The sequence below is a fragment of the Antedon bifida genome, chromosome 3 (assembly GCF_963402885.1).
Source record: "Antedon bifida chromosome 3, ecAntBifi1.1, whole genome shotgun sequence".
Lineage (NCBI taxonomy): Eukaryota > Metazoa > Echinodermata > Crinoidea > Comatulida > Antedonidae > Antedon > Antedon bifida.
Genome location: NC_136228.1, coordinates 22,177,067 through 22,249,155, shown reverse-complemented (window position 1 = coordinate 22,249,155; position 72,089 = coordinate 22,177,067). Strand labels below are relative to the sequence as shown.

Genomic DNA, 72,089 nt, shown 5'->3' with positions numbered 1-72,089 from the left:
TCACGAAAGGCGTTAAATTACTGTTGTGTGAGAAACGTAAAGCCTTTAAGATGGGCGACTCTAATCGTATGAAAATATTGACTAGAGAGATTAAATCTGAAATAATGAAACAGAAGAACATTTATAGGAAAAAAGTTGAACATAACTTCAGGTCTAATAATATGAAACAAGTTTGGCAGGGAATGAAACTTATGAGTGGTTACACAAACGGTGGTAATACACCCACCTCGATTCCGAATGTTACTGTGCAATATGTTAATGAGTTAAATGAATTTTATAACCGTTTTAATGTTCATGATTTTAAAAAAGAAAGAGAGGCTCTATTTAGCTTGTGTCGGGTGACTGAAGATGATCCCAAATTTAGTATAAGCATTTCTGATGTACATAACGAATTCATGAAACTCAATTCATCGAAGGCTGCTGGGCCGGATAGAATCCCACCACGAGTACTTAAGGTCTGCTCTCCTCACCTTGATGGTATATTTACATTTATTTTCAATATGTGTCTTTCTTATCATGCGTTCCCGGATATTTGGAAACTTTCATGCATAATACCGGTACCTAAGAAACCTAAGATTAACAGCATGAATGATTTGAGACCCGTTGCACTCACGTCTGTCGCGATGAAAATATTGGAACGTATTATTTTAAAAATTATGCAACCTTATGCTGAAAAAGTGTTAGACCCGTTGCAATTTGCTTACCGATCACTCCGTAGTACCAGTGATGCGATTTATTTTAAATTACATAAATTGTATTCACATCTAGATAATGTAAAGAAAGGCCACTCGGCACGTATTATGTATTTTGATTTTCAATCTGCGTTTAATACCATACAACCCCATATCTTAGCAGACAAAATGTTGAATATGGAGTTTCCCCGTCCGATTGTTCGTTTAGTTTTAAATTTCATTTGTGATAGAAAACAATTTGTTAATATTAATGGTGTTAAGTCAGAAATCGTAACCTCTGACACCGGTGTTCCTCAGGGTACTGTCAACGCACCTAAATTATATTCCTTGTATACGGCGGATTACAGATCTTTAAATGATGAGCTCTGCCCCGTTGTTAAATTCGCTGATGACACTAGTACTATTGGTCTCATAGTTTCAAACAATGATGAAAATTATCGTAGCGAAATACAAAGATTTGTTAAATTTTGTGACGATAATTATCTCCAAATAAATGCATCAAAAACAAAGGAGATGATCATTGATTTTAGGACTAAACATAAATTTAATTTTCAACCAATCACTATCAAAGGTAAAGAAATTGAAATTGTTGACCATTACAAGTATCTAGGAATTGTTTTCAATGATAAACTGAGTTGGGGAGACCATATAGACTTCATCAGCAAAAAATTAAGTCCCAGAATGTATTGTATGAGAACTTTATATAAATTTAACTCCTGTGATTTGATGTTACTTTCGTTCTATAGATCCGTTATATGTAGTGTTTGGACGTATTGCCTCTCCTGTTGGGCTGGTAACGTTACCGGAGGGAATACAGGACGCCTTGAAACTTTCATCCGTCGGGCTGGTAAAATGATTGGTCTGGAACTGCCTTCCTTTACCGATGTGCACCTAGAACACCTCCAGAAAGATTTCGAACGCATTGAGTTGGATGCCTCTCATCCTCTCCACAAAGTGATAATAGACCAACTTAATCCAAGTGGTAGATTGAGGCTCCTCGGTGTGAAAACAAATCGATTTGCTAAATCCTTTATTCCCTCCGGTATCATCCAGTACAACAGGAAGTCAAGAAGATAATTTTATATTGTAAATTTTTAGATGTTTTTATATGAATGGTTTTATGCTATATTTGTTTTTATAGTGTTTTCTTTGTTAATATGACGAGCAATGAATTTCCTTTTTGAGGATCAATAAAAGTTATCTTATCTTATCTTAAGCCGATCAACGACGTTGTCCCATGGTAGAGTTGGGAACAGCTGCCGGTTCCATTTACTACACTGTACAAATGTTGCTTGTCTATCTGCCCACCGGTATTCTGCCGGTAATGCTACACATAACCGATCGTTCAAAAGGAAATCAAGTTCTAGACTGCTGGACGTGGTACATGTTCGTTGGACTGCCTATAGTCGTTGCCACGTTACTGGTGGACGTTCTAGCCGGAGCCGTTGTATATCCACTTTGTTCTGAGCACGTAGTGTACGCGTTTCTGTCTGCCGCCATGATGTCCAGATACTCATCTTTGGAACGCATATGGGAGGCGGTTTCATTGACGTCGGTGGCTATGACAATCTTGGATCTGATACGCAACGTTTTTATCTATAAACTCGGTCCATGTATGTTTGACGGTCGTGAACTGTTCAAATGTGATGAGCTCGATAGCTGCTATCAGAATCTACTCGATTTGAGCGCACACAAACTAGACTCATCAGACTGTCCGATCAACAAAGTCGGTCGACACTGGGCATTCGCTCTCATGATTTCGCATCTGATCAGATTCTTCACCATAGTCTTTATTCAATGCTTTATGTTGATGCATAAACGTCATTTTCTAAGAAAAGGCGATGCGGATGGAGAGGAGGACGATGAAGATGTTCTGTTCACTAAAGAACGGAAAGTTTGATGATACGACAAAGGCAATAACAAAAAAATGTCTTTACATTGCGTGTTTTTTGTTTCTATTTGGGTCGCATCACCACGAAAGGAGCCTTGTGTCGCAAAAGCTATATTGCTATAATTAGCTGACGCTTTAAATGCTGGCCTTCTTGCTAATGCTGACGATGCGGTCCTGTTCAGCGACTAGCTAGGCCTACATACATTCAGGATTGTTTTTTACTCGGTGAGGGGCAGAAGAAAAATGGGGTAAGTGAAGATGAAGATGAGGATACTAAAGACTGGCTGGGGATAGACGAACATTCTGACGGCGAGGATAGTTATTGAAAACGAAGAAGAAATTAATGTTTAAGAATTTGTATACTAGGCCTAATCATGATCTAGAGTAGAAGTGAGTTATGTTAACAGATTGTGTGCTCAAAATAATCCATTAATCAACATAATTATGCATTTTTAATCGTTGATTTTATATATGAAGATGATAATAAAATTAAAAGAAATTAAAGTGTAATATTTATTCGTATTCATTGTTTAAGTGTGTAAAATTTCATGTAGATCCATTAATAATAACTAATGGTATTCAATGAGAATGTGTTGTGGATATTGAATAGAACCAATGAACCACTGAACTTCAAAGGCTGGTTTCTAATTGTTGATAATCTATCGAAAGTAATCTATTGAATTCGGCTTATATCTTAATTGCCTGGAAGGAAATTATAAAGCAAGTTACATATTTTTGGAAAGCTTAGAGAATGGAGAATAATATTTTAATAATAATAATAAAAAAAAAATTAATTTCAACACAAGGCTCCTTCTGTGGTGAATCTTTGAATCAAATTACATGTATTATTATTATTATTATATATAAAAAAAAAGTATGAAGATTAAAAGTTATCGTTAATGTACAGCGTCGAGTGCACATGCGTGCATGATGTTGAAGCCAAGAGGATTGATTTTCGACGTATTTATTGTTTTATTCGTTGTAAGTGTTCCATGGAATTGGTTATTGTTGTACAGAGAGAGAGTGGCGGTTAATCGGGCCGAGATGACACAGCTTGTCAACAAATGTGAAAAGCAACAGAGACGAATCACAGAGAATGATGATACGATGAATGTTTTTGTGTCGTGGTTGCGAACAAATATCTTTATAGAAGAAAGAGACGAATGTACAGAATATCACAGAAACTATGTGGTACATCCGATCCTGTCCGTTTCGCCGGTTGAAGCGTTTGCCAAGACCGTTTCTAGCTTGATAGAGATTCCTGCTCGGACACTTGGAAAGGCAATGTCTGACTTTAACTTGAATTTCATAGGCAGAATTCCAATTTCAATCTGGATTCCTGCCCTATTAACATGGTCTTCTATGCTCATAGCTACAGTTACGTTCGTCTATTTACTCTGTCGAAAGTACAGTCGTCCAAACACCGTATTCGTTACTGCACTGTCCACGAAGAAATGTTGGTCGTCGCGAAACGGTAAACATCGGTTAAAAGTACACTCGTAAAGCTTTGTCACTCTGAAACGTTGAATACTTTTTTTTTTTCACACCACACCCACCACTATCAAGAAGTGTTTTGTGTATACACACACACACGATATTAAAGTCTATTTTTTTTTTTATAAACTATTATTTTACCATGTACAAATGATATAGTATTCTCTGGATAATAAGTTCTCGAGCCGTGAAGAAACGATACAAATATGTAATGCTCGCTTTCTACACTATACCGTTTCGATTTTATCAAGAAGCGAACAATATTATTTGTATACACACGCGCACACACACGCCAGATAGTAAACTTGTTTACTCTTCTGACTTTTTGTGTGATTGTGCCCTCTGTATATTTTTTATTATTTACTCATACACAAATGATTCTCACGGCTCCCATGATAATGAACAAGTCAAGCACCCTCAGTGTTAGCAGATAACGTTTACTGAACCGCGCGGAAGATTTGTTCGAGCGGGCGGTATCAAACAATCATTTATTTAATGTGTTTTCAATAGTTAAAAGATAACACTAATTTTATGTAAAACATTATTACGCCCTAATGTATTACTTTTAATCTATATCTATTTTAACATGTAATATTGATTATAACGTGGAATACATTTGCACTTTGGTGCAATTGTATTCGACAATTAAAGTTTGTATGTAAGAGGTTTTCTGTGAAGAAACGATACAAATATGTAATGCTCGCTTTCTACACTATACCGTTTCGATTTTATCAAGAAACGAACAATATTATTTGTATACACACGCCAGATAGTAAACTTGTTTACTCTTCTGACTTTTTGCGCCCTCTGTATATTTTTTATTATTTACTCATACACAAATGATTCTCACGGCTCCCATGATAATGAACAAGTCAAGCACCCTCAGTGTTAGCAGATAACGTTTACTGAACCGCGCGGAAGATTTGTTCGAGCGGGCGGTATCAAACAATCATTTATTTAATGTGTTTTCAATAGTTAAAAGATAACACTTATTTTATGTAAAACATTATTACGCCCTAATGTATTACTTTTAAGCTATATCTATTTTAACATGTAATATTGATTATAACGTGGAATACATTTGCACTTTGGTGCAATTGTATTCGACAATTAAAGTTTGTATGTAAGCGGTTTTCTGTGAAGAAACGATACAAATATGTAATGCTCGCTTTCTACACTATACCGTTTCGATTTTATCAAGAAACGAACAATATTATTTGTATACACACGCCAGATAGTAAACTTGTTTACTCTTCTGACTTTTTGTGTGATTGCGCCCTCTGTATATTTTTTTATTATTTACTCATACACAAATGATTCTCACGGCTCCCATGATAATGAACAAGTCAAGCACCCTCAGTGTTAGCAGATAACGTTTACTGAACCGCGCGGAAGATTTGTTCGAGCGGGCGGTATCAAACAATCATTTATTTAATGTGTTTTCAATAGTTAAAAGATAACACTTATTTTATGTAAAACATTATTACGCCCTAATGTATTACTTTTAAGCTATATCTATTTTAACATGTAATATTGATTATAACGTGGAATACATTTGCACTTTGGTGCAATTGTATTCGACAATTAAAGTTTGTATGTAAGCGGTTTTCTGTGAAGAAACGATACAAATATGTAATGCTCGCTTTCTACACTATACCATTTCGATTTTATCAAGAAACGAACAATATTATTTGTATACACACGCGCACACACACGCCAGATAGTAAACTTGTTTACTCTTCTGACTTTTTGTGTGATTGCGCCCTCTGTATATTTTTTATTATTTACTCATACACAAATGATTCTCACGGCTCCCATGATAATGAACAAGTCAAGCACCCTCAGTGTTAGCAGATAACGTTTACTGAACCGCGCGGAAGATTTGTTCGAGCGGGCGGTATCAAACAATCATTTATTTAATGTGTTTTCAATAGTTAAAAGATAACACTTATTTTATGTAAAACATTATTACGGCCTAATGTATTACTTTTAAGCTATATCTATTTTAACATGTAATATTGATTATAACGTGGAATACATTTGCACTTTGGTGCACTTGTATTCGACAATTAAAGTTTGTATGTAAGCGGTTTTCTGTGCATGTCTTGGGCGTTTGGGCGGTATCAAACAATCATTTATTTAATGTGTTTTCAATAGTTAAAAGATAACACTTATTTTATGTAAAACATTATTACGCCCTAATGTATTACTTTTAAGCTATATCTATTTTAACATGTAATATTGATAATAACGTGGAATACATTTGCACTTTGGTGCAATTGTATTCCACAATTAAAGTTTGCGGTTTTCTGTGCATGTCTTCGAATAGCATTCAGTAGTCGTCCTAAATTCTGCACACAGGATGACAGAGCCATGAACACACACACGCGCACTCACACACACAAGAAATGAATAAATAAAAACAAACAAACGTGATCTAACTTTTTACATTTATTTATTTGTTAAAACGATTTCCGAGTTAACGAAATTTAAATTCATAAACAATAAATACAGTACAATAATAATTGAAATTCTATCATTAAATAAAACATTAAACAAACTGAAATTTCAGTCAACCGTGATGCTCTATGTACATAACAATATGCACCACTATAGCAGCAGACATTAAAAAAGTATGGATTCACGTACAACGAAGGTTAACATTCACAAACAAATATATTATACATATGTATATTTTTCCTGCTTTAGATAACTAACCATTTCTGCTTTGTACCCCAAAGCGTTTATAACTATGCCTTTTCATTAGTTAAAAATTCATACTTGTACAACTAATGATGAAAGGTATTATTCAATTAAACCAACAAAAGACAAATTATTGACAATGAAACTATGTTCTTTTCAATACGCGAATGACAGTGCCACTAGAAAAAACCGCTATATCAAAAATGTTATTTTTGAATGGTAGAGTTGTCTCCACCATTCCTAAATTTTCGCTGCAGATATTAAATACGTCATTGACGTAATCGTCGAAAAATAGATTTTGGAACACAATAACGCGTTTGCATCTTTCAACATACCTCATTATTATTTGTTTGTCTTTTGTTGGCTTCATTCGAATATACGTGAAGCCATTCCATTTTAATATATCTGCTACCTTAGCTGTGTCACTGTTATGTACAGCAGAGCACGAAGACGCTACAAGGTAGTCTACGTTTTTGTTGTCGACGTCTTCGGAATCAAAAGCGTAAGTTTCCTTAAAAGGTAGAAGTGTGCTTTGCCTGTGAAAGAAAACATGACGTAAATAAAGAATAATAATTTTCGGGTTTTGGGAGCATTTTCCTGCATGAACAAGAATAATAGTTTGTGAACCTACCATGAAAACATGCCTCTAGTTCGTTGACGGCGTTTAGAACGACCCGTTGAATGCAACGATTGTTGCTGCGTTGATTCTATATGAAATCAAATATATATAATATATATTATAACAATCATATTATGAGCAGCGTTAAATAGTATCGTTCGCCAACAACAAAATGCATCTATATATAAATTACCTTTGTCCACGGTTTCCTCTCCTTTCGGGTTGAACGGGTGCTCTTCCGAAGGAACTCTTACCAATGTACTATATGAATAAATTATATATATATCTATATGAATCGAATAAATAAACAAAAATGTAATGTCAAGAGAATAAAAAAAAAAACACTTACTGCAGTATTGGTATTCTTGTTACTGAAATTATATAAAAAAAAAAAACTGGTTTTATTATACAACTAATAATACGTGGTGCTGGTGCTAGTTTGCAACCAATTAAAACATATACAAGGCTTCTCGGAGAAGGATTTAATACTGGATGTGTTCAGGGTACACATCTAACTCGTGTTCTCTTTAAAAATTTATTTATCCCAATGAGCATCAAGTTTTTCAATATGAATCATATCTATCTAAATTATAAGTGAGAGACAAACAAACAGACAGACGTACACACTCTCTCACTTATAATATAGATATATAACGTTAGTATTGTATTTACCTTTAACATTATCTTTCCATTGTGGAACATTCTGAACTGATGTTCGTTGTACTAAAAACAAATTAAAAAAAAAAAAAGTTTACAAACCACAATCATTGTCATTATGCGTTGCATAACCCGGTAAAAGATATATTACAAAATATATATCGAATCATGCCCTTGCAAAACTATGGTAACATTATTTCTTCTTGATAAAACAAAAACAACAAAACTAGTGAAAAAATAAAATTACGTTGCTAAAACAAAAAATATACATTTATGAATTACCTTCAACATCGTCCATCCACCACGGAGTCATCCACAATGTATGTTCTTGCACTTCACACTTGGCTGTTTGCTGAGACATATTAGTTAGTATACTGCTTGACTGAAGTGTGTGTGTAGGCTATACTGCTTGACTGAAGTTTATGTTGGCTAATGATTGACTAAAGTGTGTGTAGGCTATATATACTGCTAGCAAAGTAAATTATTTGTGTATACAATTGAATTGAACGTTCCTAAACAAAAGACTTCCTTGCTAATATTGAAAGGACGATGACCTTCAAAGTTTATGCATACTTAATAGGCATGAGTATTATCTCCTGGTAAGTTGTAAACTGTCTAATCGATGTCCACTTTGGAAAATATCAACGTATGTGATTATTGTGAATATAAGAGGCGAGATTTTGTATTTTTAATGTTTAGTTAAAGTCGCGCGGTTGTTGAAAATGAGTAAATCTGAGAGTACAGCCGATGATCTACTGCCATGTGAATTATGGCCGGGCAGTCGAATTACGGACGATATTGTGTTTAGTGAACCCATGCACATCATGTGCGTCGAGTTGAAATCGTTTGAAATACCGACCAACTCGCTGCGCAATTGCTCCCCGCATACGTACATAATGATGATGGTGTTGTTGAGAAAAGCGTTACAGTTGCACTGCAACGATGAACAGCACGCACTGGTGTGCTCTCTTATTGAACCTAGTCGCATCGTGGATGAAACAGTTCGGGGCAAGGTGTCGTGCGGTTACGTCTTCTGGTTGATCTTCCCACGACGTTTGCACAAAATGTTACAGTACGTTGTCAAGTCCATACTGTTGATAAACAACGGATACCTGCCAGCATGGGACACAACATTCTTGACAGACGTCCGATGCGAAATGTTTTCGGACAATGATCTTGATGATGATGATGATGATGATGATTATGATGATAATGAACCGAAACGTAAAAAGACAAAACGTAAACGAGACGATTCAGCAACGGCGACAATAAAATATGCATTTAAACATTTCGATTGCCGATTGGGTCGTGGAACGTCGCAAATGAAACGAACCAAGATAAATAGCTATGTTCCACACGTGACAGTGCTCGGAGATTTTGAAAGAAGCATTGAAAAATATTTCTGTTTAGACATACCGAAAATCGAAGGCAATCGATTGCCCCCGACTGTTAGAGAACAAGATACAGCAGAGGCGTGGCAAAAGCGCGCAGATCTGTTTACACCAAAGACTCTTTTTTCGTCATCTAGACGTGCAACTCATCGACGTGAGCTGACACGTTTGATTGCAAATGAATCGAGTAATGCGCTAACTCTCGATCAGTTGATGACAATTTCCGATGAAGATTTTAATCTACCGCCGACTCTTAAACTGTCTTTGCAACAAATTGATCCGAGAGTTATAATGGACGAAGGCGATAGTCGTTGTGTAAGCTTCCAACATATGAAAGCGTGGATATTGGAACCTCACATGTACGAGGCGGGATTATTTTTTGAAAAGACACTTCCCTGCACTTGAAAGTGATACGAACATTGGTAATACAAAGTTGTTTGTTCACGCTATGCGCGATGATGCAGCGCAATTGGACGAAGACAACATTTCGGCAATCGGAAAACTGTATGTAACCAATCAGAATCAGAACGAAGTGACCATAGACTCGAGGTACGTATTTTATCATATTTATCATCATCACAACACAAATTGTAGTGTGCGTGTTTTACTTTTGATTTATAATTGTTTTTTTTTTTCTTAATAGGCATTTATACGGTGAAAAATACACGGCAAAGAATCCGGGCATAGTGATGATGAGAAAGATTTTTCACAACTTGCAATTGACTCCGGAAAGATACCGTGACAAGACTGTCGGCAAAATTTTCTTCGACATGTACACGCAAGTGCATATGGGAAGACACGTGCAGATGAGCGAAGTAATAACGCAATCGTATGCCGATATGTGGGATACCGAGATGAAGGGTTGGTGTATGAACGCGTCTAGACACAGTGACGGCAGTTTTGTTCCATTCGTATATGAAGAGGAAGCTGACGTGAAAATATCGATAGGTTATCGATATCTTTTGAACATGGTGGCTCTGATAGGTAATGTGGCCGGTGTGTCTAACGCTAAAGGTGAACTTTTGTACATTTTACTGTCGGCTATACGTATCGTGTGCCCACACGATGCGATGGCCATGCACGCCATTCTGGTAGGACCTCCCGGAACGGGTAAAACGTCTGTGATGGTAGCCGCTAAATCTGTAATCGGTAACGCTTACTCAGACGACGTTACTTACCGAACACAGAAAGCCGTGCTCGTCGACAATGAGCGAAAGTACAAAAATTCAAAAAAAATACGCTTCATGAACGAATTTGTGCCACCGTCGTCTGGATCTAAAAGCGATAAGAATCCGTTGTCAATTGAAAGCAGTCAAGAAGCGGCAATAATGAAAGAGGAACTAGATTCCGGCTGTACGCGCACTGAACGAACCGAGAAGGTAACGGATCCGAACACGGGAACCACTCGACACGGTGTTCGAACCGTAATCAACGTTTGCGATAATGCGACCATAATGGCCATGAACGAAAAAAACTTGTGTAACTCGTTAAATGAACGAGTTGTCACCTTTGACGTGGCACCCAGTGGTGTTGTCAACGTGCCCAAGAAAATGGATGGATACGAGAAGGAATTGGATCGTTTAAAAATTCGAACGCAATTCGGCGCTCTGCGCCACAAAGTAATGGAACATGTACGGTTGGCAGAGTGCGGTCTGTATCCACGTCGATCGGAAGGTGATTCGTACAAAGACGATCGTATGCTACTGTTGACTTGCGATAGAATATCTGTCGAATTGGAAAGGCAAGGAGTCCGATTCGGATTCGCCACAGAAACTAGAACCATCAATAAACTCATCGACCTGGCACGTTTGTGCGCCTTTCACAATGCAGTGATTCAAGTGAACGGCTGTCCGTTACAAAGTCTGCACGCCAATACACCTCGATTACCGAACGAAAACACTTGTTGTCTCAATTCAAGAATCATAGCCAAACATCAACGGTGGCTGATGCAACAGGACATGAAGCGACTACACGACATGGTAATGTCCGAGGCGCAGCCGGATCCTGCTGATATTTTGTTTGCTTTTTCGTTAATGTGTCCGATGCCACAGAACGAACTGATCATCATGAGAACGATAGCGGATCAGTTGATTGATCCTTCTCATGATCCCGTTCATCGAGATGGTGAAACTTACTTTGAATTGACGTGCAGGAGCAAAGAGGCGCTTCTGTCCATTTTAGAGCGCAAAACGGGCGTTGCTCGCAAACAATGTAAGGAAATATTGTTGGCTATGCACAGTGGACGGAGTAAGTTGTTTCGAAAAATGGACGATAACGGACAAAAACAGCTTCTGTTCAAATGTATCGAGGCAACGGAAGCTCATCTTTCGTCACATGCGAATGAGTACCGTGAAATATCGGACGTGATGATGGCAGGAATGTGCAATGCAAAACAGTACAGGGGAAAACATTACATTTACGTTATGCTCAATGGAAAACTTACACAAGCCGCACGCTTCTTGTCTCATTTGCCCGTCTTCGCTCGACATACGTACTGGGGCCAGTCAAACTCTCAAGATCCCAAATCCAGCATCAATTATCTAGGATCGGTGCCGAAAAAGTTTACCAACGAAGAAAGATACTGGATAAAAATAAATTTAGATTTTCACGAGACTCGACTGGCGTACGTTAGGAAACTCGCAATCCAATCGTGTGTGACTGGAGACTGCGACGAAAACGGATCAATTGCGATCGGTGTTGACGTGAAAGAGATTGCCGATAGTTTAAGGGTGTTGAAATGCAGATCATATGACGGTAGCAGAGATAGACTACCGATGCCACCGCCGGTGATGAACAACGATCACACGTGCAGATTGGTATTGGAAACGTCGAACACTCGAGCCTTTATGGTACACGTTAGCGTCTTTTTGCCACAACATAGACGCTTGAAAAAAATACTCGAATTGTGCACAAAGGTTGTGCTCGAAGATAAAAACGCGTGTCGAGGTAATCGAATACGCGTTCTGGTAAATGACGAGTTCGAAGCGGATGAGCTGAGAAACGGTGTGAATTTGCTAACAAACGACTTGAGACACTTGATCAATTCTTCTTCGATCATCTCGGAAACACCACCACCGAACGTATTCTTTCACGTAAATCTGTTGACTTTGAACTCATTGGAAGACGCGTGTAAGCATTACAAAGTGAAAGCCGGCGAATCGATGATCAAGAGTGTATTGGAAAAATGCGTGTTTAAAAATATGACTGAACGTAAAACCATCATGTACGTGGATCGCAGTACAAGAGATGTGTTTCAAACGTTAGACATTCAGCAATTGGCCGAAAAGAACGGCGGTAGTCTACCGGTACACAAGTGTAAAAATCCGTATCTGACACAAACGCTTCGAAATCCAACAACCGAGGTAGTAGATCGTGATAGATTAAGATTCAAGTTAGAAGAACCGCAATTTCTTGAAGCCGAACCATCGCACGTTCAACGACGAAAAGCGTGGATTAGAATGTTGTCCGATGGTACGGAGATTAAACTGAGAGAACGATTTGGACACGACGTGGACACTTATTTACGCCATATAAGACTGGTAGAAGATGCAATTATAGAAAAGGACAAACTGCACGCATTCAGACCATTGGTTTACAAGACTGGTGAAAAGAAACTTTCACCGTGTACGTGCTCAAAACAAACGTTATGAACTTTTAATACATATTAAACAAAACAAAAACAAAAAATGATGATGATGATGATTGGTCTTATATAAATTACATTGTATACATGTGGGGTTTGTTTTTTTTGTGTTGCCAATAAAACGAATGAAATTTAGCCGTCTCGTTCTCTGTTTTAATCATTACACAGGCAAGAATACCATTGATAAACGCGCACTTTATAATGATTATGTACAGATAGTATGTTTACTGTAAGAAATAACATCTCGTAATTATTATACACTTCTCATCGAATAAAATTAAAATGTATACTACCGATTCTAGTAAAAATTTGCCGATAAAGCGCCTCGAATCCAAATTAAGAAGGAGAAGTTTTAACTGAAATACAGACGTTTTTTTTTTTGTTACAAAAATAACTTTGACTTCCAGTCAAGGTTTTCGATCAAAACATATCCCATAATGAAACGCGCTTGTTTGGCTACTCTGTATGCATAATCATAAAACTTCCTCACGATCTGTGTGAAAATACCTTCTCAACCGTGACGAGTTGTAAACAATCATAATTTGAAAATGTCATAATGCGTACTCGTGGTTTGAAATATTTGTTTACTTTCGCTCGCGACGATTTTCCAGACGAAATGTAATCAATCAATCAATACCTGTTAATTACGTAAACTTTATGTTTTTGGCTAGAATTTTCGACTTAAAGTGAATAACTTTAATAATTATTACTTTGATATGGCCAATTTAAATTTAGAATATTTTGACCTTCATTTTTTTGTGTTTCAAGGGACAATACATCTTTAAAATATGATGATAGAATCGATGGAGATGAAATTTATAAAATACGCTTATATTAAACTATAATAATAATAATAATACACATTAAACATATTTCTTAAAAAAAAGTAATTGACCCTGACTCTTTGGGACCCACTACAGTAACTAACGATGGAATTACACCCGTTTGTGTCTTTCATGATTATCATTCGAAAACCCTACGCAAAATAAGCAGGGTAAGAGAAAGAGGAGGCACGATATATTCAATACGAATTTAAAAGCGCGCACCACACATACACATTAGTAATCGACAACCATTCATCGGTTTTGTTGTTTGTTGACAAATCGCGTGTAGTTAACCTTAACTATGGTCATTAAAGAACATTTTGAGTGAAACAAATATTAAAAAAATATATACATATGTATCAAATCAATTCTCGAACCCTAGCCTAATGCTACAGCGTTATATTACGAGACACAAGAACTAACCATTCAGCTGGCTTACAATCTATCGATACCATAACATTATTAGTAATTTATCAAAAACTATATAGGGGCGCAATATCGGTAAATATAGAATCTAGGATTGGATGTATACGGCTATATGCGCGTAAAGGCAGCTGGTTCAAATTGTTAGTATACCAAATGATTATTATATCGAAACTAATTACTCTAACACACATATTCGGCATAACAATTAAAAATATTTCTTTAAAGATTCGTGACCGGTCACTGCACAGCAAAATTCTGATTCTTGTTTTAAGAAAAAAAAAACTTGTTTCAAGCAAAATATTTCTTGAAACAAGTAAATTTTGACTTGTCCGTATTTCAATACTTTTTTGCTTACCAAGAATCGTAAAATTCTTAACAAGAATCACACAAATTCTTATCAAGAAAATTATTCTTGCCAAGAAATAATACTTTAAGAACAATATTCTTACCAAGAATTTAATTGTTTTTTTCATTCTTGTTTTAAGCAGTATCTGTCTTAAAATAAGTAACAATTTACCGATTTTTAAAAATAGAATTCTTGTTTCAAGCAATATTTTTCTCAATTTATTTGATAGAATTCTTGATTCAAGCAATATTTTTCTTAAAGTAGGTAAGAATATTCCGATTTTGATTTTACAGAATTCTTGTTTCCAGTAATATTTTTCTTAAAATAAGTAAGAATATTCCGATTTGTATTTTATAGAATTCTTGTTTCAAGCAAGATATTTCTTAAAATAAGTAAGAATATTCCGATTTGTATTTTATAGAATTCTTGTTTCAAGCAAGATATTTCTTAGTATAAGTAAGAATATTCCGATTTTTATTTGTAGAATTCTTGTTTCAAGCAAGATATTTCTTAATATAAGTAAGAATATTCCGATTTTTATTTGTAGAATTCTTGTTTCAAGCAATATTTGTCTTAAAATAAGTAAGAATATTCCGATTTGTATTTTCTGAATACTTGTTTCAAGCAATATATTTCTTAAAATAAGTAAGAATATTCCGATTTGTATTTTATAGAATTCTTGTTTCAAGCAAGATATTTCTTAAAATAAGTAAGAATATTCCGATTTGTATTTTATAGAATTCTTGTTTCAAGCAAGATATTTCTTAGTATAAGTAAGAATATTCCGATTTTTATTTGTAGAATTCTTGTTTCAAGCAAGATATTTCTTAATATAAGTAAGAATATTCCGATTTTTATTTGTAGAATTCTTGTATTTTCTGAATACTTGTTTCAAGCAATATATTTCTTAAAATAAGTAAGAATATTCCGATTTGTATTTTTTAGAATTCTTGTTTTAAGCAATATTTTTCTTAAAATAAGTAAGAATATTCCGATTTTTATTTTTAGTATTCTTGTTTCAAGCAATATATTTCTTAAAATAAGTAAGAATATTCTGATTTTTATTTGTAGAATTCTTGTTTCAAGCAATATTTTTCTTAAAATAAGTAAGAATATTCCGATTTGTATTTTTTAGAATTCTTGTTTCAAGAAATATTTGTCTTAAAATAAGTAAGAATATTCCGATTTGTATTTTTTTGAATTCTTGTTTGAAGCAAGATATTTCTTAAAATAAGTAAGAATATTCCAATTTTTATTTGTAGAATTCTTGTTTCAAGCAATATTTTTCTTTAAATAAGTAAGAATATTCCGATTTTTATTTGTAGAATTCTTGTTACAAGCAATATTTGTCTTAAAATAAGTAAGAATATTCCGATTTGTATTTTTTTGAATTCTTGTTTCAAGCAAGATATTTCTTAAAATAAGTAAGAATATTCCGATTTTTATTTGTAGAATTCTTGTTTCAAGCAATATTTTTCTTAAAATAAGTAAGAATATTCCGATTTGTATTTTTTAGAATTCTTGTTTTAAGCAAGATATTTCTTAAAATAAGTAAGAATATTTCGATTTTTATTCGTTGAATTCTTGTTTCAAGCAAGATATTTCTTAAAATAAGTAAGAATATTCCGATTTTTATTTGTAGAATTCTTGTTACAAGCAATATTTTTCTTAAAATAAGTAAGAATATTCCGATTTGTATTTTTTAGAATTCTTGTTTTAAGCAATATATTTCTTAAAATAAGTAAGAATATTCCGATTTTTATTTGTAGAATTCTTGTTTCAAGCAATATTTTTTATTAAATATTGCTTGAAACAAGAATTCTATAAAATTAAAATTTGTAAGAATCAAATAAATTTAAGAATTTATACAAAATAATATTAACAATACCGTTATTTTCATTAACTACAATTTACCTAAAAAAATAACAATAATTAATAACAATAATATGTACAACTTCACATAAACTTGTTTTAATTAACAATAAAATGCCAGAATAACAGAAAAACGTATAAAGTAAACGCTATTATACAGTATGCTGTATAAAAAAATATTTCTTATGCATATAGAAATTAAATACACTATATTGTGAAGTAAAACAAAGTATTTATATTTCGAAAACGATAAAAAGAGGCCATAAATATAATCTATTGTACTTTACATGGGTTAAAGGTTGTATTCAAGCAAAACAACTGCATAAAAGGTTTTTTTCCGGATTGTGGGTTAAGAATTTGCACGTATAAGTAAATTCATAAGCGGATACTAAAATTATGAAAATAAAAGTAATATATAGTAAATATTAAAGTAAAATGTATTAATCTGAAATGCTGAAAGTTTTAAATGAAATAAAACTACACCCTTCTGTTTTTACTAAACTAATTCATTATCAATTAATTATTGATTTAACATTAAGTAACATACATTAAGCGGATACTAAAATTATGAAAATAAAAGTAATATATAGTAAATATTGAAGTAAAATGTATTATTCTGAAATGCTGAAAGTTTTAAATGAAATAAAACTACACCCTTCTGTTTTTACTAAACTAATTCATTATAAATTAATTATTGATTTAACATTAAGTAACATACATTAAGCGGATACTAAAATTATGAAAATAAAAGTAATATAGTAAATATTGAAGTAAAATGTATTATTCTGAAATACTGAAAGTTTTAAATGAAATAAAACTACACCCTTCTGTTTTTACTAAACTAATTGCTGGATTTGAACTTGTTGTAATCTGCCAATGATAGTTCAACTGCCTTTGCTAAGTGAACAGGTGTTGATGTATCACCTAGCACTAGCTGTTGGAGTATTGTGAGGCCTACTTCTTGAGCTTTTGGATAGTCAATATCCAACAAGTAAAAGGTGACGAGGAAAGTGACTAGAGCCTCATCTAATTTTGTAATTTCCATTGTAGTAACGATTGTTCTCCCAACTACAATGTACGACATTTCTTTGGTTAAAAGAAGTACAGGAACATTGCCGGATCGGCGTGAAGCCCAGGTCTCTGGATCTTCATGGTCCTAAACAATAAAAGAGATAAATATAGTTTATTTATATTAGTCTATTATTTAAGTATTTTGTTACATCATTTAATAATTGGGTATGGTGTTTAGAGTCCTATATCTGGGGCGGTGACCTCAAAATTCTGACACGCTGCGCAATATCAGAGCAGTGATAAGAAGAATTTTACATTATAAGACATCAGGGTGTGTGGATTTATATTTTTTAATCACAAAACTTTATCTATTATTCTTATTAGTACTGTAGTTAAGTTAATAGGGTCTAAATATATTTTTAATATGACTGTTTACTTTAAAAAGGAGGACAAATGTAAAACGGGTGCTTCATCCTGATTGATGCTTTTATTCCGGAGTATGTTTACAATAATAATCATACAATTAAACGATTGAAATGTAAATGTTCGTTTAATTGTATGATTTTAATTATTGTAAACATATAGGATACTTTAAATGTTAAGCTATGATAAATTTGACATTCAATGTTCAAAAAACACTAAAGAGACAATTAAATAATATTTTTTGTATGTACAAAAATAATAAATGTCATTTAAAATTTTAAAAACACTAAATACCTTCAAGTTGTCGACAAGGTCGGCACTCTTTTTAGTTGATTTTTTTCCAACAAATATCGTTGACAGATTTGTCAGAATATGGGTTATCTTTGAACCTAAACAAAAATAACAAATTGAGAACATAAATGAGTGTAATAATGTATGAACATAAATTTAGTAAAGCTCAAGTCTGTAATGTAGTCTACAGTATTAGGTAGCCAAGGTTACAGGGTGGGAGGTCCAGGAGAGCATTATTCTGCCAAAAATAAAAGTAATTTCTAGTTCAATTTTAGCTGTCAATAGGAGGAGTCAAACCTAGAATTAAGAAACATTTGCTTTGCAAATTGTTGACAATACGTACACAGGTCAAACTGTACAAAATACTTATGAATAAATTAAGGTGTGTAAAAACATATAAACTTACCAGATGGAGGACTGATATTTTTTTTGGACATACCAAAATATACAATACTGTCTTTTTCTTTAGACAGACTTGCCAAGCATTTTTTTAAAAAGCTTTCCCTCGCCTTTCCTTCTCCTATGCCTAAAATCCGTCTAACTTCTTCAATTATCTAAAAAATAAAACAATAAATTGAACATAACAATTTTAGTATGGAGTATAATGTTTTTGAATCCCTCATAGATATTTCATGGTTACAATGCAAAATAATTGTTAAATTTTATTATTTTAAGTAATTTTTTGCTTAAAAAATACCTCCACATGGTCCTTGAAGCAAGGATACTTCGTTAGCAATTGAGAACACCGGCTCTCTGCTGATGTCTCCGTAAGCCATGCACGCCTGGCTACGAATTCTTTATTTAGGTAGGAATTTATAATTGCCACTGAGGGTTTGCTCTTGCCACATTCTTTGAATAATGCATTATAATGCCTTTCCATCATGCTTTTGTTGTCCGGTTCTTCTTTAAAAAATAATAAAAATTGTTATCCATACGTGACAAAGCCAAAAGCAGGGATGTAAAAACTTTTTAATAACTGAAATATTTGTTTAGGACCCACATTTTAGAAACAACAATGTCAATACATGATCATCTCATTTTCATCTCTCTTGTAAATTCAACTTTTAAACTTTAAATGGAATTTAATATTAAACATTATATTTGAAGACAATTTAGAAATAATGTTTATATTTGAATGTAAATTTGATGCAATTCAGTTTTTTTTTTAAAGCAAGAGACAAATAATTAATAAAAAAAAAATTCATTAAAATGATCTAGCTACAATACATTACCAAATAAAACTAGAACTTAATTCGTCACTTTGACGAATTATAGGTGATCATTTTATAAATTATAATGTAATTGTAATGACATTTAATTTTCAAAAACGATGGACGTACGTTAAAATACAAAATGTTGATGATGTATGCCATCCTACGACCTGATGCATACGATTATAGTGCTAAGTTGTACCTCTTATATATATCTCTATATACAGTGTAGCATTTTATTCTAAATGATCACCTATAATAAGCTCATTCAACCCCTGTGACAGTAGTAGCCAATTTTTGAATACTGTATTTCTTACCATCAATAATCAGTGAATCGTCTGTATCTGTTTCTCTGTCTGTTTCCTTATCAACAAGAAAAACATCTATCTTTGTCTGTGTTTGTGCACCAGATTCTAACTCCTCTGCTCCTCCGCTGAAACCATCATCAGCTTTGCTTGACTTTTTGTTTGTTTTTTTTTAACCCCAAGGTTTAACGTTATACATTCTTTTTTTCAATTGCTTATATATCAGGCCCTAAAATAATAGAAAAAAAGCCTTGTTACAATTCGCTAATGTAGAAAACGCCTGCTATTGTCGTAATAACCGTTAATGTAGTGATAGATACCTCTAGCTTAATGTAGAAACAGTAAATTTAGAAAATGTATACAGTATTTTACAAACCTATGTCTAAACTTGTGCAAATGCATCTCTTTACTTAGCTATCAGTCAGTATTAGTGGATATAGCTAAGTTGAGCTAATCTAAGTTGATAACCAAGTAAAGTAACTTTAAAAATCTTGATGACATTACATTTTTGCAAAATATATTAACATTTTATATTGTATTTATAATAATAATAATAAGTTTGGTAGCCTCAATAACTTTTCTTAACCAACCAATCACATGTGGATATAAAGCAAGACTAACCTTGATGAATGTAAATACTGTCTGTCAAATATTTCAAATATTTAACAATGGGTTCTGGCTTGAAATTCACACTGGCAAACCATAGTAATTTGATATTTGATTAGTAGATTTTTCAGGATTTTAAATATTCATATTCATTCAAAAAAAAAAAATTAACTTTTTAGTTTACAAACTAATAACTGATACTGAGTGATCGTAATCTAATAATTAATGTTTCATTAGCAATGATAGATACACTTTTAAAGAAAAAAATATAATGTTGTTTGTTGCCACTTATCTTATTTTTTTTGACTTAATTAAATGATTGTCTTGTTAATGTTATGGACAGACATAAAAAAATGTCGGACACACAATCATTTAATTGGGTTAACAAAAATAATTATTTATTTTTAGTAACTATTATTATTAATGTTGATGTTATTATATGAGATATTTAAATGTGTCATTGTCAGGATCATGATATAACAACTAATTGTTTTGTTTTTCAAACACAATTTCAGTATATAATTTTGCAATTTTCATTTTTATTCCTACTGATACAAGTTGTGAAATGTTCATCCAGAACGCTCTGATTTTAGAGAACTTAACTTTTTAATTTAGTAATGGTATTAAATTAGATAATTCCAGTAATTTACCAACAAATGTTCTTACTTTTCGTTGGGTTGCTCATTTGTGACCTGCTCTGGCATAGTGAAACATAACTCGCTGATCTTTATTCAGTGTATTGACCTATAGAAGTACTATATACGTTAAAAATCACTATCTTGGTGAAAATAGGGTTTTCCCCTTTTTGGAATCTACAACTATTTAAGAATCAAGATCAAGTTTCATTTTGTGTGAATTAAGTTTATAAAAGGGCTAAATAAGTGATTTTAATGAGTACCTTTTTTGTCTTGATTTCATTTTGTTGCAAAAAAATGAAATAAAGTGCATGAAACACTGTTAGAAAACTGTGCAGTTTATGAAAATATTTGTATAGCTACCTTTAGAAACATGGTAGAGTCTGAAAATTTAAATATTCATAAACCATATTCAGTGGGTATTTCAAGTGGTTTTCAATATTTTTGGCTTCTTCAGCGGGAATTAGAGGAGGTAAAAAGCTTCTCTGACGTGAATTATAAACAACAGAAATCCTTTGTCAAGGATACGCCACGTAATGGCTAGCGCGTAGTAGAAATACAGTACTGTAATTGGCTTATCCTTAAAATGACCTTTGACCTGTTTACTTTCTACGCGGAGAGGAGATTGTAAACAATTCAGATTAAGGATAATCGATGATGGATCTAATCTAGGCCTAGGCCTAGTCCAAATACAATGACTAAAAAATACCAACTTAATGAAAGTAGCAAAGGACCTATGATATTAAATTATTACAGCCAGTGTAATGACTAGCCTAGCTAGGCCTACTAAGTAGCCTTTTGGACTCCAGGCTGGGTCCTTCTAGGGCCAGGCCTACCTGTCCTAGCCTAGCCCTAGGGTAGGCCTAGCCTAGCTAGCAGGTCTAGACTAGACTAGCTAGGCGTAGGTAGGCTAGCTAGGTAGGTTAGTAGCAGGGCAAATAGGCCTAGCTAGGATAGGTAGGCTAGGCCTAGGTGGCACTGTTATTTGCCTACATACCACATAGGCCTACCATATTTATTGCTTTTACATAAGTATTTGTATTAATTAATGTTATTGTAGGCGATTATTAAGCACTAATACACCAACATAATTTCATAAACATTAAACAATTTTAAGTAAATGCTTAAAACAAACTTAATACATTAGTATGTGCTTAACATATCCATTATTTAATTGATTAAAGCAATTGCATATTGTTATTTAAGTTGTATTTGTTATCTAATCATCAGGCACTATACACAACTAAAATTTAAATTATTTAAGTACACTTTTAAGAACGTACTTAAATCCAGTAGTTCAAGAAATGGTATTTAATGTTATTATAACTTAATTTATTGTATACATTTAATTAATTTTTAAAGAATGATACAGTTTTTTTAGTGTAAAAACATTAATTTATCCCCTTTTTTACAATTTTAAGTAAGTGCTTAAAAGAAACACAAGTATGTACTTAACATATAGAATGTGGAAATATTTTTTTGTATGCATTGTCACTGTAATCAATATACTATCAAAAAACATTTCATTGTATCATATTTTGTGAATGTGTGATACTTAGAAAGTATACACTATTAGATTAACAAATATTAATTTGTTTTGTTGTTTTATAAAATAACATTGACATTCAATCATGATTTTCTCAAAACTGTTATTTGTATATTTCTTTATACATGCTTCGACTTAACGTACAATATCTCAGGATCCCCTTCATGTTAAATATTAAGTTTGGTATCATTGTAAAGGATATAACATTTCCTACCAGATAGAATACAAATCTGAAAAATTTAAATTTTCGACTTATGTTTCACTTTGCCAGAGCAGGTCACATTTTGGTAGATTTGTACATAACATAAATACAAAACTATTTCTAGCCTAGTTAATTTTAAATAATAATTCAAACAAATGTTAAGATCTAAATGGCTAAAGCAAAAAAATATTTAAATGAAACTTACATGTTTTGTTTCCTGATCCTTCAAAGAGGGATAAGTAATTACCACACTTTTGGCCATTTCCATGATTTCATCATTGGTTGGCAGTCTATTCCATGGGGAATTGTGTGCAATGGAAATCATGTTATTGATAGTACCCCGTATAATCCTGTGGCGCAGCTCATTAGGAATTTGCCCAGAATTTGAAGCGTTTGATACGTCCTTATCCTGATAAACTGTATATTCAGGTGATTTCGCTTGAGACACCCATTCTCTTGTTCGAAATTCAGATGTAGATGATCCAGATGGTCCAGGTAGTGATACTGAAAAATCACTTTTCCTTTCAGAATTTTCAACACTTTTCTCCTCATGAAATTCCTAAGAAAAATAATTTACAAAAATTCAATTAAAAAACCTAGAGAATAATGCTACTGTAGGTACATGCAGTGACATGCCTCCTATTACTGTTAGTAGTTACTCAAATGTAACTAGGATTGATACAATCTTGGATTTCTTGGTGTGCAAATGTTTTCTACATAGAAAATTAATATCACCTGTGTTCATTATTTTTTCCATAACATTAACAATAAACATTTTAGATTATAATACAATGCCTGTTATATAAATTATGTGTTACATAATTAAAATCCATTTTTGTCATTGATTGTCAAATTGCATTGTTTTTTAATGAATAGCAATTTTTGTTCCAGTGTCTGGATGTATTTTAACGCATTATTTTTATGCAATGTATTTTAAAATAATTGCATACATAATATTGTTTTCTTAGTGTCATACACTATTGTGTACCTTCTTACCACTAAAATGCCTATTCTTAAAACAATATATCGTAACAACTTATAATTCATTGCATTGACCAATTCTTTTGATTTCTTTCTTTTTTGAATTGCAAGTGATTTTCTGACTTTTTTATGTATAATTTACTGTTTGAAAATTTATAGGCGAAATATATATAAAACATATTTTTGACAGTTCAGTACTTACGCTGGATAAAACTTTCCAAATTTTTGACCTTAGAAGGATGCCTTTTATCCCTGGCGTTGGGATTAGTTCGCCTAATGCCTCATAGCAGATGTCTTTCATGTCTTCGTTGGTCACACCACCATCTACGAAAAAAAACATTAAACATAAATATAGCGCCATGCTATAGTAATAAAGTTAAATTAAATCAAATCTATTCTAGGCCTACTAAGACCAACCCATTCATTTAATTTACAATGCACGCCCACAATACAAGTTCTAAATTAAATATATGAGCTGCTACTAGCCTAACCTAGTACTACTACTACTACTTCTACTTCTACTAACGCCACGTACTGTACACCCACATACAGTAGCCCGACAATTTTTGTCCTCTGCCAAATGTTTGAACTAAAATTAGAGACAGACATATAGGCCTAGGCCTATATAGGCTAACCTTTAAAAAAAAAAAAAATAATAATATGCTATATCAGCGAGGCCTAGGCCTAGCCTGGGATACTAGTACTAGTAGTAGTACTAAATAGTAGCAGTAAGCTATTATTATAACATAATACTAATAGGCTTATACCTACTACTACTACTCTACTACTATACTAGCCTAGGCCTACTTACTAGGCTATGTACTATCAATATTTATTTGTATTTTTATGAAGACGAATATTAAAGTTTCTTGTATCTTGTACTAGGCCTAGTTAGACTTATTAGAGGCTAATGCCCTCCTCTAGCTAGGCTCATTAGCCTTTATATTAGGCTATTATTATAATATAATTAGCTAGGCCTACAAAAAATACTCATTTTAATAATTATTAATAAATATAGGCCTACTAGCCTAGCCTAGGCCTTTATTATTAATAATATTATTACGCACCTGTTAAAATGTTGGCCACATCTTCATCTATCTCTCGGACTTTCGACAACACGTCCTTCGACATTATAATATTAGAACCATAAATTGCGATGAAAAAAGTGAACCTTTTGATTGAAACGAACTCTGGATTTTGAATGATTAGTTTAAAAAAAAAACCGTTGGCCTATAATCATGACCACCGTGAGTGGGTCATCAACCGAGTAGAGTGTTGTTTATTTTTAAAAGTTATGGCTAGCCTTGTACCCCAGAATGTATAAGGTCAGTACGCGGCTCATTGTTAAAGCAAATCTATAAAACGTCTGGACCAACAGTAAACAATGACACATGTTGCTGTTGCATCCAGTGTTGGGAACAAGAAGTGGGCCTAGACAGTATACGGATGTCCTTGCATTTGTGTATTGTGATGTCATTTGCGCGATGAAGAACAGGAGCTGGGAAGCATAGAAAAGATATTTATCGCCGAAAAATGCGACAAGTTGGTGCCAGTAAACCAAGGTAGGTATTGTGGTGTCATTTGCGCGATGAAGAACAGGAGCTAGGAAGCATAGAAAAGATATTTATCGCCGAGAAAATGCGACAAGTTGGTGCCAGTAAACCAAGGTGGTATTGTGATTGTTTATTTGAATTGCTAGAATCCTCTAGAATTGCATTTTATTTATAAATAATGGAGGAATTTTCCCCATCCATCATTTATGAATCAATGATAGGCCTAGGCCCTAGCATATATTTTTTCCATCGATGTGGTCTTGTACGCTGAATTGTACGTTTCAAGCTCCTACTCTATATTTATTGCTAAGGCACTATAATACAATTCATGGAAATGATCTGAATTTTCGAGTAACTTGTGGCATCAATGGTTGCCCGGCAAGTTTTGGAATTTACAATTCGTTTTACAAGCATGTCATAAGACGCCATAAAGATGAGTATAACAATCGGCAACTTCCTGTAGCTGACGACGTTAACATCAGTAGGCCTAGAGAAGAGGTGCCAATTGAGGATGAAGTAGAACTAGTAGGCCTAGAGCTAGTTAATGAAGAAAACAATGACGATGAAGACACTTTTGCTGATAGTGTTAATGATGATTTTGATGTACAGCAGCAAGAAGGCCTACTACTACTAGAGGATGAACAAGCAGATAGGCCTGGCCCTAGTACTAAAAAAAATGCTGCTTTCTTTCTACTTAAATTAAAGGAAAGAAACAAGATTCCACAGGTAGGCTATTTTTCTTTAAAATTATAACAATTATGCATTTGTTGACATTTCTATTGGAGAAACAAGTCTATTTTTTAGGCCTAGCTGTTACTGTATACCAGTAGGGCTACTAACTAGGCCCTCCTGCCTAATTATACAACTTAATTGTGCTTTTGCAAGCATTTTTTGTGACTAATTACAGATAATATTGAGAGATCAAAATAGTATTTAAGTGTTATATTATAGCCTCCTAGGCTGTATACTGTAGGCCCCGAACTAAAAGCACAACTTATCAGTTATTTAATATTAATAACAATATTGAAATCAATATTATTTTTTTAGGCTGCAGTGCAGTCAATTATTCAAAGTACAAACAGTTTGATTACCCAGATTCTTTCATCAGTTGAAACTGAAGTGCTAACTGCCCTACAGTTATCTGAACACAAGGAGATGGTAAAAGATATTTTTAGTTCTGTACCAGATCCATTTGATGGTATACACACTGAGGCTTTGCAATCGAGTTACATAAAAGAAAATTTTAATTATGTAGAGTACAAGGAAATTGTGCTTGGAACAAAGTTCATTCGAAAAAAAAAAGGAGCAAAAAGAATTATTTGTGAAAAACCAGAGACATTTATATACATTCCTCTTCTAGACAGTTTAAATCAGCTTCTTTCAAATACAAGGATATCGGCTATGTTCGTTAAAAAACCAGACGTATGTAAACCAGGCGTGTTTTATGATATCCAGGATGGCAGTCTTTACCAAAACAGTGACTATTTTGATAAGCACGAAAACGCATTTTTATTGATACTATATCATGATGAGTTAGAAATTTGTAATCCTTTGGGAAGCAAGGCAGGTGTCCACAAAGTCGATCTGTATTATTACACAATTGGCAACATCAACCCAAAATTCAGATCCAAGAGATGTGCAGTTCGCTTGCTGGCAATTGCTAATGCTAATTTAGTAAAAAAGTATGGCATAAATCGTATCATGAGTCCAGTCGTAGATGATTTACAAAAACTGTATAATGGACATACAATGGAAATTCATGGGGTAAACCAAAAGGTTTATGGAAAGGTTTTAATGTGTGCTGGTGATACACTTGGGCAGCATTACATAGGTGGTTTTAAAGAAGGAGTCGGAGTATCTTTTCAAAAATGTCGGCATTGTATGTGCGAATTTGATGAAATGCAAACTAACTTTACCGAAGAGTCTTTCAACCCGAGAACAAAGCAAAACTATGACAGACAATGCTCTGAAATTGAAAGGGCAACAACAAAAGCTGTAAAAAAAGATTTGCAAACCACATATGGTATTAATATAAGAAGTGAATTATGTAAGCTACCAACGTTTGATGTCACACAACAGTTGCCTCAAGATATAATGCACACTTTGCTGGAAGGAACTGTGCAGTACGAAATCAGATTGGTTCTTTTACACTTCATTAAAACTGGCAAAATTACACTTAATCAAATCAATGGAGCAATTGTTAATCATGCTTATGGATACTCTGAAATCTCTGATAAACCTGGAGCAATGAGGGATTCAGTATTTAATGGTGACGAGAAGTACAAACTGAAATACAAAGCAGCTCAAGCTCACCTATTTGCGCGATTGTTGCCATTTATTATTGGACCTTTATTAGACACAAGTGATAACTACTATACATTTCTTGTTGAACTGATTCAAATAGTTCAATTGGTATTTGCACCTCTAATCAAAATTGAAAGCATTCAATATTTGAAACAACTAATTGATGAACATTTATCTAACTTCAAAGTGTTATTTCCAGATGTAAATATTACACCAAAACAACATTATCTTATCCATATTCCTTCTGCAATAAAAGCTTTAGGACCAATGGTTCGTTCATCCTGTTTCAGTTTTGAATCTGCGCATAACTATTTTAAAATAGTAGCTAGAAAACAAAACTTTAAAAAGTTGACAATGTCACTGGCTAAACGACACCAATTAAACGACTGTTGTAATTTTGGTTGTAATGAACCTGCTGACTTGCACCCACTGTTTTCAAGTGAGATTGCATATGGAGTTGTAAAGGCACTAGATAAAGTAAGCACTGATAGCTTGCAGAATATGTTTAACGAATCAGGACTATTACCTGGAATCAAGTTGGAAAACGTTTTCGAAACAAGTTGGCTAAAATTGTATGGCACAACATACAAAAAGGGGGCCGTCATTGCTGTTGGAACTGTTGGAAATCCAGAACTTCCTGTTTTTGGTATTATATCAAAAATATGGTCAATAAGTGAATACGTGTATTTTGGAGTAGATTTATTGAAATCTGTCAACTTTGATTATACCCATCAAGCCTACCTGGTTAGATTTATTGATCATTTTTCAATTTACTCAACTGAAAGGTTAGTTGACTACAACATATTCCATGTAAAAAAGGATAGATTTGGAAATAAATATGTTCCTGTAAAATATGACATTGATGACATCATTGAAGAATATGCCGAGGGAAGGAGTTATATGAACATATAAACTTTTGTGTAAATTGCAACATTGTAAAAAGTAGGAATGCAATATTAAATATTTAACACTGATTTATTTTTACTGTCATAATTTTGTACATTGAACATTTCTGTACATTGAAAATTGTGTTCATACATGATTATGTATTGTAATAATTTAATTATTTTAATTAATTTAAAATAATTTAAATTTGTAGCATATTGCATTGGTTTTTCAAGACTATTCCATAATCTAGCGCCACGGTTTGGGTTTTATTATCCAATTTTAATATCCTTTGATAGTCTATTGTATGTATCTATTTTGGGTGTAAATAGCTTGTTTAGATAATATTGTGGCACTTGGTTTATTTTATCCAACATTTTGGCTTCATTGTTATGCAGTTGAGAGTCAAGGTTTATTCAGTTTAAGTTTTGCAGGGGTTGTGTATTGGAGTCATATTTCCTTGTTTATGTAAATATTTTGGCTACTCTGTATTGTAGCATTTGTAGTGTATTTTTTTATTTTTGATCTGCCCCACACAATATTACAAATTTAGTTAAACTGTGGGGAGATAAATCTATTATACATTAGAAAAATACATGTTTTGGAACAAGACTTTTTTAAAAGTAGTACAAGCCTGGCAATACTTTATTTTAACATTATCTATTTGTTTATCACACAGATTTATCTACTGTAGATGTTTACTGGTTTTTACTTTTTGCAGCCGAACAGAATTTTCTATGTTTAATAATAACAATTTATTTGGAAGTTACAATTTTGAAACAGTGAATTTAGATCAATTTGCTAATTTTTCAAGCCTTTATTGGGTTGTTGTGTTTTATTAGGCTATGTTTTTTAATTGCTAGACATGTTTTGATATTTTGTAAATATTCATGAATTTTTGCAAGAACTTCATTTACTGTATATCAGAAGTTCTGTATCATCTGCATACATACTATTATCTGTACACTATTTACATGCTTTTGTACTAGTAGATTATTTGACATAGTGTATAAATAAGAGTGGTCCTAAAATTGATCCTTGGGGGATATAGCACTTTTTAGAATGGAGGCCATATACTTGTATTCATTATTTATAGTCTATAAACACATTTAATTAATAAATTATTACCGATCATCTATTTTTACTGTATTTTTTGTGGCTTTTTGTAAAATTTGTTTGTACATTATTTATACAGTATTCATCACCTTTTTAAACAAAATAGGTTATTTGTTTCTTGTCTAAGATTTAAAGGGCAAAATATATTAGGTGAGTTTCAGTTGTTTTATTGTTTATATTACAAAAATATAGGTGTTCTAATGTGAAATGTTGATTCAAGCAAAACAGTCTTGTTATGATAATTATAATAATTTAAGTAAATTTTTGTCAAAATATTAAAGTATTTATAAAAAGTTTGCGATTTTTGATTTAAGAAAAATATTCTTGATAAGAATAGTATGATATTAACATCTTATTTTAAGTAAAATATCTCTCAAAATAAGTATTTACAAGAATATCGCAATTCTTGATTCAAGCAAAAATATTCTTGATAAGGATATTATGATATTAACATCTTATTTTAAGTAAAATATTTCTCAAAATAAGTATTTACAAGAATATCGCAATTCTTGATTCAAGCAAAAATATTCTTATTAATGATTTTATGATATTATCATCTTATTTTAAGTAAATTATTTCTCAAAAATAAGTGTTTATAAGAATATCGCGATTCTTGATTCAAGCAAAAATATTCTTGATAAGGATATTATGATATTAACATCTTATTTTAAGTAAATTATTTCTCAAAATAAGTATTTACAAAAATATCGCGATTCTTGATTCAAGCAAAAATATTCTTGATAAGGATAGTATGATAACATCTTATTTTAAGTAAAATATCTCTCAAAATAAGTATTTACAAGAATATCGTGATTCTTGATTCAAGCAAAATATTCTTGATAAGGATAATATAATATTAACATCTTATTTTAAGTAAAATATCTCTCAAAATAAGTATTTACAAGAATATTGCGATTCTTGATTTAAGAAAAATAGTCTTGATAAGAATATTATGATATTAACATCTTATTTTAAGTAAAATATCTCTCAAAATAAGTATTTACAAGAATATTGCGATTCTTGATTTAAGAAAAATATTCTTGATAAGGATAGTATAATATTAACATCTTATTTTAAGAAAAATATTTCTCAAAATAAGTATTTACAAGAATATTGCGATTCTTGATTTAAGAAAAATAGTCTTGATAAGGATATAATGATATTAACATCTTATTTTAAGTAAAATATTTCTCAAAATAAGTATTACAAGAATATCGCGATTCTTGATTCAAGCAAAAATATTCTTGATAAGGATAGTATGATATTAACATCTTATTTTAAGTAAATTATTTCTCAAAATAAGTATTACAAGAATATCGCGATTCTTGATTGAAGCAAAAATATTCTTGATTCAAGCAAAAATATTCTTGATAAGGATAGTATACGATATTGAAATCTTATTTTAAGTAAAATATTTCTCAAAATAAGTATTAAAAGAATATCGCGATTCTTGATTCAAGCAAAAATATTCTTGATAAGGATATTATGATATTAACATCTTATTTTAAGTAAAATATTTCTCAAAATAAGTATTACAAGAATATCGCGATTCTTGATTCAAGCAAAAATATTCTTGATTCAAGCAAAAATATTCTTGATAAGGATAGTATACGATATTGACGTCTTATTTTAAGTAAATTATTTCTCAAAATTAGCATTTATAAGAATATCGCGATTCTTGATTCAAGCAAAAATATTTTTGATAGAAATAGTACAATATTTTTTCTTATTTTAAGTAAAATATTTCTGAAAATAAGTATTTTCAAGAATTTGCACAACTTGTTTTAAGCAAAAACAATCTTAATAAGGATAGTTTTATAATGACTTCTTAATTTAAGTAAAATATTTCTTAAAATAAGTAAAATTGCAAGACTTAATTCGAGAAACTTTTTCTGTCTTAGTAAAATTTTTCTTGTTTTAAGTAATTTTAAATCTTGACAAGAAAAAAATTACTTATTTCAAGAAATAAGTCTTAAAACAAGAATTTTTTTTCTTGCTAAGAATTTGAAATTTTGCTGTGTGTACACTGACCAACGGTGATACAGACACACGACTATGCATGTAAAAAGGCAGCTGGTTCAAATTGTTAGTATAACAAATGATTATATATCGAAACGAATTACTCTAACACACATATTCTAGATAACAATTATATATATTTCTTTAAAGCTTTTAAAGAAGGGGGGGGGGGGGAAAGAGGGGGGAGAGAGAAAACTAAATAGAATTTAAAACATAGCATTTTGATTTTAAAATATGATGATAGAATCGATGGAGATGAAATTTATAAAATACGCTTATATTAAACTATAATAATAATAATAATAATAATAAAAGTAATTGACCCTGACTCTTTGGGACCCACTACAGTAACTAACGATGGAATTACACCCGTTTGTGTCTTTCATGATTATCATTCGAAAACCCTACGCAAAATAAGCAGGGTAGGAGCAAGAGAAGGCACGATATATTCAATACGAATTTAAAAACGCGCACCACACATACACATTAGTAATCGACAACCATTCATCGGTTTTGTTGTTTGTTGACAAATCGCGTGTAGTTAACCTTAACTATGGTCATTAAAGAACATTTTGAGTGAAACAAATATTAAAAAAATATATACATATGTATCAAATCAATTCTCGAACCCTAGCCTAATGCCACAGCGTTACATTACGAGACACAAGAACTAACCATTCAGCTGGCTTACAATCTATCGATACCATAACATTATTAGTAATTTATCAAAAACTATATAGGGGCGCAATATCGGTAAATATAGAATCTAGGATTGGATGTATACGGCTATATGCGCGTAAAGGCAGCTGGTTCAAACTGTTAGTATACCAAATGATTATTATATCGAAACTAATTACAATTAAAAATATTTCTTTAAAGATTCGTGACCGGTCACTGTACGCTGACCAACGGTGATACAGACACACGACTATGCATGTAAAAAGGCAGCTGGTTCAAATTGTTAGTATAACAAATGATTATATATCGAAACGAATTACTCTAACACACATATTCTAGATAACAATTATATATATATTTCTTTAAAGCTTTTAAAGAAGGGGTGGGGGGGGGGATAGAGAGGGGAGAGAGAAAACTAAATAGAATTTAAAACATAGCATTTTGATTTTAAAATATGATGATAGAATCGATGGAGATGAATTTTATAAAATACGCTTATATTAAACTATAATAATAATAATAATAATAATAAAAGTAATTGACCCTGACTCTTTGGGACCCACTACAGTAACTAACGATGGAATTACACCCGTTTGTGTCTTTCATGATTATCATTCGAAAACCCTACGCAAAATAAGCAGGGTAGGAGCAAGAGAAGGCACGATATATTATTCAATACGAATTTAAAAGCGCGCACCACACATACACATTAGTAATCGACAACCATTCATCGGTTTTGTTGTTTGTTGACAAATCGCGTGTAGTTAACCTTAACTATGGTCATTAAAGAACATTTTGAGTGAAACAAATATTAAAAAAATATATACATATGTATCAAATCAATTCTCGAACCCTAGCCTAATGCTACAGCGTTACATTACGAGACACAAGAACTAACCATTCAGCTGGCTTACAATCTATCGATACCATAACATTATTAGTAATTTATCAAAAACTATATAGGGGCGCAATATCGGTAAATATAGAATCTAGGATTGGATGTATACGGCTATATGCGCGTAAAGGCAGCTGGTTCAAATTGTTAGTATACCAAATGATTATTATATCGAAACTAATTACAATTAAAAATATTTCTTTAAAGATTCGTGACCGGTCACTGTACACTGACCAACGGTGATACAGACACACGACTATGCATGTAAAAAGGCAGTTGGTTCAAATTGTTAGTATAACAAATGATTATATATCGAAACGAATTACTCTAACACACATATTCTAGATAACATATATATATATTTCTTTAAAGCTTTTAAAGAAGGGGGGGGGGGGGAGAGAGGGGGGAGAGAAAACTAAATAGAATTTAAAACATAGCATTTTGATTTTAAAATATGATGATAGAATCGATGGAGATGAAATTTATAAAATACGCTTATATTAAACTATAATAATAATAATAATAAAAGTAATTGACCCTGACTCTTTGGGACCCACTACAGTAACTAACGATGGAATTACACCCGTTTGTGTCTTTCATGATTATCATTCGAAAACCCTACGCAAAATAAGCAGGGTAAGAGAAAGAGGAGGCACGATATATTCAATACGAATTTAAAAGCGCGCACCACACATACACATTAGTAATCGACAACCATTCATCGGTTTTGTTGTTTGTTGACAAATCGCGTGTAGTTAACCTTAACTATGGTCATTAAAGAACATTTTGAGTGAAACAAATATTTAAAAAATATATACATGTGTATCAAATCAATTCTCGAACCCTAGCCTAATGCTACAGCGTTACATTACGAGACACAAGAACTAACCATTCAGCTGGCTTACAATCTATCGATACCATAACATTATTAGTAATTTATCAAAAACTATATAGGGGCGCAATATCGGTAAATATAGAATCTAGGATTGGATGTATACGGCTATATGCGCGTAAAGGCAGCTGGTTCAAATTGTTAGTATACCAAATGATTATTATATCGAAACTAATTACAATTAAAAATATTTCTTTAAAGATTCGTGACCGGTCACTGTACACTGACCAACGGTGATACAGACACACGACTATGCATGTAAAAAGGCAGCTGGTTCAAATTGTTAGTATAACAAATGATTATATATCGAAACGAATTACTCTATCACACATATTCTAGATAACAATTATATATATTTCTTTAAAGTTTTGTGACCGGTGTGTACACTGACCGACTGTGATACAGACACACGCCCTGCCAATTTCTATTGTAATCATCTGTAAAAGCAAAGCAGACCGATCGCGTGTAGTTAACCTTCATCGCAAAGGATAAAAATCGACAGTATGGAGTTTTAGTTTCAAACTTTAATTGGAAGTTGTAGTGAATGCTTGTTGCAATAAAGTAATCATGAACGTCAGCCAGTCAGAAGATGAGTTTTTTTTCGGCTTTCATTCACACACCGTATGCAGACCGGAAGATAACATGAAATGTGTTCGTGTTCATTTGCTACATAGACTGATAGCAGACACTATTTTAAAACAATGTAGGAAAACACATTTATTCGAATCTCTATATAAGTTACGCGATGTGATCACTGAAGTAGACCACATTAGATGTGCAGCGTACGGTGATTTGGAGTTGTCATTCCAAATCGGTGTTCATACAAACATCGACGACACAGCGAGAAGTCCTCTGTGTTACTGGCCAAAGTTTCTACTCGAAATGCGTGAATGGATACACATTGCGACTGGTCATTTTTACAATATGGTAACTTTGACAAGAGCGGAGGATTCAGCGGAATGCTATCTTAATGATGTACAAAGAAGCAAAGTAAGTCCTGTATGCATTATGTCTCTGGGACCTACTAGAATCTGTAGATTCGAACACCGCACCAACAAAAACATTAAACCGGTAAACATAAAAATGGAGCACGGTTCGATGCTGGTAATAAATTCTGAAACAATCAATGAATGGTCAAGAACTGTACCAAAGATAGATGGAATAGGAAGCACCAGCATATTGACATTTATGAACATTGAAAGGTAGTAGGCCTATAGTAACATCAATTTTACAACAAACAATGTATTGTAGTGAATTCTTGGAGCGGTAACGTTAAATCATGAACGTCAGCCAGCCAGTAGAAGACACACACATCCCGTATGCAGAGCAGAACGAAACATGAAAATATATCTGCTACATAGAAAGATTTCTACTCGAAATGCATTGCGACTGGTCATTTTTACAATATGGTAACTTTGACAAGAGCGGAGGATTCAGCGGAATGCTATCTTAATGATGTACAAAGAAGCAAAGTAAGTCCTGTATGCATTATGTCTCTGGGACCTACTAGAATCTGTAGATTCGAACACCGCACCAACAAAAACATTAAACCGGTAAACATAAAAATGGAGCACGGTTCGATGCTGGTAATAAATTCTGAAACAATCAATGAATGGTCAAGAACTGTACCAAAGATAGATGGAATAGGAAGCACCAGCATATTGACATTTATGAACATTGAAAGGTAGTAGGCCTATAGTAACATCAATTTTACAACAAACAATGTATTGTAGTGAATTCTTGGAGCGGTAACGTTAAATCATGAACGTCAGCCAGCCAGTAGAAGACACACACATCCCGTATGCAGAGCAGAACGAAACATGAAAATATATCTGCTACATAGAAAGATTTCTACTCGAAATGCATTGCGACTGGTCATTTTTACAATATGGTAACTTTGACAAGAGCGGAGGATTCAGCGGAATGCTATCTTAATGATGTACAAAGAAGCAAAGTAAGTCCTGTATGCATTATGTCTCTGGGACCTACTAGAATCTGTAGATTCGAACACCGCACAAACAAAAACATTAAACCGGTGAACATAAAAATGGAACACGGTTCGATGCTGGTAATAAATTCTGAAACAATCAATGAATGGTCAAGAACTGTACCAAAGATAGATGGAATAGGAAGCACCAGCATATTGACATTTATGAACATTGAAATGTATAGTAACATCAATATTACAACAAACAATGTATTGTAGTGAATTCTTGGAGCGGTAACGTTAAATCATGAACGTCAGCCAGCCAGTAGAAGACACACACATCCCGTATGCAGAGCAGAACGAAACATGAAAATATATCTGCTACATAGACAGATTTCTACTCGAAATGCGTGAATGGATACACATTGCGACTGGTCATTTTTACAATATGGTAACTTTGACAAGAGCGGAGGATTCAGCGGAATGCTATCTTAATGATGTACAAAGGAGCAAAGTAAGTCCTGTATGCATTATGTCTCTGGGACCTACTAGAATCTGTAGATTCGAACACCGCACAAACAAAAACATTAAACCGGTGAACATAAAAATGGAACACGGTTCGATGCTGGTAATAAATTCTGAAACAATCAATGAATGGTCAAGAACTGTACCAAAGATAGATGGAATAGGAAGCACCAGCATATTGACATTTATGAACATTGAAATGTATAGTAACATCAATATTACAACAAACAATGGATTGTAGTGAATTCTTGGAGCGGTAACGTTAAATCATGAACGTCAGCCAGCCAGTAGAAGACACACACATCCCGTATGCAGAGCAGAAACATGAAAATATATCTGCTACATAGACAGATAGCAGACATTATTTTAATACAAATGCTAGAAAACTAGTATTTGGACGTTTATGAACATTAATTAATTTATCAATGCATCATGTGACAATTTGAATTATCTTTATTTTATTACAAAATACTAATAAATGTTTCGAGTGTAAAACAATCAAGCATAGATTCTCTTTATTACTCTCAGTGTTTTATGTGTGTGAATAATGCAGTCCTGATCCTGATAGAGCAGTAACACGCATCCGTATCCAATTATTACTTCGACCTCAATGACAGTGTGCGTCAATGTTTAAGCATTCAGTTTTCACACAAGAGAGAACATACATCCCCTTATACAAAATATGTTCATAACCTTCTAGATCATTCCTTATACTTCTCACTCAATTATCAATTCCTTATCCCTTTATTAATTCATTATCCCTTTATCGACAACATCGCGTTACAGAACTTCTATAATAAAACTAAAATATACCCATTTATAGAAACACAGTATAATTATTGTCTGTCACGCGGCGTATAACGCAGGTATAATATTTGTCAATAGAGGACGCACTACTTATTGTATTCGTTATCAGGACTACAAAATACTATAGGCCCTACACGCCGTTTAAATTATAATAATATCAATTCATTATCCCTTCATCGATAACAAACACGTTGTCTTCTTCTAATATACCGTTTAGTATAACTTCGAATACACTTTCAACAAATCACTTCCGAATTCAATAGATTACTTCCGATTCAATAGATTATCAACATTCAAGAAAAAAGCATTTGTTCAGTTCAGTGGACTCATATTACCATCCGTTCTATTAATAATGGATCTACATGAAATTTTACACACTTAAACAATGAATACGGGGATTCTCTGTAACGTTTCTTTTTTTAAAATAAACAACATTTTTTATAAATCTCTGCCTACAGTATATTACATAGATGTTTTCAATCTTCAAAGTACGTCTTCTATTAAAATTTGTTTATCACCTATTTCAATATAAAATATTTAAGTAATTGATATTGATATTTACAATCAATCGAAAATCTTTAAAAAACCAATCTATTAAAATTAGACCTACCATCTATGCTTGATCATTAAATAATTAATGTGGATGTTACAATCATCAAAATATGCCTTATATTAAAATGACCATCAAATAAATGGAAGGTTTATTCCAGAGTACAGGACCTGGATGTGGTAGATGGACACTTAACAGTAAACCACAGTAAGAATTTTGTTGATCCAATAACAGGAGTCCACACTCAAAACATAGAATCCTACTGGAATCGTGAAAAATTAAAGTTAAAAAGAATGGGTGTAAATGGGAATGGTTACCGGAATACCTTGACGAATTTATGTGGCGAGAAAGATATGGCATAATATAAATTAAACAGATTAAGTAAGTTAAAATAGTATATGTTCCTTGTGCCTTATTAAATAATGTTAAAGTTCTTGTGCCTTATATTTGAATAAAGTTTGAAGAATGTATTTTTCGATCTATCGATTTTTTTCTTGTTGTTTGTAGAGGCTATTTGATTCAACTGTTGAGAAAAAAACAAACATGGATGTATTTATATAAATTAAAATATAAATTGGATATTTTATATAAATTAAAACATAAATTAAATACGATTAAAATGTATGTATATGAATCTTTTTCTTGATCTTTTCTTGTTATTTGTAGAGGCTACTTGATTTAACTGTTGATTAAAAAAACATGTTAGGGCCTATATAGTGTAAAATACGATATAATTTACAGACACATAATAAAAGCTATAGGCTAACTACAGCAGCAGTTTTGTTTTTGTTTTTCTCAAACACAGTGAAATACAAAACAATTGGCACAATGACACAAACAATAGAAGCCTCAACAAGCCTGACACACCCAACCCAACATATTGACTAACACCCCTATAAATAATAATGGAATAGTCCTATATTCAATACATGCCGAAAACTCAGGTTGATCCGCTTTATTTGCCTGTCGTGTTTATATATTATATTCATGAAATGTATTATTTGAAACTCGTACTTACTTTTTTAATACCTTATTCATTTGTTTTATTATTGATTGAAAGAAAGAAAATAAATGTTTACGTTGAATTGTTGAATTTATAGTCAACAACTATTTGAAATTGAAGCCACATGGTCGACTCATGGTCGACGATATCGCCCATGCTGGAAAATAATTTGAGTAAATAATTACATTTTATGAAGAAAAATAGTAGAAATTCATATAATATTGAACATTTCTACTTTCCAAAATGTGTCAAATAAGTATTTAATGATAATTTATGCATTTCGGATCTTCTAAATTTTATTTTTTTCATTTATTTGATTTTTTAAATTAAATTGGTTTTATTACTAACCCTATTTTAAATGGTACGTTCCATGCGGCACTAACGCGCATGCGTAGCTTCAGTTAAAAAGCAACTTTGGACTGTACCATTTTGTAGAAAGGTAATTTTATAAATGTAATTTATTTTGCTTATTATTATTGTCGTTTAAAATTGTTTTATGTATTGTATGTAAATAAAATAATTTGGTTGTGTTTCAGGGAACAATATAAAATTTGCTATAATGTTAAACAGATGGTTGTGGTGTTGAACAAACAGTATCCTTTCTATTTTCTAGTGGACCAAATAAAATGTCTTATATCTTCTACTACTAGTACTAACTACCCTAGTGACAACCCGTCAACCGATTCAGTTCCAAACCAATACAATCATTCACGAAAACATCACCTCAAGAGGAATATTTGTTGCCACAGACACTTACCTTTATTTTAGTGATGTTAATAAAGAGGCTGCAGTGAGGGTTGCCTAGGTATAGTACTAGGATTTAGCAGCTATTGTCGAATTATATCTATTGTGTAAGTGGTTGAATTGCATTTGTTCAGTAGTAGTAGTACTAGTACATTGCATTGTTGTGAACACATAATAAATACACACTATTGCTTAACAATCTCTTTCGGTTTTTGGGTAGCCCTGAAAAGGGCTGTTTGGTTTGAGATTGTTTGCGGTTTGTGGTAGCCCTGAAAAGGGCTGTTTGGTTTGAGGTAGCCCTGAAAAGGGCTGTTTGGTTTGAGTTTTTTTTTTTTTTTTTTTTAGGGTTTGGCTGCCAACATGGATGGCGATGTCTTCACCCAATGTTCCTTCATTGCACTGGTCAGAATACCAAGGTCATCGTTGAATCCACGGATGTTGGACTTGAGGGTGTTAAGCTGAGCGTGCATGCTCTCCCCTCCCTGCTCTCCATGGAATCCCAATCCGAACTTCCATCTTCTTATCCATTCAGACACATGTTCTTCCAGAATGTGCATCTTGGGAGCCTCTGTTTCTTGAAAGTGTTTCCGAAAGAACTGCACATAATCTTCAATGTCTGATTCTTCAGAGACAAAAAAAAATATGTAATAGATAGACAGACAGGCTAGATAGACAGACAGGCTAGATAGACAGGCTAGACAGACAGACAGGCTAGACAGGTTAGACAGGCTAGACAGGTTAGACAGACAGGCTATCAGGCTAGACAGACAGACAGGCTAGAGATACAGGCCAGACAGATAGGCTAGAGAGACAGGCCAGACAGCCAGGCAAATTTAACTCAATATATTTACAAAAATATTGTTGGTGCTGAAAGAAACTCATCGAAGAATTTAGTGGAGCAGCTGAAGTTGAGATTTTAGTAGAAAAATAATAAGTATTGATTTTACCAAGCTTCAATATCATCTCCTCTGTGAAAAATGAGGCACAATTGTATTGCCTGTGGCAGTTCCCAAACAAATTAAATAATCTTCCATATTTTGTTGTGACACTGACAACATTCTCTTTAATTTCTGGGCTGAGTTCTATTGCAGTCTTGCATATTTTTGTCATAAGTGTTTTGATATTTTCAGGCTGAAAGTAAATAATTCAATGATAAAATGAATAGTATAGTATAAAAGTCAAATGACAATGACATTACTATAATTATATAACATAAATGAAATACCTTGCAGCACTTATGAATATGGTTACCGACAAACGATTTGCCGTGATATGCCTGTCTGTTAACCCTGAAGGATTTCAGCACATCATCAAGTTTTGCCACCAAAGGCCCTTTTCTCACTTCAGGTAAGTCTTTAGAAATATGGACTGCTTCAGCTCTCTAAAACCAATAAATATATTGTTAGAAAATAAAATAATTCTAAGGAAAAATGCCACCTGTATAGAAATGTTTTCTAATTGTCTGATTTAAACTTACAACTTGTGCCTCTTGTGCCTCTTGGCTTTGAATCTCGCTAATTATACTCTCAGTTGTTCCACTGGTGTCACCCAATAGCATAAAGACACTTAAGTAATCTTTAAGTTGGTCTATTCCATTGCGTATGTCTTCTGCCTTGTTTTCTAGGTCTTTGATTTGATTTGACATGGCAACGTGCTTTAAGAATGTGGGGATATTGGTAGGAGTTTCGAGACTGTTTTGAAGCAATGCACTATCAGTAGACTTTAAAATGATGTCGTCCAGTTGCTGGCAAGCTGACTCCAGACTGTTGAAGTTTTTTAAATATAAGCCTAGGCTTATATGTAAGCCAGGAGGACATACCTATTTAAAAAAGTGAGGGAGCAAAATAATTACCTTGTTTTATGAAATTTAAGAGTCATGCAAGCTTTTAGAAAATAATGTTTTAATACCTACATGGTCAATGGGAACTTGTATCAAAGGGCTGGCAATTACATTATTGTAGTTCTTTGCTTTTGAAATATTACCACCAGCCTCTCTGAACCTGTCCAAGTCTTTCTTCAGAGTGTCCAATGTCCTTGGGAGTTGGGATTTGTGTTTTTTGGTTACATGGCACCACAAGCAGTAATGTCGTCCTTTAAAACAAAATTTAATACACATTTGCTTTCAAATATCCATCATTTATTAATTGCTAATAATTGCAGTACTGTACCTGTAATACATATATTGTTTGTTTACCGTTTGCACCCGTTAGGCCATATATACGAGCCAAATACTCGTAGTCACCGAATACGAACACTTTGACTTGTTTTCCCCTATTAAGAAAATGAAGCCAGTTAATAATTTGTCTTAATTTACACAAATATATTTGTACAATTTTGTGCAATATTTTAATTTTACAGATAAATGGTATATTTACCTTAATGTGGAATTTTGCAGCTCTTCGAGTTGAGGCAAGATATCCTTGAGGCCAGTTCTTAAATTAAAACTGGAATCGGTGGCCTCAAAGCAATTGATGATGATTGTATTATTTTGGGCATTGGGGCGTGGTACATGGCAAAGCTGAAGCATCTGCTTGAAATTTCCACCACCCTTGTCCCCTCCGATCTTTACCCACATCTCATCTGATGGGATGTGGCCATCGTGCCATGTTAGAAGATTTAATCTGTAAAAGGTATTGATATTTATTTGATTCATTTTTTAAAATTCAGTAATTAAATTAAATCTGTTAATGAAAGCAAATAAAAAACCTACTTTTCTAGTTCATCATATTGCTGGCAGATTTTTTTGTTGAGACTTGCAACAGAAACACATGCAGTTTTTTGGATGATTGTATCCCCTGTGTCATTGCAGGAATGTGCCATAGGGACGTATTCAGAAATGATGTTGTCGTCAATGATGATGTTTTTTTGGTGCCTCATTTTTGCCTCGCATTCTGTGCTGACACCATATTTTTTTAGCCAGCTTTAAAAAAAAAATAAAATATTAAAAACTATAATGTTGAGGGTGTTCGATTCAGATACTGCAGAATGTTGATTTGTTATTTACCATTTCAGTTCTCTGTTTTTTTTCCATGTTAGGCCAAGATTTGTTTTTAAAGATAGCAAATCACCAGTTGGAAGACGTATCGGACTTTTAAATTGAGAAAACTCATCATCTCTTTGAGCTTCTGAATCTCCTCCACTTACTGCCGACCGTAAATCATCGATGAATTTACTTCTGTTGTGAACAGTTCTCCAGCCTGCATCAGATGAGCTTTTTCGTGGTATCGGCATCGCCATTGTTTTTAGTTTCTGGTTTTTGAAAAAAGGTAATACATTTCTATAGTTGGTGTTATTTTTAGTAATAAAATTAAGTAAACTTGTTAGTTTTTATTGAATTTAAGTTTTAAGTTTTTTGTAATAATTAACAATTTGATTATACAGTAATAACCATTAAAAAAGTACCTTTCCTTTAACACTAAACTCAGTTGTGTTGTTGTTCGACTGTTTCAATTTTGCTTTTAGGATGTGTAGACCAACTTCCTCCATCAGTGGCGTTACTGGAGTACCAAGTGGATGGTTTAATATGTCATCTATTTGGTTCGTTTGTTGTAATTGATCACGAGGAGTGACTGGCGTTGATGTTAAGTTAGTTGGCGATGATAGATAACAGTGGTCTGGCAGGCATACATGGTCACTGATACATTTACATTTCACTACAGTACGACATCTTTTACATACAACAGGAACAGACAGATAACATTCAGCAAAGATTGACTGAACATCGTTAATACATGAAAAATGCACAGGTACATTACATACAGAACATTGGACAGTATCACAATCCATATACAACGGTTGAATGCAGGACTTGCACATAACGTGATGGCAAGATGTAACCACAGGAAAAGACGAAACAAGTTTACAAATACCACATTTAAAATTATCAAGTGAACTAGAAACATGAAAGGAGCCAGAAATTGGCTGAAGAAACGGAGGCTTTAAGTTTTTAAAATGTGTTTCCACTGCAACGGTAGTTGCATGTTTTATTTTATAGCTTTCAGTTGCTAAACCTCTTTTCTTCTTCTTCGGTCTACCGCCACTTTTCTGTGTCTCAAATTGGGCACATGTACTACAGTCGCCTGTTCTATGATGGGGTTGCCACTGGGTTACATTGCATGGTTTGTTTTTTTGCAAACATCCCATGCACAGCAGACAGAAATAATTGGGGTGAACACCATCAATATCTTGCAAAATGTTGATGTTTAAAGCAGTTGAAAATTGTGGTTGAAAGTTGGAACAAGCAAACTGCCTGATTTCCTTGCCTCCTTGTCTGGAGGCATAAGGTTTTAGCCTGTTCCCACATATACGACACAAGTAATTTAGATTTATAACATGCTTTTCCATATTCAATTTTAATAAAAGAATGACGTTTTACACAGTGAGGCCTATACTAATATTAATATATTACTAGTATTATTTTGTTAAAGTACAGGAAATAGTCTTCTACATCGACCTGAAATAAAAAAAAAATTAGAATAGGCTCAACATCAAGAGTGCATTTTAAGTTTTATTTGATAATAAATAAATAGTATCTTAGAATTGAATAATGACAAAAAACTCTGAAAATTTAATTATTACAGAAATTATATGCCTTGTATATTAATTAATGTTTTTATAATGATACTTTTGGTAATTTGATATGCCTATACTAAAATCGTTTTTTATAATTGTTTTTGCTCACTAAAAATTTTGAAAATTTCACTAAGTATGTATTATTATATTAAAAGTAAACATATATTCTTACCGTAGTTATACGACTTTTAATTGTCTTTTTCGTCGGCGCGATTGTTTGTTTATCGTTGCCAAGTAACGAAACTACGAAGGTATGTTTACGCCCTCTATTGATGAGTGACGTAACCAGGAAGTATCGAATTTCAGGCTTTTGCATAGCGAGCGAACATACGTGGGTACCGCACCACCACCACCACACAACAACACACACACGCGGGCTCAGCACCAGATTTTAAAGTTGTTAGAGGAGATGTAAGTAATATTGAATTTACTTTGTTGTAGTAGGTCTTTCGCCTCCTCCTAGTTAGTAACTAGGAGGAGGCTAGTAATTATTAGCAGTAGTAGCCTACAGCCTATGCCTTGTGTAAGACTGGGCCTAGCTAGATAGAAGGGATACAATTCTACTACTTATTTATTTAATAATTTTATTAAGTTATAACCTTTTTGGAGAAAAGCCTATGCCCTTTTTTATGTATGTAAAACCATTATTTTATGGTACAACCATGAAGTTATTTTAATTTATATCCGGACCATGGATGGATAAGCATGGTTAATTACTGATAAGCAGGAGACCGACTAATTTAAATAAACAATTATTAATAGTACTGTATAATTAATAAACACAATGCAATCTTTTATAATGTCTGTAAAGGAATAATATTATTTGTTGTTAATATTATTTTATTGACTATTGTTTTTCATTTTTCAAGGTGTTGCACTCACAGTCGGTTTCTAAGAAACCGTTATCACCTTGGGTTATCTGCAGTGAGTAAAGCTTATTGGATGGAACCAAACCGAAAGTATGTGGTGGCAAAACCAGTGGCTTCAATTGACGTTTCATCAGCAAAGGCCAAACAAAGAAAACTAGATGAGTCGATTGATGAGGGCACCCCAGATCCACCAGTTTCAACTACTACAACATCAGTGGAAACACGCACAACGGCTTTCCATGTCATGAATGACCCAGGGCTTGCATTCCTTGTCGAGGAGCTGGCACTGATTGCACCAAAATCTGTAGTCCTGAGTACTTTGCCTAAATACTGTGAGGCATTTGTTCCAGTAGAGGTTGAGGAAAAGTTTCCACCTGTTATGAGCAAGCTGTATGATGCAGAGGCGCTGATGCTTTCGTATCCTGAGCTGTACTGTCTGTTGTCATGTACTCAATTGGTAATGTTGAACTTAAAATTGAGTACTTTTGACGGACACCACCGATGACCCCCACATGAATTCGTAAATGAGCAATTTTTCTTATGGTTTCCACCTCAAGAGCAGACAGCTGTTGTTTTCCCTTCTTAAAAGCAGGAATCTTTGCTTCGCAACCATAAAACCCAGCATCATCTTTTATGTCAAAACCTCGGTCGGCAAGGATGACATCCCCAGGTAGCAGATAATCAAAAAAATCTGACGTCAATGTTATGGTCTTATCTGTACCTCTGCCTCCCCATGCTGCAGACAAATATGAAATTTACCTGCATGGAGTGCAGCCAATTAAAAACTTTACTGTATTGTGGTGCTTGTAGCTGAAAAACAGTTGTGCCCTCGCTTCAAGACTTGAGGGCCGCTCGCAAAAAACCTCAAAACAGTCAATTATTACTGCTACCTTCGACTCCAATGCAATTCGAAATTGCATTGGCATGGTTTTCCACAACACCTCCCTTTCTGGCCATACAATAAGCTCTTGTTCCGCATAGACATGGCATCCAGTCCCGTATTAAAAACTCGACACTGTTGAGTCACTTATATGAAATCGGTACGCAATGTCCTGATTTCTAAGGTTCAGTCTAAGTTTGAACAGTACAATTAGTAACTGCTGGAATCGACTTACTGATGTTCTACTCGGGAATCTTTTTTTAACTAGTTCAAAAACCAACATCAATACTGCAAATGAAGGCAACCCTGTGTAGAAATGAGTTCGCTCATTGTCATTTTTAAAAGTTAACTCTGTTATTGGCGACTCCTGTAACAAGGCCTGTGACTGGGCCTGTAAGACATCTATGTCAGCACAACACATAGTAGAGTTTGGTGTTGATATGTCAACACAGAGACATATGTTTTCTACAGGAGAAACATCTTCCATATTAGCCTCACCTAATTGGAGATCTAACAAAACTTCCACAGCAATACATTTCTTTTTTTTTTTCAGTTCTTTTTTGTGACCTTTCGTATCGCTCCTTATCACGTTTTGCGGTGTGATCATCCAGGTCCAGCCTGCCCATGTCTTGAGTTGGAGCCCAACATTAGCGAACGTATGTACACTACGTTGCCCCTCGCAGTACTCGTTCCACAATGTTGTAAGTCTCTCGTTTGCCACCTTGCTGCCTGTTCGTGTTCTTCTCAATTCATCTCTGTATATCATCTCTACATTGATCGATACTGTCGAATTTCTTGGATGGTTACTAAATGTGAACATAAGCCGATTTAAAAAGGCATGTTTAACCGATTTATCATGCACGTCCGATCAGTGTGACAGCGCCCTCCATTTCTCCAATATGCGCCGGGCCCATGTGTGGATCGAGGCTAAGAATCAAACTTTTCAAACGACAAATTACAGTTAATTATCAAACTTAAATAGTAGTATATGAACTGGAACTAAATAATTTGATTTAACTTACCACGTAGACAACGCTGGTCGAGTCCTTCTTACAACAGAGCATATTTTATACTTATAGATACAATAAACCGTGTTAATCAAAACCCGAAAAGTAAGGTTGTGAATGAGCAGCATACGCAAAGTAAACATACGTAACCAAGTAACTTTGCGCGCCTTTTCAATGGCACATGATTACGCAACTTCAACTATTATCATGATTTGACAAGTGCCTGAAACTTTATTTTTCCTGGTTGAAATGAAATCATTAATAGGAATTACTTTAAAAAAATATTATACTGTATACTGAGATGAAGTGAGGTCATGTCAATTTTTTTTAAATAAGTATGTAAGTATGCTTTGTATTGGAATAGGTTTGTGCACGCTGCATAAGTCCTTTGTACGCTGGACAAAGATTTCTGTGCAATCTATAATACATGTGACCTTTGAATAGTTCTCACTAAAGCAACTCTTGTTTCTTCTTCGTTCCTAGCACCTCCAAATTGGAATTCATACTTGTCCTGCCGCAGCTCTCCATACTCCATCAAGTCGTTTAGTATGTTTTCATTTAACAGCCTAGCTCTATCAGCTTTTTCCACCATGCCTTTGTGATTGTCATCTATGTGCTGCTTCTTATCTTCTGCTAAGGTTTGTGTTCTTTCTGCATCAATTTGTTTGTTTCGCAAACAAGCATTCTGGCCTTTGAAAGTAATCTTCCTTAAATCTGATTTTTTTGAAAGCCATTCCAACGTCTTATTGCATCACTATCTTACTTTCCACACAACTCAAACTGTTTCGGAGTTCGGAGCTGTAATTGTCAGTAATCCAAATACTCTCTCACCACTAATATTATTACTTGTACATGTTCTTTTAACTCATAGCTGGTGGTGTTGTTTACCTTTCTAGAGGGGCTTATCTCTCCCAGTGGCTCTTTGCACTAATGTTGTTAATCTTTTCCATAAAAAACACAGGGGAGCGAAGGGATCTGTTCAACCTGGTAGGATGCGTCTCACTGTCCGGTTCGTTGTGGAACATGTATGGCAGATATCTACAGTGTACCTAGTATATACCTGGTATAACGGTAAGCTGAACCACTATCAGGAGGGATTGAGATTGTGTCAACATGTATTTCCTAATTAAGACTACTGTCTTGAATGAATGTGTCTCGAGGATACAGATGTTTTAGAAATTTCTCGATCTTTTTTGTTTTTATTGCGACGTCACACGATATGTGTGGGTGCGCCGGGGGATGGATCGAGGCTAAGAATCAAACATTTCTTTTAACGACAAATTACAGTTAATTATCTATCTTAAATAGTAGTATATGATGTGGAACTAAATAATTTGACTTAACTTACCACATGGACGATGTTGGTCGAGTCCTTCTTACAGCAGAGCATATTTAGCAGTGATATAATAAAACTTGTTCATCAAAACGCGAAAAGTAAGGTTGTGAAGGAGCATACGAAAAGTAAACATACGTAACTTTGCGCGCCTTTTCAGTGTCACATGATTTTTTTTTTAATATGTATGTATGCAAGTGTTAAAAATAAGAAAAAGAAACATTAATGTGTTAGTATTTTTATAGCCGTCATTAGTTTCTTTCTTCTTTGTTGCTAGCACCTCCAAATTCGAATTCATACTTGTCCTGCCGCAGCTCTCCATACTGCATCAAGTCGTTTAGCGTGTTTTCATTTAACAACCTAGCTCTATCAGCTTTTTCCACCATGCCTTTGCGATTGTCATCTATGTGCTGCTTCTTATCTTCTGCTAAGGTTTGTGGTCTTTCTGCATCAATTTGTTTGCTTCGCAAACCAAGCATTCAGGCCTTTGAAAGTAATTCTTCCTTATCTGATTTTTTTGAAAGCCATTCCGACGTCTTATTGCATTTATGCATTATGTTACTTTTCACATACTGAAACTGGCATTCGAAGCTCACTTTATGTAATGGTCAGTAATCCAAATACTCTCTCTGTCTTGAATGTGTCTCGAGGATACAGATGTTTTAGAAATTTCTCTATCTTTTTTCTTTTTGTTCCGACTTCACACGATGCGCCGGGCCCATTTCCCACGCCTTTCTGTTATGAAAGATGGTTGCACAAGATGACATGTCGGTTGCCTGAAAGCAAAATGTGTTATCCTTTTTAAACTGTCGTGATATTATTACAACTAAATTTCTAATGCGATGATATTCCTATAATGATCATCAATACCTGTAAATCTATTTACAGTATTTCCCGCCAGGAAGTTGATTCTAATTAAGAAAGGTTGCACAAGATGATTCTATATCAGATTGCACCTGTATACTAATGATGATGAAATGCCTAACATCAATATCTGAAGAACCTCTCCATTTGGCAAGTCTTTACATGCAGCAAAGGCATCTTATGGCTCATAAACATGAGTAACCCCCACCAATGATTATTGGTAATAGTAACCAAGAATTTCCTCATTTCTGTCATGGTGGTTTTTTAATTTAAAAGTGTAATATCTGCATTTGCTATTAATTGTTTCTGTGAGCTCGTCTTCTCTCAGCTTAAAGCCAGCAGCGCCAAACTGCTTCTGCTCCTGTAGGATGGTTGATGTGGTTTTTTGTTTTTGGACACAATGGCTTCTTATTTGCCAATTCGCCATTTCCTTTTCAGTAAAAATAACTGACATCAGTGCTTTTAGCAATAAACTTGGCTTTTTTGTCTTTCTTAGAAGGCTTTCGTATGCGCTAACCTCCATGGTGATAGCAATGTGTAATGTAGACCACCTATGGTGATGATTGAACATCTAAAAATTCTTGTGTTACCTTCATATTCCATAGCGTTAGCTGACCCCTCATGATTTACATTGCGCTCCAACTGATGCTATAGTTTCTTCACCATTTCTTCTATCGAACTCGACTTCCTTTGAAGCCATGTTTGCTTGCTTGTTTGCATAATATTTTTCTGAAGAATTTATTACAATGTTAAATGTTTGTTTTATTTGTTCTGATTTGGTATAACTTTTTTGACAATACAGTACAAAGATTGACTTGCTTAAAAATAACAAAAAGTTAAAATACTTCTTAAATTTATGTACATCTTAACAACATGCACATTGAAAGCAATATACACAAAAATAAAATTTTAGATTGTAATCTTATAAAATTTCAATCAAGATAATTTCTGAACACAAATTGAACAGTCTTGTACAGAAGTCAGAGGTCACTCTTTATTTTTTTAAATGAATTGTTACTTACCCAATGTGTTGTTTTATCATACTTTACCAAGGTTATTTTAACCTGATGTTATAGCTAACACTGTTAGATTATTAATTGATGTTAACCAGCCTCTTCTATCTGTTGTTTGAATACATCTGAGTCCCAGTAATTTTTTCCAAAAATGATAACATTCCTAAAAAAAAATCCATATGCTGATTAACAATTTACAAGGAATTTCTTCAAGCAAAAGAGCAAGTGAATAAGGATGTTGCATGGCAACAATGCTTATGAGCAACTGAAATCTAACCTCGCACTAAGGCAACTTATGAGGAGATATGTGTAAAAATATTGTACACTGGAAATAAACTTATATTACACAATAATAAGTGTTACTGTACAACAACATAATAACTGAATGCAACAGAGCAGATGAGATTGGATGAGAAAGTTTATAAACGTCTATTGAAATCCAGACTGAGTAGTTCACAAATATGTGATACTACTGTACAGTACATTTAAAATTTGTATTATATTGTACACAATGTGGACTGGTCATTGGAATCACATCTCTGAATTATAACCAAATACACAGAGGAGAAACATGAAAAACATTGAGACATGATTACGCAAGGGTTATGACGAGATTGAGTTGAAATTAATCCAGACATGTCATGAAAAAGAAGTGGATAAAATGGATTGTGAAAGAAAGAAATCAAAAAGTGACTACCATACAGATGGTATATGATAATATATATATACTGGAAGAATGTTAGCTGGAAGTTATCTCTTTCGGACTCCCCAGAAGCATTTGAATAACAGATATTTAGTGGTCAATCGTGTTAAATAACATGCCTCGAAAGTCAAGTCAAAATCATTGTTTAGCTATAACATCAGAGTGACTTAATTTTGGTAAAGTATGATAACACACAAAACAACAGGTTAGTGACAACAGTTTTACCAAAATATAAACAGAAAGAAATGGAATAGAAAAAGAAACAAATATACCATACTCTTTTAAAAGGTTTCAAAAGACCTTTTTATGTTTATCAATATGGAAATTCAGATGAAACATAAAGTGTGCAAAAATTATCCAAATGAGTGATTAAAAATTATTTTTATTATATTTGAATACACCATTTCTCAAAAATATCCTATTTTACATTTTACAAATATCATATCTCGTGGGCTCATGATTTACAAATAAAAAAAAGTTATATTTAATTTAATGACTAAACAACTTTTCCCTGTTCTTCTGTACTTTCTCTTTTTTGGACCCATTTATTATATTCATAGCTGAGCTTGGTATTTGGCGATAGTTTGATTTGCACATGTGGTTCAGTCCTACCTACTGTACACAGAGAAAATTGTATTGTATTTCCGCTGCTTGTGACTTTATTTTCAAAGCACAGTCATGTAGTTCTTTCTGCAGTTTTTCAGCCACTTTTGATTGGATGCAGTAAAAAAAAGTGAATCCGTTTGCAGATGCAGCATCTATCTAGTTGCTCATTCATAGGGCCTGTTTCTGCTGCAACTGCTTAAAATATGGTATAAAAATACAGTATAAAATACGGTATATTCTATACCATATTTTTTAGTACCCCGTTTCTGCTAAAAAAATACTTGGGTGGTCGTGTTAAAATTCTTCCTTTTACCTAAACTGTACGTGAGCCGGAAGTCTGTGTTTGACCCAAGTATACTGAGCGTGCACACTGTAACTCCACTCTCGTGGAATTTCCCACTCGAAATCTCGATCTCCACATATTTTCCGCTTTCCACTTAGTTATTTTTTTGCAATGTTGTACGGCTTTCGCAGGCTCTTCAGCTTTGAGTTTACTTGTTTTAGAGACCTATTCCGTAATTCTGCTTTATTTTTAGTTTTACACCTCACTTTCTACTACTTTGTACCTGGTTCTGATCCATTAGGTAATGAGGGGCAGCTACTGTATGGCCCGATCTTCTAATATTCTGTCCAAAACCTCGTAATGGGGACAAGCAATTCTGTCCCTCCCAGACTCCGAGTTATTTTTTTTGCCATGTTGTACTGCTTTCGCAGGCTCTTAGCTTTGAGTTTACTTGCTTTGGAGACAAGTCTATTCAATAATCCTGCTTTATTTTGTTAGAAATGTCTTTATAAAGGTGGTTGTCCCTTTTATTGCCTTTTAGTTGTCCGGAAATTTTAACTTCCCCTCACAAATTTATAGTAAATACCATAACGTCTTCGCTCCACATTTTCGCCGAATAAACCTATATACTATACATAAAATCAAATCACAACACGATGTTGACCTCATGTCACAGGTAAAAAAATATAGGGCATTTTTTATTGGCAGCAGAAAAGGGTACAGAAAATACGGTAAAGATTTGTAAATACTGTATTTTATCCACAAATTTGGTGGGGAAAATATGTATACAAAATACGGTATTTTTTTGTGACCGCCATTTCCGCTTCCAGAAATATACCGTATATATATACGCTATTAAAAAAATACCGTATTAAATACGGTAGTTACTTGGCATTAGAAACTGGGATTTGAAACTCAAGTCAATGGCTAATGAATACATCGATGTGTCATAGCTTTTAGCATCATCCTCGTATGTCTCTCCATTGCCTGTCTCTTCTTTCCTCTGTTATATCGATTTCAAATTATTTTAAAAATTGATGATACTAATACTAATAGCCTCTAAAAACTGCTTCATCATTTTATTGAAAAGACTAAATTCAGTTTTGCTTGGGTTACTGTAAAGATTGATTGTCTCTGTGATCTTTCAATGACAATTTTCTGGAAAGACCCAATTCCATCAAAGCTAACATCTTTCACTGAACAAGTCTTTGCATTTCCGTTCTGACAGTTTTTATTACGGTCAGAATTTATTAGATGTTGAATTCATGCAGATCAACCACAATTGGTGTAACGAAAAAACCAATGTGTTCTGTTGAACACATCCATCATTTCCTGATGACTGGAGGATCAACTTCTACGACTGGAGGATCAACTCCGACGACTGGAGGATCAACTCCAACGACTGGAGGATCAACTCCGACGACTGGAGGATAATAATAAGTAGATAATAAGAAGTCCTCAATCGTATCATTCGTCTTCTGGGATTGTTCATAAATTGTTATTTAATAATAAGAAATGTTCAAATAAATTGTGAATGTTTTATTTTTTTTCCATTTTCCACTACCGAGTCTACCATCAGTTGCCTTTATGCTGTATGCAGTTACCTCTGTTCCACTCTTTATTAGCTTGCAGTAAGTCTATAAAAATATTAAAGTTCTCGCCTAACAGTTAACCTCCTAGAAGAAAACACAACCTCTAAAACTTCCTGGTCTAGGCAAATTTTCTTAAAACATTCTGTTAATGCAATACATTCCAGGTCATTTACTCTCTTCCTTGTAAATTCACCTGCCGCGTGACAACAGCAACATTCCTACAGCATATGCCTACAATTGCCACAATGGCACCATTCGGTTGTATCCAACCTGCTAGGCCTTGGTGGCTACAGCTTAGCCTGTTGTTGATGTTCTTTTTTTAAAGTACTATCTGCAGAACGAACAGTGTACGGTTCAAATGCATAATCATTTCCTACTCTGTAACACAGGGTCATATCGCCACAGCTTCTTTCTGCTACACCACGCGCTTATAATAAATGAAACTTTTATTGTTTAAGGGACAAACAATTATATTTCATATTTTTTTAACCCTTTAACATTGTTTACAGTTTATGAAATATATGGTTAAAAAATTGTGTACTTATTGGGACTAAAACCCTATTGTTGCCGGAGCATGAAAGCAGCTCATAGCCACCACCTTCTGTAAGCTTTGGAAAAACCTCCATCATTACTTCCTTCAGCTTGGATGGTGACATATTAGAATGCTTGATTGACATAACCTTTTCACCAAGATCAGCATCTGCCAACGCCTGCTTTTCGGCCATGGTTGGCGCATGTTCCATTTCAGGATTTGCCAAACAGATTACCTTTGGTCCATGAGGTGTCACCATAACTTTGTGCTTTTCTTTTTTTACCAAAACCTTGGTTTTTTGTTTCCCGATTGCCTATTATTGCAGATAACAGGGTGCCTAGGAAAAATACGAGTATTTACTATCAAAGTGAAATAAACATACATGCTAGGTCTAATGTTAATTGCAATATCTGTGCATTAGGTTGTCCAAAGTCAATTTTGCATGTGACAAACAGTATGGTTGGTCTCAATGGATTTAAAGCTATAGAGACCTGTACCACTCTCTCCTTTCCTGACACACCCTACATCTTTGTGTAATTGTAATTATTTATTCTGTCTAAGTTTGACTGGTGACATGTTCATCCCATCCGCTTAGACCGTGGTGCCTTTCTCTTTAATCTGCTTGCCAGTTTCCATTGTTACGGTGGTGGTGATCATTTCTTCATTCTCTTTAAGAAAGTTGTGTAAAATTAAATTTCAAAATCAGTTTTCTGCAATTCTGGTCTTCCAGACCTTCACAGAAATTTTCGAAGTTTTAATTACAACTCTTTATTTCAAGTTTTAATTACAATTCTTTATTTCAAGTTTTAATTCCAACTCCTACATTTTCATAAAAATCTAGATTATAAAGTACACCTTCTCCCTGTAATCTTAAGGCAGATGATGACTAGTGCCACTTTTATTTTACTCACATCTTCTTCAAGTCGGATACTTCTAGCATGAATTTCCTCTATCCTTTCCTGTGACATTCCACACTTGATTTGTCATTGCTGTGTGAAAAGTTTATTGTTGGCAATTCTGTAAATGTTGTTATTGGGATGCTGGTGGTTCGGCTAATTTGATGGCTTGTTCAGAGCCTAAACCTGTCCATTTGTGTTGCTGCATCCTTTTTTTCCTGTTGTAACATACAACAATCACAACATGTCTATCTATGATCCGAATTTGGCTGTATGCCCCGGACTCTCCATTCTGGTATCCCCACCTAAAAAGAACATTTGTCATTACTGTAGTTTTAGATATTCTTAAAGTTTCCAAACATTCACAATACTTGGCTGCAGATATTGTTCTTGATGGCGATAATATGTCCGTTCCGATATTGCACATACCCTACATCTTTGTGTAATTGTAACACAGGTCCCTGTTAGTGGCAAGCAGTGCATGTACCAAACAAACCTAGCAGCTGAGATTCGAAGACAATGTACTTTCGTTTGTCTACAGGACCCATGGATTTAGATGTATCACTGTCACCAGGGGCGGATTCTTTCGGGTCTCATCATTCGGAATATAATATAAAGTCATTCTATAGTAATTGTTAAATGTCTGAAAGAAATGAATATACATATATATTTGGAGAAATGAAAAAAAATAATTAAAATTAAACCCGATAATTTAATAATTATATTGCATTATTTTTGAATGGCAGTCACATATAGTGCAGTCATTTAATTTTGTTTGTAAATGGAATGTCCAAAGCTTATTATAAAACTTAACTTAATGTTATTATACATACCTCTACAGACATTGACGTTGTCGACTCTATCCGCTTGACATTTTTATATTCGGTTACCAAAACGATACTCGCTTGTATCTTTTGGTCCATGACCAGCTCTATGGACGTGTGGGTTCCCCACAAAGATAGACCCACCGTGTTTGTCCCATCTGTTAGTTGGATGTCAATTATCAATGTTATTGATTATAAATTGAAGTGGTATAATAAACACAATCTTCATGGTAGACCATGCAAGCGATTGATTTTGCACAACCAAACTGATTCACGGTCTTGTTGAATGGCATTCCAGTGGATAGTCTGTGCAACGTCATTGCTACTCTCTATTCTGCAGAAAATGTGGAACCGTTGTTGTTGGATCAATATAGTTTCCATTTTTACGGTGGTGGTGATCTTTCTTTCATTCTCTTTAAGGAACCTTTGAGAATAAAAACCTTACTTTGTTAGAAGGTGAAGATTGCAGTTCAACTGGTTAATTTCAGTCTCCCACCTCTCTTCTTTGATCGTAGTATTGTTTAAATAGAGTTTCATTTGGTGGCAAATGACCAGTCATTAGCGTTAGTTGATTAATGCAGGTATTACTAACCGGATACCAACTGTGCTGCATTTCTATATCATGTGGGAGATTTCTTTCTTTTTACCTCTTGCCATCGGACGTGCTGGACACTCCAACTTTAATTACATTTCAACTTTATATATTTTTACATTTTTATATTATATATGGTATACTAAAAGAGTACTAAATTTAAAGTACAAGCTTCTGGGGTATTGTCCTGGCTATGCACCTACCACAATGTCTAATCCAGCTTTCAATGTCTGCACTCATTCGGGGCCTGTCTCTTGCCAACGCCAGCGCTCGCTCAACACCAAGATGACCTAATTCGTTGTGAAGTCCCTTTATAGCTGGATTGGTTGTACATCTGTATAAAATAGCATTACGAAGTTGAAGCTTTCCAAACTCTCTAAGAATAAGTCATTCATCGGGTAACCCTATCGAGGAGTCTGGTTTCTTACCCATTTTGACATAATTTATGACTTGGTTGATGATTGGATCTTTCTGCTGTATGTTCGTCCAATCAATATATAAGTGGAATAGTGTCGGATGAATTGACAGATGGAGTGTTGATGGATACACCATATTGTAGGAAAAGAGCGCTCATCATACAGTATCACGAGAACACAGCTTTACCTTTTAACCTAGCCTCAAGATTCTTGTTGTTCTTCATACTGTCGGTTGGGTTTGATGTCATGAGGTCTGCAGGACAGAGCATTGGCGTCAATGTTTAATTTACCTGGTTTGTAGTGAATAGAAAGTACATATGTGAGAGGGTTACTATCAGTCATCACTCGTGTACCACAGGCCATGTATAGGTAATCTTTAAATTTATCTGTAACCGCCCACTTTAAAGCGAGAAATTCAAGTTACACTTTGTCCACAACAATCTTATGAATAAATCGACCACGTACATAAGACCAAGATCCAAATGAAATGATCCAGTGACGCACGAGACATCTTGTTGTGTATTGTGATGGCTTCCAACTCAACCCATGCCTGCAGAATATACGATAGTATAGTAACATTAATAAATATCGACCGCGTATCTATATGATTATGCAATTTTAATTACCGTTTCGTACTAACGTCGTACCGCAAACGTGTATATATTGGGCTAAAATAACTGATGGTAGAATTCTTCACTTCGAGGGGAAACCCCTATTAAGGGGAAAATTTGTTGGTTCTTAAAAGTGTCCCCTTAATAGATGTTCTACTTAAACATGGTCGGTAGAGAATCATTGTAAACGTGAAAATGTAGTAAAGCATTCAATTGACTTGGAATATGAGTGATGTGGGTCAAAGGGTAAAATATTACGTAATAAAGACAACCATCCTTACCTATCCTCATCTAATACAAACATCCTCATATCACAACAAATATTGTTTTGTGAAAATAGCAATCACATCAAATAAATAGGAAAGGTATATTGCATTAAAGACCAGTGTAATACAGATCAAACCAGAAATCCCCCTCCCCGAAAAGAAGAACGCAACATTTTGTGTCGGGAATTCCGTTTATAAATTTATTATTAAAATCAAATCAGAACACGTACAGACTTTGTTTTATAAAAATGTACATAACACACACGTTATTTATTCATATCATACAATTTAGACAAGATGGTTCATAAAAAATATTTAGAAATGTAGCTAGGAAACTATAATAATATACTTTGGAAATATATAATATTGACATACATCTTATGTTAAGGTACAAATATAATACAATTTTTAAAAACTATTTGTTATGGTACCTCTCGTCGACTGAGTACAAAGTTTAGAGGCGTCACCGAGTTTTCTACTACTTCAACCACGAAACCTTTGCTGAAATATCCTTCCACCGATACTGTTATTGTGTAGGTACCTGGTAACAATAAACGCCAATATTCACCGTCTTTTGCTAAAGAAAAAGTATATAGATATTAAATCATAGATAATATAAATATGGTTCATTTTAACATATTCTTATTCATACGTAACAACATGGAAATGTTGAATGTTTAAAATGGTTGATCAAAATATATGGGTAAATTATTTCTAACCATTCACCAATGGTGGCGAATTTAAACAAAATTTGTTTCAATTAAAGCAAAAATCAATTCAACTTACTTGAGGTGACGTCATGATTGATTCCTGGTCCTCCTACATGTACTACCGCTCCTTTGATAGGCATATCGTCAGTGCTTGCTATAATACCCTTTACTCCCATATGAATCTGAAATGTTAAAAATAAATATGTACATAATATTACATACTTTTTATTTTAGTGTATGTGATATCACATGTGCCAGAAAGGAATACACACACCGCTATCATCATCATCATGATGATCTTTAACCGTAGCAGTAATATACAGTAATATAAAGTTACTTTGTTGTAACCAAGTCCGACTGATGACATCATGAACCACTAATGAATGGTAAAGAATTAACCGTGGAAATGTTCCACTACAATTGACTTACCTGGTACATGTACTGAATGAGCGCATCTTTGTTGTCAACCCATTCCTTTTCTAATCCCGATTCTGACGAGAATTTAATGCAATCTAACTCGAGCGTTATATCAAAACAATTCGTGTGCAGATAATCATAATCTTGAAGGCCTTTAAAGGAAATACACAAAATAAATATTGTTTATCATCATGGTTTTGTTTGTTGAATTACCTAAAATCGTGTCCGGTATTACTGCATTGGCTCTCACCAAAACTAACGTTACAAGAAGACGTATTGAGATGATGCTATGCCAAAATCTTGACATCGTTGTACCAATGTACATCCGGATGTAGGCCTACACCACATTTTTTGATAAAACTGAGGAAAAAGTAAACTAAACCACTAAACCGCCAAGTTTGCCATGATGTCATGAGTAGGATTCCCATCAGAATCGACTTTGTTCTTTATGCCTAATTATCTATCTGAACAGTTTGTAGAACCACGTCAGAGTTGGGCAAACATCATCTCCCTGACGTGAAACTAGTCTGTTACTAGGCCTAGTTCATATTAGTAGGAAACACTAGGCCTAGTTCATATATTAGTAGGCCTAACCATTATCATATTTAATGTGCTTAAGGAGGTTACAACATTATTATATGTTTAAATAATAAGAACTCACCTCCTTTGACCGTATACCAACTCGCACCATTGGTTATACCATCTTCAAATGTACGACTGTATATTGAGCATGCGCGTGTTCTAGTTGACATAGTAGCGTGAGATTGCGAATATGTTCGTGCAAGATGTCTAAAGAGAGAGTCGTCTGGACTCATTGTATAAGATGGTCGCCCGTTAAAGGATCTTACGTCATCAAATGGATAATTTGCTACCAAATCGCCATCGTGCATGTTGGCAGATAGCACAAAAGGGTATTCCTCAACCCATTCAATGTAAGCTTGTACTTCGGGTTCAGGCTGTTGAAAAATAGTAAAAACAAATAGTTATACATTTCTAAGTTCAAAACATTTGCTACATTAAACATAACTTGTGTGGCACTGATAATTAACACAAAGCATAAACAGTAACTTCAAACAGGATAATTACACAATCAAACGTTATGTAATGTGCTGATAAATGAACACGATGATGTCATATCACTACCATATTTGGGCACATCACAGTTTTTGTTTTTGTTAAACTGGTTTGATAGTGTAGACAGAGCTTAAAATCATAACATCATAACAACGTCCGTTCCCAATTACATGCATGTCAACTATTGCGATAATTTTCCAAATTCAATAAGATAGATAGTAGAGAAAGCTTGATAATAACTAGGCCTAAGGGTCCGTTCAGGCTTAGTTATTTACCCGGGTAGCAAGCTGGTTTCACGGGCACAGTTATCGCTAACTTTGGTGGGTAGGAAACCAACTTAACCTGGCAAAACAACTAAGCCGAAACGAGTCCTAAGTTGCGTGTGCTTGCATACAAATCATTAAAAAAACAAAATTAATTTACCACATAATTCGTCGTATCTTTGCCGTACCCCAGATGATGATTTTTGCCACCAATAATTTCATTTCGATACATAATTGTATTTAGCCGCGGAAAGTTCCTGTTTAAATCAACAGAATGCAAATTCTCACGACCATAGGCATCAATAACCATATCCTGAAATTAAAACATTAAATATCATAGACAATATTTAATAATTTAGTCGACCTTGAGAGTTATGATTTTGGTGCAAACGTTAGGTACAAAAAGTTCTTATTCTGGCTTAGTTTCAATCTAGTCCACTGATGCATGGTATAGTTACATGAACAAGTCGCTATATCATTTTATTTCTTGCAAACAGATTTAATATATTTGTCATGGGGATTGGTTTTAAAGTACCTAACATCAAGATCACTCATCATCACACTTCATCTGTACGCGCGTTTGTTACATGTTTTTTCATACACACATCACGCATCCGCAACCAACCAAATTTCATTTGTACCTCGTTGTTAAAATGACAATAAATAATATCGTATTGTATCGTAATTGTTGGGTCGGTTGCAGTATCTATTTAATAATTTATTAGAAGAGAACATTCCTCAAACCAAATGAAGATTTTTTTAGGCCTACGCGGTTGAGCATTTTGTAAAGGGTCTCAGAACTAAAGAAAAAATACATGTTCTTGGTAAGATCCACGTAATTGCTAAATAAATGTACATTGAATTTATGATCATTTAGATGATAATACCGGTGATTATTATTTCTTACGAATTCTTTGTAGAACTGGAAGGCCTTCTCGAAGCCATCAGGGTTGAGACTTGGAAGCAGGTGGATCCGGGTGTGGTCGACAAGATACCTAATAGTGGCATTACCAGCATGATACCCATTGCAAAGGTACTCAGCTAACTTTAAGATCAACTCGCGTCCAGTTACCTCGTCTCCGTGCATGTTAGCAATATACTTAAATTCTGGTTCAACTGTCAACAAATAAATTGATAAGTTATAAGTACAGAGTCATAAGATTTTATTATAATTTGTTGAATGAAACGTTACTAGTTATATTGAATATAAGTTAAATATTAACATCTTAAATTTATTATACACATTAACAAACAATGGTAAGTAAAAGTACATCCGCTGAATATGTCGTTTATTGTACCCTGCACTTATGGCAAACACTGATAGGCCTACTCTGTCTTGAATACTGTATATTATACATAGGCAGTCGTCTTAAAATTAATTAAAGTAAATATGGTATAACTGGATATTATAATGAATTTATAGATTTTTGCTATTCTTAAAATCCAAATAACGTTTTACGTCTAGGACAAAAATTGTTAATAAGACTACTAAAAAGATACTAAAAAATCTGTATTATTTTAAGTTATATACAGTAGAAAAATGATTAAGGTGATCGAATAAAGTGTTCCTTTAATGGTTTGGCAGCAGTTTTAAAACACGTCATATTCCTCTCGTTGTTATGAAATTATCCCATTATCCCATCATAATACACATTTATGTATTCACAATTCACAATTACATTTACAATATTTAATAGTATACCAAAAGAAGCGAGCGCTTGTCAGTTTGGTAACCATTATTTAAATGCATTTAAATAGGAGTCTCCACTGAGGAGTGTCTTAAAATAGTTTGAAAAAATTGTAAAATAACGTACGAATCTCGTGTACACCAACATTGTTGCTTATTTCCAATGCGTACAACTGTCTTCCGTCAACACTTTGTCCGATACTGTACATCTTGGTAATATTAGGATAAGCTGTCGTGAGATTCTGGAAAAAGATTCTGATATCGTTTGAATCATGATAACGGAATTCATGGAATGACGTACGATCTGCAAGAACAAATGAAATAATAATAATTACATTAAAGATGAAGATTAACTAAATTAGACTTTGAATAGGTTATTTTGTAGTTTTAATAAAGTTAATTCCTTCCGTGAAAAAAAAAACAAAACAAAACATTTTTCTCATATAAAATGACCAAATTAATGGTCAAATTCAACCAAAAACCCATTGGCTGTCAGCCAATTTGCTTTAAATTACAGTTTTTCAGGTAAATAATTTTTTTGTTCGATTCCATTTTTGTTCAAAGTGGATAACTAGTATGTGACAATAAAATGACATATTCAACAAAAACAATTTAAAAAATTATTTTTTCAGGGGGACACTACATCTTTACATTATACAGTATATAAGAAATCCAGCAATAAAACAATAAAATCCATCTTTAGGGACACGCCTATTCGGGAACGCCCCTATTAAGTTGGGACACTTTCTCCGTGAAACGAACAGAGAGAAAGACATGGTTAATCACTTTGACAAAAACTTGGAAACTGTTAAGGAGTTCCATGCTGGTTAATATGGTTCTACTGTATACTATATATTCGTTTGTGAGCTTTTTAAACTAATATAATTTAGTGGAGCTTTTTATTTCTGTTAGGCTTAGTTGATTTAAAATAATTTTTAAAAAATAACTGAAAATGTGACTTACTTCTTGTTTTTTCACATATAGCCTCGTCAGACCCATCACTGCAATCTGGTGAACCATCGCATGCTAAGTTTGAGTCGATGCATCTGTTGAGGAAACCATTACGGTTATAAACGTTGAGTGAATTACAAAAACGTAATTAAATTATATTATAACAATGCATGATACTCAGTATTAATATGCTAACTGTAGACTGTGTCCCGGTGGGCATATCTTTTGCAACTACCTTAGGCCTAAAGGCACATAATTTTATTTTTTAATGAAATGAAATGATACAAATAATTGTACTGAGAAAAACTAAAATTAGAAATACTAATTTCAAATCATTTTCATATAGGCGGTACTTTCATTTTTGTATACATGTAGGGCAGGTTATTTCCAACTTCTTTAGGTTATAAATCGAATAGAAATCTTCTTGACTACATGGAGTTTTATTTTTAAGATTTTAAGAGTTTCTTAGAAAACTATTTAACAAAGATGCTACTTCAATCTGAATGCATTGCAGTAAAAAAACAAGGAGGAATACTTGATGGCCCATCAGCATATGGTAGAAACAATGCCCTTCACCAAAGATTTGCTACTTATATTAAATCAACATACAATAAAAAAAAATATGAATTCTATTAGGCCTATAGTTTTTAGTGTTTCTTCCTCTGAATTGTGGCTATCGTTAGACCTATAATTATGCTATTTTACAAATAAAACGTATAATGAATCAGATAAGCACAGTGTTTTATTCGTTGGCAGAGTAAGTTGATAATAAAGCATGGTTCCACTACGCGTCTGTGCTGGCGTGCGTGAATGTGCGTTTTCACAGACGAGTAGCTAAAGAGGTAGAAAACAAGCTTAACCGGAAAAATTAAATTTCCAAACTGCCAAAAATAATGAACCTTACTTTCCGTCACTGACGCATCCGAATTCGCCTTCAAGACAAGCTGTGAAAATAAAAGGAAAGCAGATTATGATTATAAAAATAAATATAGGCCTAATTGTCTGCCAGTGAATATAAAGTTAAAATTGTTTAATTTAAACCAACAAATCCGACCATATCATGAGCACGATTTCATATGTATATTATTTTTGGAAAAACGTATTGATCATATTTTGAAAAAAATGTAGATATATATTTTTCTAGACATTTCATTTGTGATTAAGAAAACAAATTTATCTTCCTAATTTCGTGTAAAAACATTACTATTAACTACTTCCTATGTCTAGATTATAACTGAATTTCACGCACCTCTGAAGCACGATAGGCCCACGTCGTAGGAGTGTTTACAGTCCGTTTCACCCCACACATCATGGCTACAATCATCGATGGTTTCATCAGTTAGATCGCAGCTTAGTTCTCCCAACCAAACCTTCTCTGGAACATTTGTTCGCATACCTCGTCTATGTAGAATTAATAACACAGATTAATTTGTAATTTGATTGAATGTTATCAATTATGATCTCTTGGCAACTGCTAATTCTACAGGCTTCCATCGTTTACACGCGTCTATCTAAGCTCGATTTTTGTCGATTTTGGATATGCTATTCTCTAAGAAATTTTGTAATGTAAACAATTCAGTTGTACCATTTCCCCCGACTGAACCTTAAAACTAGCAGAATGCATAGGGGCCTAATAATAGTACAGTTTAAATCGGAATTGCTGTCAACCACCAACATTTCTTTGTATTTTTACGAAAAGAAATTGTTCTTGTTGTATCTTGTGAATATCTAATTGTAAAACCAACTTACCTGGCTTGTTTTTGTTTACTTAGCATTTGATAAACACCTGGGTACCCCAACTGTCTACAGATTGAAGCAGCCGTTACGGTCGAAAACTGTTTCTTGCAAACTGTCCCCCATTCACCATCATGGTATACCTCAAGGAGTCCTTCCCGTGGAATACGCCCACCGTTCAAACGTATTGTGTTACCTTACAGGAGAAGGAACTGATTGGTTAATTTTATTGATTTTATGTATTTCGGCACATGTGGCCAAGGATTACCAATAGTAAATCACTCTCCTATCAATACCTATGAACCAGTTCACCGGGGTGATCATCTACTCGTCTCGAATAATGAATTCTTTAATGTTCACACGGACAAACTGTATAGCCTAACACTGGACCAACGATTTAAAGTCATTATCCGAGAGAGGACTTGTTCCACCACCCTAATTAGGAGCGAGTAGGCCTCGAACACATGCCGATATTGTTGGCTCTTTAGGTACGGCGCCCTGCCTTAATCAATCGCTCATCCATTGGACTCGCTTAAATAACTATATAAGCATTAGGATTTGTAGGCCTTCATAGCATTGATTGAAACTGCGAGTAGCTAAAAGTATATACTTATTTATTTAATATAAGAGGGCCTATACGCACAGTAATATTAGGAAGATCATACTGCGATATTTTATCATTAGTGTAGGCTGGTATGTCGTCTATAAGAATGTCGTGTATATTTTTTGTTAAAAGCAAACTTAGACTTTATTTCATATCTTGATAATATAAGGAATGAAAAAAAATATGTTGCCATTTTTTTAAAAGACATTTAAAGGCCCAAATTCAAGATGGCCGCCAACATTAAAAAAAACCGCTATTTAGATAAGAATGTCACCAATAAAACAAATTATCAATGTGAATCAAGTCTGTTTTGCTGGTATTATTCATTAAACAATCATTTGTGACTAGGCAAAAGTATAATCTGTCGGCCATATTGGATTTCAAAATGGCCGCCACTAAAAAATTAAATTATTTAAATATTTTTGTTTAATATGTGTCCATATGTGTAAATAAATATTTTGTTGTACTAGAATGTTCTACAATAGTCATTTTCATATGATTGTATAAAGTTGTCTAAAGTTGTCTAAAGTTGTCTAAACTTGTCTAATGTTGTCTAACTTTGTATGAGTTATTGCCATTATTGACTCTCTCACAAGTACATTACACCTTTGATGATATGGTACCACAAAATGCTTTTGTGTTATGGTCTTCTAAACTTGAAATTACAGGTTTATTAAATTTATTCTAAAAAGGATATCCGAAGTGAAATGTTATTTGTCAGGTTAGTAGTTAATTATAAGTAATATGTATAGAAGAAGATTATAAAGAAATTTAGTAAATTAATGTTTTCAATTTTGTTTTTATATTTATAAATCTTATAAACATAGTTAAATAATGCTATTATATTCATATAGGTAACAGTACTTCTCCTATCCTTTCCAAACTGTATATCAAATCATGGAAGCTCATCTGACAACCAAAAAGCAAAAATTAATTGATGAAAAAGTGTGCTTTGTTTGTCAGAGAAGTGGTGGCCAAAGTGGATATAAAAGTTACGTAACAACACCATCATTGGATTCAATTAAAAAAATTATAGAAAGTGCTCAATTAAGATATGAGTATGGCGAAACAGATTTTGTAGAATTGATTAATCGTATACAAGATTTAAGTGCAGAGCAACTGTTAAATGAGGGCATTTCCTATCACAGGCAATGCTATCAGGATCTTACACACAAAGGCAACATTGATAGGGCAAAAGCTAGATTTAACAAGGGGATAAATGTTGGGGATGTTGGTGCCATACGTCAAAAAAAGAGGGGAAGACCATCTTCCTTTACTGATATGTCTGCCTCAACATCCACAAGGGGCAAAAGAAATAGTTTTGACAACCATAAATGCATTATTTGTGATGAAGACACAGAAATTAAACTGCATGATATTTCAACAAAAAACATGGGATTCCAGTTCATTGAAATTGGCAAAAACACAAGCAATTTAAATCTTAAAGCAAGACTTAGTAATGTTGTTGCAGCAGCTGATCCTCTAGCAGCAGTTGCGTATGATATCAAATACCATCTTCCTTGTTTAGTAAAGGTAAAAAGAGAAATCGATAGGAACAGTAAATCTGAAACGACACATGATGATGATTGCAGTAAAATTGTATCTGACCTTGAACTACTTGAGGTAGTAGAATATGAACTTGACAATCAAACAGACACTATTCTTAACATGAATGATATTCAAACAACTTACATAAATATTCTTGAAAGCAACGGAGTATCAGTACCTAACAATCCACGGTATAAACCATATTTAAAGCAGCTGATTATTGATAGTATTCCTGATGTACACTTTAACAGACCATTAGACAAGACAATGTCAGAGCAAGTTTTATCAACCAAATCTAAAGAAGTTGCGGTATCAATTGCAATAGAAATGGGAAATCTAAAGGAGGACTTGCAGATTCTTCTCAAAGCAGCCAAACTAATAAGAAAAGATATTGAAAACTCACCTAAATGGAAGTTCTGTGGTACATTTCAAGATTATGACCCACCACCATTGCTGTACATGTTTTGCAAGCATGCTATACAAGGAACAAGGCCCATTCAAACTGAGAGAAGAGAAACATCTATAAGTCAAAGTGCATCAGTCTTGGCGCAACACTTTGTTCAAGCTTACAAATCAGACAGACAAGTGTCGTATAAACCAAAGACAGAGGCAAGCGACTTTAGAAACCACTGTGAAACTCCTTTATCTGTTGGTTTAGCTCTAGATGTACACAAGAATACTAGATCAAAGTCAATTGTATCAAAGTTAGAAGAGCTTGATCTTGGCACCAGTTACTCTAAAGTTATGGAAATCGAATCCGGTATTGCCAAAGCTGTTAAAATGCAGATGGAATCTGTGGGAGGACTGTGTCTTCCTCCTTGGCTTGTAAAGGATAACTTTGTTTGGTTCGCACTGGACAACATAGATTTTTTAGAAGCCACGCCCTGCGGCATGAATACATTGCATGGAACAGCAATAGCAATTTATCAAACTGTCAATCAAGACAAACCACCAATCTTACCAAAAGTTAAAATTGATCGCACACCAAAGGCAAAAAATCAATCAGATAATGAAGCTTTGGAATGTGAATATCTAGTGTGTTCAAAACCAAGTCCTAAAAAGAATAAGTTTCCATGCAAGTTGAGCACTTCACAGCCCATTACAGAGATGAGTAAAAAGACAGATATGGCATGGATACTTGAATGTCTGAACTTTGAAGGAAATAAAGATACTCATTTACAAGCTCCAGGAACATGGGGAGCATTTAACTCCCTCCTCTCATCTCCTGCACGACGTACCAATGTTTCATTAGTTCCACCGTTAATACGATCACCTCCCACAGAATATGGAACGTTATACACTGGTCTGATGAGAGCACATGATATAACAACTCAGGTATTAGGAAAAGGAAAGATAACGGTGATGACTCTTGACCTTCAACTGTATGATATGGCGATGAAACTTTGGGTGGACAGAGATGACATTAAGAAACAATTTCTGTTTCGACCCGGTGAGCTACATGTAGTCTTTTGGGCATTGGCAGCATTGGGGAAATATGTTGAAGCAAGCGGAATTGACCAAGCTTGGGTTGAAGCTGAACTCTATTCACCCACAACAGTAACACAAATCTTAAATGGAAAACATCTATACAGGTCACTAGAAGCCCATACTATAACTCTTCTTTCTCTCTACCATCTCTATTTTGACAGTTTTTTAGACAAAATGCCGGAAGAGAAAGATATTCTAAGTGATGCATCGTTTCATTTGCAAGATGCTTATCATAAGGATATTACCGGGAGCACAGAAGGTCCACAAAATCTAAATGAGGCTGTCAATAAAACACTGACAATGTTTGAAACAAGAGATATATTTACAAAGTTTAGTCAATTTGAAGGCAAGGCAAATCCAATCCAACGCTACATTCTCAACTATTTGAAACAGTTTGAAACTATCCTTTTGTATGTCAGGGCCACGAGACAACGGGACCTGTTGTTGCATATGGAAAGTACAGAGGCTCTTATAAAATATTTCTTTGCACATGACCATCTGAACTATGCCCGGTTACTTCCGCTGTACCTTTCAACAATGCAGACTACAGAAACAAAGTTTCCAGACATTTGGACAGAGTTCATGAGAGGAAACTTCTGTGTGACAAAGGGACTTGCTGGATTCACGTCTATTGGTCCAGATCATGGAATCGAACAAGAAAATCGTAAACTAAAGGTCATTGGTGGTATTGTCGGAATAACACAAAATGAGAAAGCTCTTGACAGATTTTTTCTGATTGCACCAGAGCTGGCAAATCTAGTTTCTGAGTTTGAAAGCCAGCATTTTAAAGGAAAAGAATTTTATAGAAAACAGCACCATGAGATAACAGGAGGAAAGGCATCCCGAATAAAGAAGAATGCTGCATTGCTCACACAGGTGTTTGTTGATCATGGAGATCCATTCAATGCTGCTGGTAATGACCTTTATAATCTTCTTAGCAAAGAAGTAATGAATGAGAAGGTGACAAATGAAATATTAGAGCGTGATGCCATTGGGCAGAACATGTTTGAGGCATTTGTAACAGAACGTCTTGTAGAGGGCAAATTGTCTGTATGGGATCCAATGAAAAGGAGGAAGATTGGTACATTTAAAAGTGCAAATACAGCGATGAACCTGAAAACAGGTGACAAACTCATCAAAGTCAAAGAAGAAAGAGGCCTCCTACAAAGATTCATTGTTGTATCACGTAGTCGCCCTGATCTAGATTTGAAGGTATGTGTAGGAAAGTATGAGTTTGGCGTTATTCCACGTGCACTTTTTGCTTCAGACGGGACACTTCTTCTTGCATATGACAAATCTAAGATTGTTCATCACCTCGAAGAACTAATTCCTGAAGAACAATACATTACTTCAGATGAAACAATACAACCAATGGACCAGGATGTAACAACAGATCAGTACACAGTTATTGTTATAGATGGTATGGCACTAGTAAACTCAATCTCCAAAACAGATGATATGAAATATTGCAGTGATTTTGCTGATTCGTTTCTGAGCAAGCTTGTTGTGATCGCAGAACGGTATGATGAAGTTCGTTTGGTATTTGATAGATACATTACTAGTTCTTTGAAAGAACAAATGAGAAAGAAGAGAACGAAAGGAAGGTCAACCTACTATCACATTCAAGATAGCTCACTAATCAACAATATTTCATTGAAGGACTTTCTTTCAGACATAAAGACAAAGGCAGAGTTAGTTGAATACTTAGCTGCAAAGACACTGGGTCATAGTAGGAGCTCTGTAAATCAACTGAAGAAATTTATGGTAACAGTTGGGACAGAGACCAAAGGCAATATTAATGTGCCAAATACACTACTCACTCATAGTCATGAAGAGGCAGATACCTTACTTTTACTACATGCTCTTTCCGTGAATGGTGATGTGGAGATTGTCATCGACTCGCCAGATACGGATGTCTTGTTGTTGATGATATACATGTATCCAAAACTACCTGTCAATACATTTTTCCTGACTGGAAAGGGGAAAAACAACAGGAAGATCCCTATCAAACCTATCTATAAAAATCTTGGGGAAAAACGTGCATTAGCTATTCTTGGGTTTCATGCATTTACAGGATCAGATATGTGTGGCAGGTTTGCTGGAAGGACAAAAGACTGGTGCATGAAGGTGTTCATGTCATTGGAAGACGGAATATTGGATGTATTGGCTTTACTAGGTCAGGATGACATAACAGAACCAGGTCCAGAAATGACAACCCAATTAGAAAAGTTTGTTTGTTTGCTGTATAGATCAAAATTACACACTAAAGTTGATGAACTACGCTGGTTCTTATATTCGAACCGTCAAGCAGAGGGAGAGAGTCTTCCTCCCACTAAAGGTTCATTACAACCACACATCCTGAGAGCACATTACATTGCAATGGTGTGGAGAAAGGCCTGTGAAAGTCATCCACATTTTCCTTCTCCAACTGACTATGGATGGGAATTGGAAGAAGACAAGTTTGTTCCAGTGCGATGCTTAAATGCCCCTGCACCAGAAGCTATAATTGCACTTATTAAATGTGGCTGCAAATCTGGATGTCAAGGAAATGTGTGTAGTTGCCGCAGGAATAAGCTCCCATGTACAGAAATATGCGGTTGTATTGTTCATGAATGCAGCAACTTAGAAAACTTAACCCCAACCCTTGCAGGAGATGCAAGCGAGGAATTATAAGGTAACTTTGATTTTCCTGATAAAAAGTATTGTTGTATGCCGACTGGCCAGACTGAGTTGCAGACTGGTATGTTAAATGGTCAATATGTTATGTTAATTACCATTTTGTTGGCATCATATGCCTATCATTTGATGTGACTTAAATCTATGTCATTTAACAGTACACATGTTTTAATAAGAAATTAACCATTTTCTCAAATGGCGGCCATTTTGGGATTCAAAATGGCTGAATACTGTTGCATGTAGGTTTATGTAAGGTTTATATAGTATAGAACGCATATGGCACTAGTTCTAACGTAAAACATTATTCAAAATGGAAGTTACTTTGTCCAACATGTTAGATTTATTTGATTTTTTATGTATTGGCGGCCATCTTGGATTTGACACCCTTAAGCTTCTTTAGAAAAATGGCAACATATTTTTTTTATTACTTTACACCCTAAAGACACTAAATCAGCTTGAATTTTGCTTTTAACAAAAAAATGACACGAAATTACATAGTGGCCTACACTACATTCCAAAGTGTAGGAATTACATTTTATTAAAATCATAAATAGGCCTATGTTAACTATTAGATTCTTACTATAGTTAATAAACAATTTATATGAAACTATTAAAAAATATGATAAGATATTTTATAGGCCTATAAGAAAAATCAGTTTTACTTACCACGTGCAAAAGATATTTCCAGAAAAACAAAAGCAAGAGTGAAAATCGCAGATAGTTTAGAGGCCATATTATTGACGTGTGAGCTCTTTTACCTCAAGTGTATTTTTGAGGAAATCACAAGTTTATGACCAAGTTTCCACACCACAGAATAGATAACACGTGTGAATTCCAATTGAACACTCCTCTAATTTCTATTCCTTCCAAGAATAATCCTGGGAACAACTTGTATTCTGATGCAAAAATAACCTACTAACTTCCCGTGGTCGCCGGTAATGTAGGACCTCACGACAATGTTGTACAATATCCTGTGTTGGGTATTGGGTATTAGTGAAAAGGAAAACGACAGGAGGTGATCTCACTACGCGCGCGATGACGTAATCAATCATTGTTATTATTAAAAATCGGATCTCACCTAATTGTTTCGCTTACAATTGTTATGGGCGGTATTAAAATCAGGGGGGTAACTGTGATTTGGTGTCAATAGCGGGTTTGGATAGAAAGAAACAATATACAATGGCATAATCCACTGACAAAACAAGGTCAACATGTGTACGATTTTGTAAGAAATATTTCATAACCATTTTTTTTATACCTCTCTGATTCACCCAAGGCAATCTAACAACTTGCCTTGATTAAAAGATATAAAATGATATAAAACACGATAAAGTAAGTTAAAAAAACGGACTATAAAATCTCTGATCTTGTTAAATTTCCTTCTTTTTGTGGGTCGCCATTTTTATGTTCT

General features: G+C 33.9%; 4 protein-coding genes across 4 annotated transcripts; 1 reads left to right on the top strand and 3 right to left on the bottom strand.

Moving 5' to 3' along the window:
• Positions 1-18,660: 18,660 nt before the first annotated feature.
• On the bottom strand, positions 18,661-24,900 carry LOC144838259 (uncharacterized). The gene is made up of 4 exons (XM_078693610.1): positions 24,837-24,900; positions 23,972-24,093; positions 22,994-23,347; positions 18,661-18,837 (listed from the first exon to the last, which is right to left on the bottom strand). Exons 1-4 carry the CDS (start codon positions 24,898-24,900, stop codon positions 18,661-18,663), a joined length of 717 nt encoding a protein of 238 aa, XP_078549736.1.
• A 1,577-nt stretch (positions 24,901-26,477) lies between these two features.
• On the top strand, positions 26,478-28,538 carry LOC144838257 (uncharacterized). The gene has a single exon (XM_078693609.1). It carries the CDS (start codon positions 26,478-26,480, stop codon positions 28,536-28,538), a length of 2,061 nt encoding a protein of 686 aa, XP_078549735.1.
• A 16,947-nt stretch (positions 28,539-45,485) lies between these two features.
• On the bottom strand, positions 45,486-46,754 carry LOC144838256 (uncharacterized). The gene is given in 1 exon segment (XM_078693608.1): positions 45,486-46,754. A coding segment is annotated over 1 exon segment (1,269 nt).
• Positions 46,755-57,948: 11,194 nt separating this feature from the next.
• LOC144838255 (carboxypeptidase D-like) lies at positions 57,949-64,403 on the bottom strand. Its single transcript, XM_078693607.1, has 10 exons — positions 64,378-64,403; positions 63,878-64,029; positions 63,547-63,572; positions 61,805-62,030; positions 60,898-61,106; positions 60,151-60,303; positions 59,315-59,609; positions 58,666-58,805; positions 58,313-58,418; positions 57,949-58,103 (listed from the first exon to the last, which is right to left on the bottom strand). The coding sequence occupies exons 1-10, from the start codon at positions 64,401-64,403 to the stop codon at positions 57,949-57,951; spliced, it is 1,488 nt and encodes a 495-aa protein (XP_078549733.1).
• Between the last annotated feature and the right edge of the window lie 7,686 nt (positions 64,404-72,089).

Excerpts from the sequence above, each read along its gene's own strand:
- LOC144838259 (XM_078693610.1), bottom strand. The coding sequence starts at position 24,900 with ATGTCGAAGGACGTGTTGTCGAAAGTCCGAGAGATAGATGAAGATGTG. Across the intron at positions 24,094-24,836 it reads TGTGGCCAACATTTTAACAG|ATGGTGGTGTGACCAACGAA; the intron begins GTGCGTAATAAT and ends TTTTTTTCGTAG. Across the intron at positions 18,838-22,993 it reads AGGATCAGGAAACAAAACAT|ATAATTGAAGAAGTTAGACG; the intron begins GTAAGTTTCATT and ends TTTATTTTTTAG.
- LOC144838257 (XM_078693609.1), top strand. The coding sequence starts at position 26,478 with ATGGTAAAAGATATTTTTAGTTCTGTACCAGATCCATTTGATGGTATA.
- LOC144838255 (XM_078693607.1), bottom strand. The coding sequence starts at position 64,403 with ATGCTAAGTAAACAAAAACAAGCCAG. Across the intron at positions 60,304-60,897 it reads TCCAGTTCTACAAAGAATTC|GATATGGTTATTGATGCCTA; the intron begins GTAAGAAATAAT and ends TTTTAATTTCAG. Across the intron at positions 58,104-58,312 it reads CAATCATGACGTCACCTCAA|CAAAAGACGGTGAATATTGG; the intron begins GTAAGTTGAATT and ends CTTTTTCTTTAG.